The sequence below is a fragment of the Acanthaster planci genome, linkage group LG13 (genome assembly GCF_054643075.1).
Source record: "Acanthaster planci isolate LZ-2023a linkage group LG13, COTS_SCS, whole genome shotgun sequence".
Classification (NCBI taxonomy): Eukaryota; Metazoa; Echinodermata; class Asteroidea; order Valvatida; family Acanthasteridae; genus Acanthaster; species Acanthaster planci.
The window spans coordinates 3,584,365-3,637,574 of record NC_141789.1 but is presented as its reverse complement, the minus strand read 5'-3'; the positions used below and the strand labels follow the sequence as shown (position 1 = coordinate 3,637,574).

General features: G+C 39.7%; 1 protein-coding gene and 1 long non-coding RNA gene across 3 annotated transcripts; one reads left to right on the top strand and one right to left on the bottom strand.

The window, feature by feature from the left end:
* Positions 1-14,944: 14,944 nt before the first annotated feature.
* On the bottom strand, positions 14,945-16,384 carry LOC110981241 (uncharacterized). Its single transcript, XR_002598420.2, has 3 exons — positions 16,310-16,384; positions 15,358-15,404; positions 14,945-15,044 (listed from the first exon to the last, which is right to left on the bottom strand). It is a non-coding gene; the product is annotated as an uncharacterized LOC110981241 (long non-coding RNA).
* Positions 16,385-23,438: 7,054 nt separating this feature from the next.
* Positions 23,439-30,398, top strand: LOC147796922 (uncharacterized). Of its 2 annotated transcripts, XM_087144578.1 has the most exons (5): positions 23,439-23,545; positions 25,285-25,471; positions 25,588-25,790; positions 25,924-26,112; positions 26,884-30,398. In XM_087144578.1, the coding sequence occupies exons 1-5, from the start codon at positions 23,487-23,489 to the stop codon at positions 30,062-30,064; spliced, it is 3,819 nt and encodes a 1,272-aa protein (XP_087000704.1). In that variant the 5' UTR covers positions 23,439-23,486; the 3' UTR covers positions 30,065-30,398. The 2 variants fall into 2 exon arrangements, with proteins under 2 accessions (XP_087000704.1, XP_087000705.1); XM_087144579.1 differs by lacking the exons at positions 23,439-23,545; positions 25,285-25,471 and having other exon boundaries at positions 25,701-25,790; positions 25,948-26,112.
* Positions 30,399-53,210: the final 22,812 nt, after the last annotated feature.

The following is a 53,210-nucleotide window of genomic DNA, read 5'->3' as shown; positions in this document are numbered from 1 at the left end:
TAGACTTTGTATTCCCGCATGTATGTAGCGGAGCAGAACCGGTATAGCGCAGGCAAGGCCAGAATCACGCAAACATTTCAAGCAGTCAGAAGAAAACTCGCACTTTCTTTTGCAGATATTTTCCTAACTACTGCAAATATGAATATGCAACTCACATCAATAGATAGAGGAACATGTGCCCTTTCAGATGAAACCAAGATTGCAATATTTAAATAATTTGTAGACCTTTTATGCACAAATATATGAAGCATTCTCTGTGCGGAGCATGACCCTTATAGCGCAGGCAAAGCCAGAATCACGCAAACATTTCAAGCAGTCAGAAGAAAACTCGCACATTCTTTTGCAGATATTTTCCTAACTACTGCAAATATGGATATGAAAATTGTATGAATAGATAGAGGAACATGTGCCCTTGCCGATGAAATAAAGATTGCAAGAATTAGGTAATTTGTAGACCTTTTATGCTCGCATATATGGAGCGGAACAGAACCGGTATAGCGCAGGCAAGGCCAGAATCACGCAAACATTTCAAGCAGTCAGAAGAAAACTCGCACTTTCTTTTGCAGATATTTTACTAACAACTGCAAATATGAATATGAAACTTACATGAATAGATAGAGGAACATGTGCCCGTTCAGATGACACCAACATTGCTAGAATTAGGTAATTTGTAGACCTTTTATGCTCGCATGTATGTAGCGGAACTGAACCGGTATAGCGCAGGCAAAGCCAGAATCACGCAAACATTTCAAGCAGTCAGAAGAAAACTCGCACTTTCTTTTGCAGATATTTTCCTAACTACTGCAAATATGAATATGAAAATTGTATGAATAGATAGAGGAACATGTGCCCTTCCCGATGAAATAAAGATTGCAAGAATTAGGTAATTTGTAGACCTTTTATGCTCGCATATATGGAGCGGAACAGAACCAGTATAGCGCAGGCAAGGCCAGAATCACGCAAACATTTCAAGCAGTCAGAAGAAAACTCGCACTTTCTTTTGCAGATATTTTCCTAACTACTGCAAATATGAATATGCAACTCACATCAATAGATATAGGAACATGTGCCTTTTCAGATGAAACCAAGATTACAAGATTTAAATAATTTGTAGACCTTTTATGCACAAATATATGAAGCATTCTCCGTGCGGAGCATGACCCTTATAGTGCAGGCAAAGCCAGAATCACACAAACATTTCAAGCAGTCAGAAGAAAACTCGCACTTTCTTTTCAGATATTTTCCTCACTAGTGCAAATATGGATATGAAAATTGTATGAATAGATAAAGGAACATGTGCCCTTGCCGATGAAACCAAGATTGCAAGAATTAGATAATTTGTAGACCTTTTATGGTCGCATATATGCAGAGGAACAGAACCGGTATAGGGCAGGCAAAGCCAGAATCACGCAAAAATTTCAAGCAGTCAGAAAAAACTCGCCCTACCTTTTGCAGATATTTTACTAACAACTGCAAATATGAATATGAAACTTACATGAATAGATGGAGGAACATGTGCCCGTTCAGATGACACCAACATTGCTAGAATTAGGTAATTTGTAGGCCTTTTATGCTCTAGTATATGAAGCATTCTCTGTGCGCAACAGGACCTTTTTAGCGAAGGATAGAATCACGCAAACATTTCAAGCAGTCAGAAGAAAACTCGCAATTTCTTGGAAGATATTTTCCTAACTATTGCTTATATGGATATGAAACTTATATGAATAGATAGAGAAACATGTGCCCGTGCCGATGACACCAAGATTGAAAGTTTAAGATAATTTGTAGGCCTTTTATGCTCGCCTATATGCAGTGGAACAGAATTGGTATAGCGCAGGCGAATCTAGAATCACACAAAGATTTCAAGCAGTCAGAAGAAAACTTGCAATTGCTTTTGCAGATATTTTCCTAACTACTGCACATACGGATATGAAATTTATATAAATAGATATAGGAACATGTGCCCTTTTACATGACACCAAGATTGAACGTTTTAGGTAATTTGTACACCTTTTATGCTCGCACATATGAATCGGAACAGGACCTTTATAGGGCAGGCAAAGCTAGAATTACGCAAAAATTTCAAGCAGTGAGAAGAGAACTCGCACTTTCTTTTGAAGATATTTTACTAACTACTGCAAATATGGATCTGAAACTTATATGAATAGATAGAGGAACATGTGCCCTTGCCGATGACACTAAGAGGGAACGTTTTACATAATTGGTAAGCCTTTTATGCTTTAATATATGAAGCATTCTCTGTGCGCAACAGGACCTTTTTAGCGAAGGCTAGAATCACGCAAACATTTCAAGCAGTCAAAAGAACACTTGCAATTTCTTTTGAAGATATTTTCCTAAAAATTGCTCATATGGATATGAAACTTATATGAATAGATAGAGAAACAAGTGCCCGTTCAGATGCCACCACAATTTCAAGAATTAGGTAATTTGTAGACCTTTTATGGTCGCATATATGCAGAGGAACAGAACCGCTATAGCGCAGGCAAGGCCAGAATCACGCAAACATTTCAAGCAGTCAGAAGAAAACTCGCACTTTCTTTTGCAGATATTTTCCTAACTACTGCAAATATGAATATGCAACTCACATCAATAGATATAGGAACATGTGCCTTTTCAGATGAAACCAAGATTACAAGATTTAATAATTTGTAGACCTTTTATGCACAAATATATGAAGCATTCTCCGTGCGGAGCATGACCCTTATAGCGCAGGCAAAGGCAGAATCACGCAAACATTTCAAGCAGTCAGAAGAAAACTCGCACTTTCTTTTCAGATATTTTCCTCACTAGTGCAAATATGGATATGAAAATTGTATGAATAGATAGAGGAACATGTGCCCTTGCCGATGAAACCAAGATTGCAAGAATTAGATAATTTGTAGACCTTTTATGGTCGCATATATGCAGAGGAACAGAACCGGTATAGGGCAGGCAAAGCCAGAATCACGCAAAAATTTCAAGCAGTCAGAAAAAACTCGCCCTACCTTTTGCAGATATTTTACTAACAACTGCAAATATGAATATGAAACTTACATGAATAGATAGAGGAACATGTGCCCGTTCAGATGACACCAACATTGCTAGAATTAGGTAATTTGTAGGCCTTTTATGCTCTAGTATATGAAGCATTCTCTGTGCGCAACAGGACCTTTTTAGCGAAGGATAGAATCACGCAAACATTTCAAGCAGTCAGAAGAAAACTCGCAATTTCTTGGAAGATATTTTCCTAACTATTGCTTATATGGATATGAAACTTATATGAATAGATAGAGAAACATGTGCCCGTGCCGATGACACCAAGATTGAAAGTTTAAGATAATTTGTAGGCCTTTTATGCTCGCCTATATGCAGTGGAACAGAATTGGTATAGCGCAGGCGAATCTAGAATCACACAAAGATATCAAGCAGTCAGAAGAAAACTTGCAATTTCTTTTGCAGATATTTTCCTAACTACTGCACATACGGATATGAAATTTATATAAATAGATATAGGAACATGTGCCCTTTTACATGAGACCAAGATTGAACGTTTTAGGTAATTTGTACACCTTTTATGCTCGCACATATGAATCGGAACAGGACCTTTATAGGGCAGGCAAAGCTAGAATTACGCAAAAATTTCAAGCAGTGAGAAGAGAACTCGCACTTTCTTTTGAAGATATTTTACTAACTACTGCAAATATGGATCTGAAACTTATATGAATAGATAGAGGAACATGTGCCCTTGCCGATGACACTAAGAGGGAACGTTTTACATAATTGGTAAGCCTTTTATGCTTTAATATATGAAGCATTCTCTGTGCGCAAGAGGACCTTTTTAGCGAAGGCTAGAATCACGCAAACATTTCAAGCAGTCAAAAGAACACTTGCAATTTCTTTTGAAGATATTTTCCTAAAATTTGCTCATATGGATATGAAACGTATATGAATAGATAGAGAAACAAGTGCCCGTTCAGATGCCACCACAATTTCAAGAATTAGGTAATTTGTAGACCTTTTATGGTCGCATATATGCAGAGGAACAGAACCGCTATAGTGCCGGCAAAGCCAGAATCACGCAAAATTTTCAAGCAATCAGAAGAAAATTTGCACTTTCTTTTGCAGATATTTTACTAACTACTGCAAATATGAATATGCAACTCAAATCAATAGATAGAGGAACATGTGCCCTTTCAGATGAAACCAAGAGTGCAAGATTTAAATAATTTGTAGACCTTTTGTGCACAAATATATGAAGCAATCTTCGTGCGGAGCATGACCCTTATAGCGCAGGCAAAGCCAGAATAACGCAAACATTTCAAGCAGTCAGAAGAAAACTCGCACATTCTTTTGCAGATATTTTCCTAACTACTGCAAATATCGATATGAAAAATGTATGAATAGATAGAGGAACATGTGCCCTTGCCGATGGAATAAAGATTGCAAGAATTAGGTAATTTGTAGACTTTGTATTCCCGCATGTATGTAGCGGAGCTGAACCGGTATAGCGCAGGCAAGGCCAGAATCACGCAAACATTTCAAGCAGTCAGAAGAAAACTCGCACTTTCTTTTGCAGATATTTTCCTAACTACTGCAAATATAGATATGCAACTCACATCAATAGATATAGGAACATGTGCCTTTTCAGATGAAACCAAGATTACAAGATTTAATAATTTGTAGACCTTTTATGCACAAATATATGAAGCATTCTCTGTGCGGAGCATGACCCTTATAGCGCAGGCAAAGCCAGAATCACGCAAACATTTCAAGCAGTCAGAAGAAAACTCGCACATTCTTTTGCAGATATTTTCCTAACTACTGCAAATATGGATATGAAAATTGTATGAATAGATAGAGGAACATGTGCCCTTGCCGATGAAATAAAGATTGCAAGAATTAGGTAATTTGTAGACCTTTTATGCTCGCATATATGGAGCGGAACAGAACCGGTATAGCGCAGGCAAAGCCAGAATCACGCAAACATTTCAAGCAGTCAGAAGAAAACTCGCACTTTCTTTTGCAGATATTTTACTAACAACTGCAAATATGAATATGAAACCTACATGAATAGATAGAGGAACATGTGCCCGTTCAGATGACACCAACAATGCTAGAATTAGGTAATATGTACACCTTTTATGCTCGCATGTATGTAGTGGAACTGAACCGGTATAGCGCAGGCAAAGCCAGAATCACGCAAACATTTCAAGCAGTCAGAAGAAAACTCGCACTTTCTTTTGCAGATATTTTCCTAACTACTGCAAATATGGATATGAAAATTGTATGAATAGATAGAGGAACATGTGCCCTTCCCGATGAAATAAAGATTGCAAGAATTAGGTAATTTGTAGACCTTTTATGCTCGCATATATGGAGCGGAACAGAACCGGTATAGCGCAGGCAATGCCAGAATCACGCAAACATTTCAAGCAGTCAGAAGAAAACTCGCACTTTCTTTTGCAGATATTTTCCTAACTACTGCAAATATGAATATGCAACTCACATCAATAGATAGAGGAACATGTGCCCTTTCAGATGAAACCAAGATTGCAAGATTTAAATAATTTGTAGACCTTTTATGCACAAATATATGAAGCATTCTCCGTGCGGAGCATGACCCTTATAGCGCAGGCAAAGCCAGAATCACGCAAACATTTCAAGCAGTCAGAAGAAAACTCGCACTTTCTTTTCAGATATTTTCCTCACTAGTGCAAATATGGATATGAAAATTGTATGAATAGATAAAGGAACATGTGCCCTTGCCGATGAAACCAAGATTGCAAGAATTAGATAATTTGTAGACCTTTTATGGTCGCATATATGCAGAGGAACAGAACCGGTATAGGGCAGGCAAAGCCAGAATCACGCAAAAATTTCAAGCAGTCAGAAAAAACTCGCCCTACCTTTTGCAGATATTTTACTAACAACTGCAAATATGAATATGAAACTTACATGAATAGATAGAGGAACATGTGCCCGTTCAGATGACACCAACATTGCTAGAATTAGGTAATTTGTAGGCCTTTTATGCTCTAGTATATGAAGCATTCTCTGTGCGCAACAGGACCTTTTTAGCGAAGGATAGAATCACGCAAACATTTCAAGCAGTCAGAAGAAAACTCGCAATTTCTTGGAAGATATTTTCCTAACTATTGCTTATATGGATATGAAACTTATATGAATAGATAGAGAAACATGTGCCCGTGCCGATGACACCAAGATTGAAAGTTTAAGATAATTTGTAGGCCTTTTATGCTCGCCTATATGCAGTGGAACAGAATTGGTATAGCGCAGGCGAATCTAGAATCACACAAAGATATCAAGCAGTCAGAAGAAAACTTGCAATTTCTTTTGCAGATATTTTCCTAACTACTGCACATACGGATATGAAATTTATATAAATAGATATAGGAACATGTGCCCTTTTACATGAGACCAAGATTGAACGTTTTAGGTAATTTGTACACCTTTTATGCTCGCACATATGAATCGGAACAGGACCTTTATAGGGCAGGCAAAGCTAGAATTACGCAAAAATTTCAAGCAGTGAGAAGAGAACTCGCACTTTCTTTTGAAGATATTTTACTAACTACTGCAAATATGGATCTGAAACTTATATGAATAGATAGAGGAACATGTGCCCTTGCCGATGACACTAAGAGGGAACGTTTTACATAATTGGTAAGCCTTTTATGCTTTAATATATGAAGCATTCTCTGTGCGCAAGAGGACCTTTTTAGCGAAGGCTAGAATCACGCAAACATTTCAAGCAGTCAAAAGAACACTTGCAATTTCTTTTGAAGATATTTTCCTAAAATTTGCTCATATGGATATGAAACGTATATGAATAGATAGAGAAACAAGTGCCCGTTCAGATGCCACCACAATTTCAAGAATTAGGTAATTTGTAGACCTTTTATGGTCGCATATATGCAGAGGAACAGAACCGCTATAGTGCCGGCAAAGCCAGAATCACGCAAAATTTTCAAGCAATCAGAAGAAAATTTGCACTTTCTTTTGCAGATATTTTACTAACTACTGCAAATATGAATATGCAACTCAAATCAATAGATAGAGGAACATGTGCCCTTTCAGATGAAACCAAGATTGCAAGATTTAAATAATTTGTAGACCTTTTGTGCACAAATATATGAAGCAATCTTCGTGCGGAGCATGACCCTTATAGCGCAGGCAAAGCCAGAATAACGCAAACATTTCAAGCAGTCAGAAGAAAACTCGCACTTTCTTTTGCAGATATTTTCCTCACTACTGCTAATATGGATATGAAAATTGTATGAATAGATAGACGAACATGTGCCCTTTTAGATGACACAAAGATTGAAAGTTTTAGATAATTTGTAGACCTTTTATGGTCGCATATATGCAGAGGAACAGAACTGCTATAGCGCAGGCAAAGCCAGAATCACGCAAACATTTCAAGCAGTCAGAAGAAAACTCGCACTTTCTTTTGCAGATATTTTACTATCTACTGCAAATATGAATATGCAACTCACATCAATAGATAGAGGAACATGTGCCCTTCCCGATGAAATAAAGATGCAAGAATTAGGTAATTTGTAGACTTTGTATTCTCGCATATATGGACCGGAACAGAACCAGTATAGCGCAGGCAAGGCCAGAATCACGCAAACATTTCAAGCATTCAGAAGAAAACTCGCACTTTCTTTTGCAGATATTTTCCTAACTACTGCAAATATGAATATGCAACTCACATCAATAGATAGAGGAACATGTGCCCTTTCAGATGAAACCAAGATTGCAATATTTAAATAATTTGTAGACCTTTTATGCACAAATATATGAAGCATTCTCTGTGCGGAGCATGACCCTTATAGCGCAGGCAAAGCCAGAATCACGCAAACATTTCAAGCAGTCAGAAGAAAACTCGCACATTCTTTTGCAGATATTTTCCTAACTACTGCAAATATGGATATGAAAATTGTATGAATAGATAGAGGAACATGTGCCCTTGCCGATGAAATAAAGATTGCAAGAATTAGGTAATTTGTAGACCTTTTATGCTCGCATATATGGAGCAGAACAGAACTGGTATAGCGCAGGCAAGGCCAGAATCACGCAAACATTTCAAGCAGTCAGAAGAAAACTCGCACTTTCTTTTGCAGATATTTTCCTAACTACTGCAAATATGAATATGCAACTCACATCAATAGATAGAGGAACATGTGCCCGTTCAGATGACACCAACATTGCTAGAATTAGGTAATTTGTAGACCTTTTATGCTCGCATGTATGTAGCGGAACTGAACCGGTATAGCGCAGGTAAAGCCAGAATCACCCAAAAATTTCAAGCAGTCAGAAAAAAACTCGCACTTTCTTTTGCAGATATTTTCCTAACTACTGCAAATATGGATATGAAAATTGTACGAATAGATAGAGGAACATATGCCCTTTTAAATTACACAAAGATTGAAAGTTTTAGATAATTTGTAGACCTTTTATGGTCGCATATATGCAGAGGAACAGAACTGCTATAGCGCAGGCAAAGCCAGAGTCACCCAAAAATTTCAAGCAGTCAGAAGAAAACTCGCACTTTCTTTTGCAGATATTTTACTAACTACTGCAAATATGAATATGCAACTCACATCAATAGATAGAGGAACATGTGCCCTTTCAGATGAAACCAAGATTGCAAGATTTAAATAATTTGTAGACCTTTTATGGTCGCTTATATGCAGAGGAATAGAACCGCTATAGCGCAGGCAAAGCCAGAATCACGCAAAAATTTCAAGCAGTCAGAAGAAAACTCGCACTTTCTTTTGCAGATATTGTACTAACTACTGCAAATATGAATATGCAACTCACATCAATAGATAGAGGAACATGTGCCCTTTCAGATGAAACCAAGATTGCTAGGTTTAAATAATTTGTAGACCTTTTATGCAAAAATATATCAATTATTCTCCGTGCGGAGCATGACCCTTATAGCGCAGTCAAAGCCAAAATCACGCAAACATCTCAAGCAGTCAGAAGAAAACTCGCACTTTTTTTTGCAGATATTTTCCTCACTACTGCAAATATGGATTCGAAAATTGTATGAATAGATAGAGGAACATGTGCCCTTGCCGATGAAACCAAGATTGCAAGAATTAGGTAATTTGTAGACCTTTTATGCTCGCATATATGGAGCGGAACAGAACCGCTATAGCGCAGGCAAAGCCAGAATCACGCAAAAATTTCAAGCAGTCAGAAGAAAACTCGCACTTTCTTTCGCAGATATTTTACTAACAACTGCAAATATGAATATGAAACTTACATGAATAGATATATGAACATGTGCCCGTTCAGATGACACCAACATTGCTAGAATTAGGTAATTTGTAGACCTTTTATGCTCGCATATATGGAGCGGAACAGAACCTGTATAGCGCAGGCAAGGCCATGATCACGCAAACATTTCAAGCATTCAGAAGAAAACTCGCACTTTCTTTTGCAGATATTGTCCTAACTACTGCAAATATGAATATGCAACTCACATCAATAGATAGAGGAACATGTGCCCTTTCAGATGAAACCAAGATGGCAAGATTTAAATAATTTGTAGACCTTTTATGCACAAATATATGAAGCATTCTCCGTGCGGAGCATGACCCTTATAGCGCAGGCAAAACCAGAATCACGCAAACATTTCAAGCAGTCAGAGGAAAACTCGCACTTTCTTTTGCAGATATTTTACTAACAGCTGCAAATATGAATATGAAACTTACATTAATAGATGAACATGTGCCCTTTCAGATGAAACCAAGATTGCAAGATTTAAATAATTTGTAGACCTTTTATGCACAAATATATGAATTATTCTCCGTGCGGAGCCTGACCCTTATAGCGCAGGCAAAGCCAAAATCACGCAAACATTTCAAGCAGTCAGAAGAAAACTCGCACTTTCTTTTGCAGATATTTTCTTCACTACTGCAAATATGGATATGAAAATTGTATGAATAGATAGAGGAAAATATGCTCTTTTAGATGATACCAAGATTGAAAGTTTTAGATAATTTGTAGACCTTTTATGGTCGCATATATGCAGAGGAACAGAACCGCTATAGAGCAGGCAAAGCCAGAATCGAGCAAAAATTTCAAGCAGTCAGAAGAAAACTCGCACTTTCTTTTGCAGATATTTTACTAACTACTGCAAATATGAATATGCAACTCACATCAATAGATAGAGGAACATGTGCCCTTTCAGATGAAACCAAGATTGCAAGATTTAAATAATTTGTAGACCTTTTATGCTCGCATGTATGTAGCGGAACTGAACCGGTATAGCGCAGGCAAAGCCAGAATCACGCACTTTTCAAGCAGTCAGAAGAAAACTCGCACTTTCTTTTGAAGATATTTTTCTAACTACTGCAAATATGGATATTAAACTTATATGAATAGATGGAAGAACACGTTCCCTTTCACATTACACCAACATTGAAAGATTTAGAGAATTTTTAGACCTTTTATGCTCGAATATATGAAGCATTCTCCGTGCGGAACAGGACTGATATAGCGCAGAAAATGCCAGAATTACGCAAAAATAGGAGGCAGTTGGAGAAGAACTCGAACTTCCTTTTGAAGTTATTTTCCTAATTTCCTAGTGGACCTTTTATGCTGGAATATATGAAGCATTCTCTATGCCGGAACAGGACTGGTGTCAACGAGAGAGGTTTGTTTTCCTGAGCTGAAGATTTCTTTTTCAATTCTTCATTGTTTCCTCGGCCTTATTTTGTTTTAGCTGATAACATTTATCCTTAGTGTGACCATCTCGTTTGCAGAAAGTGCACTTGGGAATGTTACTTCTTGTTTTAGAAATGCTTGTTTTAGATACTTGCCCTACAGAAAGTAAATGTTGAACTGTTCTTGTCAACTCATCAATCTGTTTTTGTTGTTTCTGCAATAGGTATAAAATGGCAGCATTGTCTACCTTAGCTTGAGCAGCCTAAGAGTGAACAACAACCTTACTTTGGTTTTCTAAGGGTAACAGCAACTCTTCTGCCCATTCAATGGCTTTTGTACGAAGTGTAGAAAATCTATATCGGGGTCTTCCCTAATACACTTCTTCAAGTGCGTACACAGGGTGGTATTCGTGACACCTTCAGCAAATTGATCATTGAGATTTTCTTTGTTATCCATGAGGAGAGGAGCTTTGCGTTTAGCCCTTTCAAACGATTCTAGCAGACTTTGAGAAAAAATCCCTCAGCTTTTCTCCATCCTTGTGCTTCCTTTCAAAAAAAAGCTCCCTGCAATTGTACAGATGATCCTTGCACACCAAAAGTATTTCTAAGTATGGAAAACATCATATCGAGCGATTCTCGCCCTCGATACCTAACTTAATCTCACGCCGGCCCACTAAGGTGTTGATATACAAAGTCAACCTTTTCTAATTCACAGACAGGTCTAGTCCCTACAGCAAATTTCATATCACTTATCCAGTCTTCTAATTTAGCTTCAGCCAACCCTGAAAAAGTAGGAGTTTCTTTTGGCTATCACGAAGCAAGAAAGTGGGTTTAGCCGCAGACTGAAAATAGGGTTTAGGCACGTCGGTCTCGGTTACCAACTTTCCACTGCTCGTAGCCATTCTAAATTAAATTAATTTACCTGCTGGTTATGGGGAGAAAAGTATTAATACACGTCGCTTCTAACAACCAATCAACAACGAAGTTTGGATGCAACGATACCTTAACTGAAATTTCTGCCGCTATTCTTCCACCAAGATGCAAAGTGATGTATTACAAAGGGGAGGATTGATTGACAGATGTCGTGGTCAGCTGCAAGGTAGTACTTCAAGGTCTGCAGTCAAAAGAAAAATAAGACTACAACTCTGTCAGCAAGATTTACTCCAGTCAGGATACAATTCAGTGTCAACACTTTCCCAAATCGTAGCTACAAATTGCCAAGTGCATATGCTCAATATGGTGTACTTTGAGAGTTAAATGTACAATGTACCTTACAAGGTTGGATTTAATGTGTAGCTATTCAACATGCTCTTGTCTGAAGGTGGAAACCTCACACTGCACCATTTAAAACTCAAGGTTTGGATATATAAACCAGCACTATTAAGTTGCTTATTTAAAACACAGTACAGCATTAGAATATTTTCCTTTATAAAAATACCACAACAAAATACGTCAACGACTTGATGTTCGACAAAAACACGGTTTCCAGTCCGGTCCACTCAAAATTAGCTTGCAGGGATGACTCTTCCACAGGGGTAGAAGGTACAACACGACAAAGTGGGGCCTCAATCCACTTGTCAAGGTAGAAAAAAGTTCAAGGTAGACCAGTGAAAGTGGAATCTCTCAGCACTACTCCATCACTGGTATCGTCTATGGTGACGTCATAGATGTTTGAGCACCAACGACAGCAACTCCCAGAGCTCATCACCCTCAGCAGCAGAATTAGAATATTGACTGTCGTTTGTATTTCTAAAATAATAAGCGTGTTTTTCCTCAACCAAGGATTCCTTATTAGTGCCACACCACAAGCATCCTGCCGACTACGCCATGTTTGTAAACGAAGGGGAAATTAACACAACAAAAGGAACAGGAATGTGGTGGCACAAGAATCCTGGCACACATACATGTATTTGCTTTTATTTCTGTCCCAGTTAGTATTGACCTGGAGTTCTATATGTGCAGTAATGCTTATGCGAAAGATTGAATTATTCTTACAGGTGAATCATTTAGATCAGACATTAAAAAACGACAGTCAATAAGTGATATGCAAGATATCTGCAAAACAAATACAACAATTTCATAAATACATGTACATGTATATTAGTCACTGTACCATAAGTTTGTTCACTTAGAACAGAAGTCGGAAGAATCGATGGAGGCATTCTATAAATTTATGAAATAATTCCTCCAAACTATATGACATCATGTTTAGCAGGATGAAACCAGTTCATTCAAAAGTATCAGGAACACATTCCAACATTTAATTTACAGTTTCCAATAATGGAAAGCGCATAGTTTCATCAGTTACATGAATGGTACATTAGCGGTTTGAGAGACAACCCATAGGTTCTGACTAATGAACACGACTTATATAGTACACGCACTCCCAGTATTAAAAGCATATTTAGCTCCATATGGGTCAATCCACGAAGTCCGAGCACAGTTTGTGACATCAGTGAAAATAAACATCTTTTTTCCCTGCATGTGGATTCTAAATTGACATTGTTCTAAATCTTGCTAAAGTGTGCCCGAACTTCATGGAATGACACCTATGAAAACCTTCCAACTACGGAGCGGAGGTTGGCAAATTCCAACAGCTACAAACTGCCAATACATGTTTGTGAACTGCAGATGTCAAGGTGACTGCAACTGATCACGACTTTGCCAATCAACCAATGGAATTCAATATTCAATGCCGTAATGGTTGTGCAACTTAGTACACCATACAATGCAAAAGTGCAGCAGAGTGACTCAGCTTTGAATCTCTCAAGCAGCATAAATTGATTGCAGGATTTAAATAATTTTTAGACCTTTTAGGCCTATGCTCAAATATCTGGAGCATTCTCTGTGCGGGAATAGGGCCATTATAGCAAAGACAAAGCCAGAATTACACAAAAATAGAGGGCAGTTTTACAAGAACTCGAACTTCCTTTAAATATTATTTAGATATTTTCCTAACTACTGTAAATATGTGTATGAAACTTATATGAATAGATGGAGGAACATGTGCTTTTTTAGATGACACCAAGATTGATAGATTCAGATAATTTTGAGACCTTTTATTCTCGAATATATGGAGCATTCTCTGTGCGAAACAGGACTCGGCATAGCTCAAAGTCAGAAATTACGCAAAATCATAAAGCAGTTAGACAAGAAGTGTCACTTCCTTTTGCTGATAATTTAATAACTACTGCAAGTATGGATATGAAACACATATGCATAGATAAACTAACGTGTGCCCTTTCAGATGACACTAAAATTGAAGATTTAGATAATTTTCAGACCTTTTATGTTCGAATATATGGAGCATTCTCTGTGCAAAACAGAACCCGGCATAGCTCAAAGTCAGAATTAAGCAAAAAATCAAGCAGTTCGACAACAACTAGCACTTCCCTTTGCAGATATTTCAAAAACTACTGCAAACATATGTATGAAACATATAGGAATAGATAGAGGAACATGTGCCCTTCCGGATGACACCAGGATTGCAAGATTTAGATTATTTTACACGTTTTATTTACGAATATATGGGTCATTTTCTGTGAACTTCGAAAACAGGACCCGGCATAGCGCAAAGTCTGATTCATTTGCAGATATTTATAAAACTACTGCAAATATGGATATAAAACTCATATGAATAGATAGAGGAAAATGTTCCCTTTGAGTTAAAACCAAGATTGCAAGATTTAGATAAAGAACTACTGCAAATATGGATATGAAACTTATATAAATAGATAGAGGAACATCAAAATTGCAAGGTTTAGATAATTTTCAGACCTTTAAGGCTTAAGTATATGAAGCATTCTCCATGTGGGAAAAAGACCGGTATGGCGCAGACAAGGCCAGTATTACGCAAAAATAGGAGGACACTTGGACAATCACTCACACTTTCTTTTCCACATATTTCCCCAACTACTGCAAAAATGAATATAAAACTTATTCAAATAATTGGAGGAACATGTGCCCTTTCAGATGACACCAAGATTGCAAGATTTAGATACGTTTTAGACCTTTTATGCTCGAATATATAAAGCATTCTCTGTGCGGGAACAGGACCAGCGCAAAGTCAGAATTACGCTAAAACATAAAGCAGCTGGACTAGACTCGCACATTTTTTTCCAGATGTTTCCCTAACTACTGCAAATATGGATACTACTGCATAAATAGGAGGCACTTTGTTAAGAACTCGAACATTCATCCACCAAATATGGAAAAGACACTTACATGAATAAATAGAGGAACATGTGCCCTTTCAGATGTCACCACAATTGCAAGGACTGGACCATACGCCGATTTTTTTATGCTTAAAAGTAGGGAGCCATCATTGCACGGGATCTGATCCTGTAAAATGTGGACAAAAGGAAAATCGCACAAAATTAGGAAGAATAAGGGCAACAACTGTATCTTCTGTAATTTGTTTTCCGAACTCAATCAAATATGGATATGAAACCTACATCTGTAGGGAGGGAACGATTTGCCCTTTTCGATGCCACCAAAATAGGGTGCCATCTTTGCCAGTCCAGTTATGGGACAAGGGGAGAATTGCCCAGAAATATAAAGCAGATATTTCCCTAACTACAGCAAATAAAGAGGTGAAACTTACATCAATGGACAGAGGAAGATGTGCTGCTTCGGAGGCATTTGGAATACTTACATGTATAGACTTCTTCAGGTCGCATAAAGTAAGCCGTCATACCGCGACTGTAAGGTGAGAGGAAAACGAAAATAGCACAAAAATACAAACTAGAAGAGCACTTACTCTCGTTTAGCAGAAATCGTATGTCAAAGGAAACCTTTCAGCACATATACAGTATTTATACATAATGTGATAAGTTAGATGAATAAATAGCCCCAAAGTTCTTAAATCTGCATAAGGTAATTTGCAAAAGGTATTGTATTTGCCCACGTATGTTTTCTTCCTCAACTTGCCTGAAAAAAAGTGTTTTGTAAGTAAATGCTTCAGAATTTTCTTTCCTAAATTCACAATTTAAGAAATGGTATCACTTTCTTATGATCGATGGCGGTGGCGGCGACGGCGGCGAGGGCGGCGAGGGCGGTGGTGGTGTATATGATGGAACTCTTTCCAAAATGACTTCAAATCACTTAAAAAACATACTTTTGCACTTTGGGCTTTATCATGTATATCATTGCTAACGTCCTTTGCAAATAAACTTGTGGGATATATTCAGGAAAACCCTTACAAGAAATATTTCAACAGTTCATGTTGCACACTACGCGGGCAACACGCGGCGTCTCCTTGTGAAGCTACGGCGCTCATAAGTATCGAACACTGGCTACTGCTCTTCACCGCTGACTCTTAAATCAGACTTCGAAGCCGTAATCGCAGGAGACGGGACTAGAACATGGCTCCCCTATCATGCACCACCCCCAAAACAATATCCCAATCACATGTGTTAACTAAATTGATAAACCGGCAACGCTGTGCGAACATAAGTGTGTCTGACGGGTCGGTGTATGGACACATATTTCCCGGTCTCTTTAGTGGCAGCAGACATTATACACCTAAATGCTAAATGTGCAATAAAGCATTCTACCTCGGACACATTAAAAATCACATACGTAGGACATATCTAAACATTTCTTACCTCGACAGTTCCCGCATGACCAAAATGCCGTCGGTTTTCGGCCACCAGCCAGGGCTCACCGCTGCAAAAAAATATATATACTATGGTTTGCTTAGGAAAGGCAAGAAGGGAAAGAGAGCACGGCACCACGCCCTAACGTTCGACTTAAGCACCGAAATTATGCTTGTTCTTTGAGGATTTGTCAAGAAAGGAATTCCTATGACCACATACAGGGAACGCTTTTACTCCAGGGACTTGTGTGTGGCAGTGGTTTAATCAAATGAATTCGGAATATGCGGAATTCGATTGGTTACACAAAGAAGCAGAGACGCTGTAGCTTGCAATACCATGAGGCCTTCTTAAAGTACTGTGAAGAATATCCCTACAAGGACGATGGAGACTAGGGGAGTAAATCCCAGGGGTGGCGAGTAGGGAGACTGCCTATTGACCGTCGTGATGAGAAAACAAATGAGACTGACTTTGAGGTAGTTTTTTTATTTTCAAAAAAATGTATCCAGTATTATTAAAAAAGGGAGAAAAAGTACAAAAGCTAAAAGTGTTGGAAGGTTAAGGGGTGTAAGTATGAATATAAGATGTACATCTGTCCAGACTTGTGCATAGACAGAGTTGCGCCATAACTGTCACCACTCTTTGAAACAAACTGCGAGGTGGTGTCTAGGGCACACGGACAGTTGGGATACCAGATCCAATGATTCCGACTAATCTCTTAGAATCAAAGGTCCGGTGTCACCAAATGTCTACTTGACCTAAACTGGATGAATTCCTCCGTTTTTTTAAAAAAGCCGAAATATTTCTCACTCGTCCCGTCCACATTCGAATAACATCGTTGATGTACGAGTATTTCCAGCCGTGTCTGTACACACAATGAGATACATGTTTGTGTGTGGGGGTGTGGGTGTGTGTGTGCTTGTTGTTCACATGCAACACTCAGTTGCTCCCTGCCTACGCATTTTTTTAAGTCACTAGCATGTTTTCAAAATGACCCTTATACAGAACGCCGTGGCGTTCTATCGTTACGGCACTGCAACTGCGCAAGCGCGCCAACAGAATCATTGCAGTAGATTAAAAAGACCAGCCACGGTTTGCCAATCACGGTTCGCAAGAGTACGCATGTCCTGGGTGACGTCTATACACTCAAGCTTTTAAAACAATTCATGTTCGCTTGTCGCGGGGGGGGGCTGATGGCCTTGCACAAATTTTAGTAAAGGAAATACGTGACACGTGGTCATGGCAAATAATGTGCAGAGCATTGTGGGTAAATTTCTGCCAGGCGCGCGGCCTTGCTGAGTATGGCGGTTAGTGATAAGATATTTGTTGTATTTTTTTTCTCATAATGCAGAACCGGCCAATCAGTTGTAGTTTGTATGAACTGTGTTTAGTCAACTGGAACGTTGAAACTTACTACTTAGGCCCACTCCTGTCTGTCATAGGACAAAATGGACATGAGCCACACGCCGTCAGCGGGATTCCAGCTTTCCAACGATTTCGAGGCAAATGTCCACCTTCTCTTTGCCATCCTCGACAAGCACCTCGGCCTTTTCTACGGCAAACGTTCCGGGCCATGAAACTGATCGAGGACAACTGGCTGACCATGCTGGATGGCATCACCCCAGATTTCGCGATGTCAGACGAGATTTGGAGCGATTTGAATGCCGCCCTTACGCCAAATCCAATCCGAGCTGATGAACTCCGCGAAGAATTTTCCATGGGTTTCGTCGGGATTGTTTCGAGAATATAGCCTTATATGAAGTACATACTACTCCATTGACATGGCCGGTTTCCGGGAGAAATTGGAACAGACTTACACAAAAGGTAAACACTGTGTCCGTACTCATAAAAACCCCTTCCATATACTTCATTCTTATTGGGGTTGCTTTTAATTAAGGACGAATAAAGAAATTACTCCATTGATGTGAACCTGAAACCTCCACAATGCAGTTCCTGTGCATGTCAAGCAGTTGGAGCTCTATTTTAGCAGTACCTCCTGATTTACAGTAGCTTTGTTTCCTAGTCTGAAGATACAAACCCGTTTACCATGATACACGTATAGCCAGTGATCGTATCCAAATAGATGCAGTATTGCCCACCTTATAAGATTTAAGTCACAGTAATGAACTTATTACGTGTAGGCTACTTACAATTAATTAGTATTTGTGTAGGCCACAAGAGAAACGAAACTTGTGTATGGAAAAGAAAACTTAAATTGTTCATTCCATTAATTTACTTTTAAATAATTATCACAGGAACACCAATTTTGTCGGGTTTATATGGATTTACCAAGACGTTGGCAGCAACGAATCTGTGGCCCCGAGAGACTAAATACTGCTTGTTACCCAACAAAGTGTCTTCGAGTGTGTTCCTGAGGACAACTGGTGAGAAATTGTATTGGCTCTGGAGAAGGCCTCAGAATGTACGCTGTCACAAGATGTGACTTTCAACTGCTGTTGATAAGAGAGGTTGTACAGGACAAGTCCGCTTTGGCAGTCATTCAATTACTTTATGTATAAGGTATATTATGTGCCACACTAATAAGCAAGGTCTTCAGAGGTCGATAATGCCTTTTAAAGTGAGTGTATTTTCCTGTCACTCATCATATCTGCTGCAAATTCCTGCAGGGACTAATATAACTGTACCCTTTCAAAACTGCTATTTTCTGACAAGAAAAATTCAATAAAACTATAAATAAATACAAATTAAACTAAAAACTATGGTAACCCCAGTAGTCCAGAATTCAAACAACTTCTTTCTCCTTAATGCACACAAGCCAATTCGACCGAACTCCTTTACCCCTATTTTGTGCCACCGATGTAAGGGGGCTTCTCATGACGAGCTTCTAATAGTAGCTCTTTGCTTGAAAAGTAAACATTTCATTCATTAATGATAGTGGGCAAGTCAGATTCGGTGGATATTCATACAGTTGTTGTCTTCTGAAAGATGAATCTTTAGATTCGAAGACAAACAGAAATGAATTTTTTCTCAGTGGTAGCATAATCTTACCTGCCCTCTGACTATTGTATCGAGTCCTTTTCGATGGTTCCATTCGTTGTGTGATTATGTCATAACTGTACCGTAACAGCTAGGAGGTAAATCCCAAAGCTTTGCTGATCGACGAAGTGTGGTGGGCCGGACCTACAAAATCGTGTTCACGACTCCAGGAGGCTTTTACCGCTACCGAAATGGTAATGTAGTGGAGATTCTGGACACGCATGAGAAATGCCCTTTTATTCAGTTTAAATACAGGTGAGGGAAGATGCAAAATCTTGTTCTAGTTACTTGGCTTCGGCAGAAAATGCCCATTTAACCGCAAGCTGTACATTGTGTCCCCCCCCAAAAAAACCAAAAGTAACATTTAATTTTTGTCCAAAGTAATTGTCAGAAATTATTGTTTTTGATATCGAAGAAAAGCCTGATATTTTTTATCATTCCAGATAAGTGCTTTATTTGTTCCGTCCAATAGGATTTAACACAGCATCAAAATGCTATTTGTACGCACTTTAATATCTTTAAATAGATATCATTACCCATTAACCCAATTGCAATTCACTACTTTATTAATCCTTAAAGCCAATCTAATACATTTGCGATTCAACAAAATTCAAACGTTAAGTTCAAAAAAATGTAATTAGTTATAAGAAAGAACACTCGAGATCTTCAGAAAGGCTCAAAGAGTTAGGATACTGAAATGAAAAAGCGGCAGTTGTATTATGTTAACATTGCAAGAGCTGGATTATTTTGTCCGTTTAACAATTTCGCCCCCTTCCCTCGCTCGATTTGTTTGATATGTGACGTGCATGTAAATATACTCCATCCAATTGTGAAGTTTGAACTCAATCAGAATTATGGTTTTGTTGTTTCAGTCATTCCAATTTCAAGGCAAGGTGTGCCAGCCCGCGTACATTGAGCATCGAGGTGAAATATACATATTTGGCTGACCAGTAGATGTTTGCAACATTTGTGTCAAAATGATCGCAAACAGTTACTCTAGAAACTCCTGAAGGCTTCACTGTGGAAAAAATGCCCTACAGCGATATCCGGAAGAAGGTTGAGGGCCGGATTCCGACCACCCCCGGATTTCTTATACGGTTAAAACCTTTTTAAAAAAATTTTTTTCAACAAACAGAGTCCTTAAATTTTTCAAAGTGGTTACGAACTGAGATTAGCGCCTTGTTACATTGTCTCGTTGGTATACTGTACAAGTTCTCCCGAAGTTGTTTCCTAAAATATTATTACACTCTGAAACTGCATAACTGATTAAGTAATGATTGCCTTCCAAAATAAGCATTAATTTGAAACCCAAAAGGAATGAAGAACTTAGAAAGCGTTGTGATAATTTAGGATTCAAATTCAGAAATTCCATACACTTGCAAGATATTTAACTGTGTAAACTTCCAATGGACATATCAAAAAATAGTTGTGTTACGTTATTTAAAATAGACCCGCAGCGCAACATGAACATCACATGCACTTTTCATTGAAAGTGAAACACAATCAGCTTTCATTTTATGCCAAAAGCAACCATTTCTGCCGATTTGTTTGCAAGAAATCAATAAAATATTGTTCAAATGAAATAAAGGTTACTTTGGGGATATCTTGTAGAGGCTTTAGGCATTTTTCAAATACACTAGGGCTATTTCCACTCCAACCAAGCAATAATAGACCTGTAGCATCAAGACGTCACGCTTTGTCTACATGTGCATTTTCCTATGGCAAGAAGGTGGGGCGCGATCAATGAGTCCACATAACGCACATTTAAATTATGAGTAACGTCATTATGTTTTATAGGTCAATTAATGCGGTGGCTCCGCACCCACGCGCACATTTTTCAGCTTGACATGCGCGTGCATTTGGCAAATCACGACACCCTATATTGATCAAAGAGGCCCGTAATGTGCGCGTACCATCTGTCCACGAGCGTTGCACAACCGCAGTTAATGGCTTCTAATTCTAGTTGTCGAATTACACTAAGGCCTGGAGGTTTTTTCACGTGAAGTAACACGACGAGCAACGACAATTTAGGAAGCGCACGTTGACTGATCCCCGTCCCTATTATATAGGAACCAGTAGCTAGGGTTTAACGTGTGCGGTTTAGCCCTGTCAGTTTGGATGCTGAATATCTAAGTTTTTGCAGGCGTACAGCAATGCTTTAGCATCAGTGCTTTAGCATGAAACACGTTTCAGCAGAGACCCGAAAGAACAAAAATACCTATCTTTGCTAAGCCTCTGTTGATCACACTGTGTTAATTTATTTTTCAATGATTATCATCAATAAATCCTCGAGGTAATTTATTTCTAATTAGTGGTACTTGTGTTACATTCCAGACAACTGAGCAATTTATGCTGAAGTTGTTTTCAGTGATAAAGAAAAAAGGAAAGTATGCTATCAGCTCCTGCTTGGTTTGTGCATGAGCGGGCATTGTTTCCTCAGTTACGTACGCCTGGAAGGATTTTGCCGGATTCATTACCCGCTACCGGCACCTACGTTCGGAGGACGTCAGTAAGACGTCTTGAAAATACGTACGGATATGGGAACCAGTCTAGAAGCGCACCACGTCCGTGGAGGCGAGCGTGCCTTCGAAGTTGCTCAACATTCTGACGTACATAAGAAACTGCGTATAAAAAGTGTCGTGATTGAAGGCCTAAGCAGTTCGAAGGAGGTCGTGGAGTGTCATTGTAAGTTTTTGGCACGGTGCGACCATTTCTAACAGGACTGGCCTGTTAAATGCAGTAGGTCTGTGGGATTAGCAAAAATAAGGGAAAACTACAAACCATAATTATTGAAATTTCCTATACACAGAGTATATTTTAAGTTATTGCGTTAGCAAGATGTCCATTTTGTGACCTTGACCTTTCAGACCAAAACACAATAGGCTTCCTAAGACCAGTCCAAAATGTTCACTATACGCAAAGTGTTTCTCAAGTTATTGCAATTCGTTTTAACGAGATATATTAAACTTTTGAAGTTTTTTATATGATATTTTTGTCAAAATTACATTTCAAGAGCTACAGTCATTTGCAAAAGTTTAAGACCACCTGCAATATAATCGTATTTCTGTCACTGAGCCTGCATTACATTATCTCACTGAATAATTACTTAACATGTTTCTACAGCGGTGTATAACATCAGTGTAGTGCTCTGCCCATTTGAATGGATTTTTTTTTTGCAATGGCAGGTCTCGTATGACATTTTGTCTGTAAAGGAAAGTAAACAAGCCAGGCTAAGTAATCAGAAATAAAGGAGAACATACTAAATGTTAGGCCTAGACTGTTAGCATTTCAAATCATGGAAATGTAGTCAAATAGCTGTTTAACCAAGGCAGTAAGGCTACACGTTGAAAATAAGCATAAGTTGACATAATCAGTTGGTTTAAGTTTGGTTTTCTTCAGGTTAATACATTTTTGTATGGGTTGTCCTAAACTTTGACTGTGTGTATTTTCGAGTCTAATGTTATATCTCGTAAAAAGTCACCAAAAAGGAACTTCAAACTGTTAAAATCATTGTCGACAGCAGAGCCAATGCTCGCACGCAGAGCTGTATAATACAGCTCTGCTCGCAACACAGACATGCGTTTATCCGGTACGTAAGTGTTACGTCACTTCAGTTTAAACCATGTCCACTGCACATGCAATGCACATAGAGTTACATGCATTTATCACCCTTTACATGGAACCATGGAACCGGAAGTCAACGCGCATCTTCAGCGATCATCCAATGGGAGCCTATAGATCGTGGCGCGTCCGCCTTTGTGACGAAATGACTTACAAACCACATAATATGTACATGTGGCTCACGCGCAAAATAGCGCCCTCTGTTCGTCGGTTAGAACCTTCTGTCCCCACAATTCCCTGTCAAAAGTTTACTTGTTACATAATGCCCAAAGAATCGTACGACGAACTCTACGAATTCAATCGCATTTAACAGAACTCAGTAACTTCAAACAAAAATACGATATTTGTTTCCTAGTTACAGTATTCAACAGGGATCAGTCATCAGCAGAAAGTGTCCCATTAGAGAGTGAGAGAGTCCGTTTTTGTCAAAGAAAACCATTGTCACGTCACCGCTCGTTGCTGTCCGGCTTTTGGTATAAAAATGAGCGTGGACCATAGAAAAGTCAATTGTGTTTATCCTACTGTACTTTCAGCGTGGACACCTTTCTTCTTCGAGAGATTTACGAAATCAATGCGGCTTTGCCTGACAATTGCCGTACTTCTTTGGGCTCCGGTCTTCAAGACTGTGAGGTAAGAAAACTATAACAAACAGTGGCGTAATTTTGTGCCGGGAAAAGGGAGGGGGGATTGCCGAGAAGGGATAACTTGCTCGGCCATGGAAATTTGGAAAGCGGGGGCACTGACACCAAATGACAGTAGGACTAAGGAGCGAGTTATTTTTATTTCGATCGGGAACTGGGAACTGGAAAGAGTTCCATCTGGGGGCAACTATTATGTTACATAATTACAACCGTACGTCTGTTTCCAAAGATAGTCTTATCTCACGCTGCGTGTCCTTTTGGAACAACCTTAATACAGATCTGACAAGTCTCTCAACGCTTAATACATTTAATAGGAAACTCAAAACCTACGTACCTTATTAGCTTGTATAATAAAAATCAGATCATGTAATCATGCCAGCCTACTTCCATTCTTTGAAGGTCTTATCTCAACAGCTAGCACGTCTACCTTTAAATGTTGTCTATCCTGCCAGTGTATCATATTGTGTTGTCTCATGTCTCCTGTCTTACATGTATGTTTCCAGTCTGAACCACTGTTAAAAGGGAAAGCCAAAAAGCATAGTGCTTCTTTTTTTTCCCTACGTGTTGGTAATAATTTAGACTATGTCCAATTATGTGGACGCCGCTCTACACCTTGTGCACAAACCCTATGAGACTGGTCTGAACATTCAGTGTTTTCTTAGTACTTTAGGCCTAAACAACTTGGTATTTTCCCTCCTAAATTGAACTTTTCTGGACATGTTTTTGCTTTCTGGGGGCTATACATAATCACATGGCGTCTGTTCGTGGAACTCTTTCCGGGAACAGTGATTCAGTACTCCTCACACCCCCCTCCCCAATTTACGCCCATGGTAACCAGAATTGTAATTTATAAAGTTGCAGCTGATGCACATAAGAGCAAGAAATGAAGCCTTGGGGACGGAATTGTGTCAAGAGTACATTCCAGTATATTAGTACATGTAGAATTCTGCGCATGAGCTCATTAACATTTTGTGATTCACAGATTTAATATAGGAGAGGTGCCATAATCGGGACTTATGCCTATCACAGAGATAGGGCCTATTTCTAAAACTATGAATACGGAACTTGTGGCATCCAACTCTGTATTTCATTCTCAAATGCCTCCATATACATTGTGCCATGTCGGCCTAGTTTGCATAGAGGTGGGCGGCTACATAGTTTGTCTACTATCCGGGGTGATTTGGGAAGGGCGAAAAAAATTCGCTTGATTAACCCTCATGAAATCAAAAGAAAGCTGAACTTGTGGCAATATTTCTTGAATTTCCAGTAAAACATGCAAGGCCAACCTGTTTCTGAGAGGCACCAGGCAGTGCCTATTTGCACTATTTTCTATGGGCGCACTTTTAGTAGTGCAACCATACAACTTGGACTTTGTGCAGTTAGCATCATGCCTTGTACAAGGCCTTACATATGTGTAACTTATATCTCATTTTCTCATTTTTAGTGGCCCATTGTCCTCCACGTTTTTGTTGTCGTTGTTGTTTTTTTTATTCTATGACAGAATAAAAATCAAACATCAATCTAAACTTTGCTGATGTTTGCCAAGTCTATCAAGTCTTAATTAACTAACACTAGTCTTAATAGGGCCTATAAGGTAATTCCATACCTAAACTTTGGTCCAAAAGATATGGTATTTAAGAATCTGTGTATCCCAACGATCATAACTAAGCAGAAATCAAGTAGTAGACTTGAATTTGAATTTCGCAGCTTTGTTCGTTTGTCCTACAGCTCCCAGACCCTTGGTACCATCTCGGGTCCCTCCCAGGGTAGTCTCTCCATCTCTACCCTGCCTGAAGACTGTCCGTCAACAGTTGACGTGTTTGATATCGTCTTTATCAGCGCAGTCCCAATTGCCATTGGTTTCGGACTGCTCCTGCTCTTCGCCTTTCTGCAAGATGTAAGACAAGCACGCAAGGTACAAACTGTGTAACCGAAACCAACAATTGACTTAGGTTCCTTTGTTTGGATCTGTGCTCTACCTCCATGACTCAAATTTCTTTCATCAACTGTTTGTCTTTTTCTTCATTGCAGAGCAAGCGTTCCCGCCCACTAACTCCTCATAACATCCAAGGGGATAGGGCCAGAAAGGAACGCTCCTACGTCATACATGTAGATTATGCTTACCGTTCACATTGGAGTTCATTCCTACGTTGGTGTGCATTCCACAAGTCACCTTTTGCAAACAAAAGCCCACGTCTGATGAGACTCCAAGGAACATTTGGCTTCAGCAAGTGGTAAATAAATTGAAATGAATCTGCATGTCTCCACTCAGTTGTATTGCAATATTTCTTAAGTGATAAAAATGTCCATGTGCCAAAAAAAGTAATTGACTTTGATTCTTGTTTTTCTTTGAAACTTTTCCGACAGGCTGTCTTTTGATCTGGTTTTCAGAAAAACTTCAGAGGAGAAGACTGTGACAACCCCTCGCTCCATCGGTAAGCTCGTAGCCGTGGAGATGAAGTACCCATCAGCGAGCAGTGAATTCAACTACGGGATGCTACCATCTTCCAACATCGGAGCTTGCCGGCGAGGAACCACTTGCAGGGCATGTAAAATGTAAGTTGGCTTCATTTTGAGTTCCTGTAGAGTGATGAAGCGCAAATGACACTAAAGTGAAATCAAAAGAATTAGTTTATGCAAAGAGTGAAAATAGTAGTGTGACAGTCAGGCCATTAGTCATACACTAATTGTACAATTTAAGAGGTCCATTGATCTCAAATATTGCAAGGTTGTTGGAAATTTAAGTATGGTTTATTTAAAACAAATTCTAAATTAAGGCATCAATCAAAGTATATTTTATTAAAGTCAATGACTGTGGCAAGCAGATGATAATTTCTGCTATTAATGTTTGTTGCGGCTAAGTGTAAAAAAGTGACATGCCAGAGCCTCTGAATTTTGTGATTCAAGGCGAGTCGTTTTAGGGAAGTAAGTTTGGTCGAGCCAAATCAGTAGATCAAGACAATGTAGTAATGTTGGGTCACAGTGCCTATCTGAGTCGATTCAAATCAGTGTGAATCATAGGTATTTGGAAATCATCCGATAGGCCTAGAGGAGTTGGGATTTCAAAGGAAAGCAAAAAGGCATAGTTTGGGGTAGATTTATGTGCTGATATTACAAGTGAAGTATTATTTTCTTGCTGGCCTTCCTATCACAAAGACTTCAAAATCAAATTGTAACATTTTAACCGTTTCTGACTATATAGTGAAATGTCTTGGTTTTTATCAAAAGCATTCAGACTGAAGTTGAGTCATTGACTCAAGTCATTACAACTCTGATGACATTCAAATTTCGATAATGTTTTTCTGCACTTTGCCGTGTTTATTCCAGTGAAATCAAGAAAATCCATGCCCTGGATACCAAGACCCAGGATCTTTACACTTCTGGCCTTGTTGCTAGCAGCAGTGGTATGTCATCATCAGACTCAAGAGTCACTACCATCATTCCCTTGGTGCTGTCTACTGCACCACCGGTATGCACATTCAACGACATCACCTACCACTTCAAGAATGGCTCTCTGTGGATCTCTGCCTTCATACCTTGGCATAAGGGCAATTTCACCGAATCGCGTCACATCACCTGCTTGTTTGCCTGTGTTAGTTATTCCATGGTCGCTGTGCAGGTCATGTCACAGTTGTCCTTTTATCAGTCCACAGAGGACTCCATCATAGTAAACTTGACAGATGTTACCATCACTACCGCCATGTTAAATAGAGCTATCGTAGCTGGTGTAGTGGTGTTCGCACTGCTTGGAATTGTGGAGAAAATCTTCCGAGGCGCACCTACCATCTGGTCAATGCATTTGCCTTCCCTGTTTCCTAGATCCCGGAACACAGGCCAACATATAGATAGTTTGGAACGTACTCCTGTCCACTCTGCACCTGGGGACTTCCACATTTGTAGTTTTGAGAGTGTGGAGAAAGGCCTTCCTCGTCTTTCCATCGGTGCTCCAGCTCTTCAGCAGAAGGAATGCGGGCCAAGTGAAAATACTGACCAACAAGTCCAGGCTTGTTCATCATGCTTTAATACGAGCGGCAAGCAATGCGACGCTGCCAGCGACACTTACCAAACAACAAACATAGCTGACAACATCAAGTACAACCAATATAATGCACGTTATGTAGGTTTGACCAGATATTTTCAGTGGACTATGATCAATGGCCACGGCATCTACAAGCAAAAAATTGAAAATATGTCAACGATCAAGACGTGTACCAAATTAAATGCTGACACAAGCAATGACTACTCTGTCAATGGTATTGTGCAAGTTGAGAAACACTCATCTGATGAAAATTGGAGTGCGAAGATTGACACCAAGGCTCTTCCATCCTCCAGCAGTCATTTAGCAAGCACCACTTCTGATGACATCTGTGGAGACAACCAGTCCATCTGTTCTACTGACCTGCTGGAATGCAATAACGAGTTGACTTCTCACAAGTATCCTTTATGCCATCAGACCACCGGGGGCATATACTACAACCCAGGATTTGGCTGTTTAGGGGAAAAGACATCAGTCGGGTACAACCTCTGTAATCGAGGGATGCTCTCTCTACCAGAATATGCCTATTCCAGTTCAGGTCTGGATTCAGCAGGTAGCTGTAGTCATTCTCTGAGTAGTTCCTCACCACGGGCAGACCTCTCCAGATCTTCATCCTGTGATTCTTGTGAATCAGCATCGATCAGTGCTTCATCCATCGTCTCAAGCCAGCTACCGGATGGGAGGGCTCCTCACAACACGCAAGGAGTAATCAGGCTCGAAGAACCTGGCAATGACAATATTGACAAAATGGATAGATATCAGACTGCCCCTTCATTGCCACCCTCCAGGGAGACGTCACAGCACCAACCTGACTTCATCTCAAGCGCATCATCTACTTCTGGTCTACTGTACAAAGAGAACAAAACAACTTGCGAGCAGGAGACTGATGGTCAATGTCAAGGCAGCAAACATCTGGATGACAAGAGGAAGCAAGAAGACACCAACGCTCAAGCAACATTTCTAAAGTACTCTGATGCCCTTCTTGAGCCTGAAATCAAAACAGCTCAAGTGCTTCGCACTAAGAACTACATCAGTAGGTTCAGCGCAATGGGGAAAGGCAGGGTTGTCATCTTGCCTCTTCGAGAGACAAAGAGCTGGGATGAACTCCTGCCAAAAGATAAGTTTACAGCCACTCAACCAACTGAAGACAACTTGCCTACTGATGAGACAAAATCAGAAGCTGAGGTGGGCCCAATCATACAGACTCCACAGAGTGTAACTTTTGGTTTTGACTACATCATCAACTTGCCCGTGCAGTTTGAAATGCCAACTGTTACCATACAAAAAAGTAACAGCTACAAGCCGTTTTTCTTTAACTTCAGAAAGTGGCTGAAAGGTTTGCGCTCCAGCCCCAAGGCTGGTGTTGGTGATGATTACAAGCTTGAGGTGACAGAGGATGATGTTGCTTTAAAGACCTCAGATGTGAACAGCTGTTTTTCTTATGGTAGTGATATCAAGGGGGCAAGTGATTCAATCCAGATGGAGGAGAATGCCAAGGGTGACACCAATGCAAAGGGCTGTTCCCTCAAAAATATTGTCACGGCCTTGCCAAATGCCTCCAAAGGTGAGAGCATCGATTCAGAGATGACTGATGACCAACTCAAAGGACCCATCTTCCAGTCATCGGGCCGCTTGATAAAGTACCAACGTGATGCCGTCAGTGTTGCATCCTTGGGAAGTTGGAGCAGCACCACATCTCACAATGCCGCAAACAGGCACCCCGCTCCTTGCCTGGATGTAAATACTGTAAACGAGAACAACAACAGCAATGAGACAGCAGTCGTCATTATGGACCCTTCGTCATCAACCATGCCCCAGAGTACGACCTCTGCTGATTATGTGTCCCCTTCAAGCTACTTGTACAAGACATCATCTAGTTCCTCCTCAATCATTCCAAAATCATCCAGCTCTGAGGAGTTCTCCCACAGCAGCGAAGAGACCTGCAGCACAATAGGCATCAGTGGCAAAAGAGATATTTCCGCTGGCAAACAAACCCGCTACAAGAGAAAAAAAATCACTAGCAGAAGATCATTTACCAGGGACCGAGACACTTACAGCTGGTGTAGCACCTGTGGTGAAAACACTACCACCAGCTGCAGTGGGAATGAAAACACAGCGGCTCGTAAGGAAAATGTTCGCTGGAAGCGTTACAAAGTCAACAAAGCCACTTGCGGTGTCGAACCAGCCTTTACTCCAGCTCCAGCAAGAGTTCACTGCCGTGTCTCTCGACCAGTCGTGTTCCTTGCTCTTCACATCCTACTGATTGCATCCTGTGTACTTGCCCTACTGTGGTCCTTGTCATCCTGCCACGGTCTCTGTTGGAATGCTTTCTGGGAGTGGGTCGCAACTTCCATCATTGCCATTCTCATCCACGGTGTCATCTTGGACACATTTAAAGCTGCTACCATGACTATTATCAAGTTGTTCTTCTTTCATAACGTCGATCAAAGGCCTTATTCAGTCACTCAATGAGCTGATTCGTCGTGTTCCTTGCTCTTTACATCCTTCTGCTTGCATCCTGTGTGCTTGCCCTACTGTGGTCCTTGTCATCCTGCCACGGTCTGTTGGAATGCTTTCTGGGAATGGGGTGCAACTTCCATCATTGCCATTCTCATCCAGGTTGTCATCTTGGACACACCTAAACCTGCTACCGTGACTTTTGTCACGTGGTTCTTCTTTCATGAAGTCAAACCAAGGCCTTATCCAGTCATTCAGTGGACTTACTACACATTACGATGAGATCATGATCAGATTATTTGATAAATGCATAATCTCAGATTTCAAAAAGTCTCTATATAACTTTAGTTTTGACCATACACTTCACCAAATCAGATTACCTGCTTTGCTCGCACATCCAGCAAAACAATCAAATGGATATATGTGCAATGTGTAACTTCTGTACTTTGTCTTTGTCTGTTCTGTTGGTGTTTAGTAGTAATGATATGCTACTGTATGATTAACGTCGTGGGGACTTTTCTTAATCTATGAAACAAATGCACTGTTGATAAAATTCCTCATCTGTTCGTGGGGTTGCGGTTTTATGTTCCACATCATGACAATGCAATTCCTTTCATTTGTCAATGCAAAAACATTCATAAATTTGGTTTTGAAATGTGGAAAATCGTGACATTGTTATTACTACTTCAAGCCGTTGTCATCATTCAACCTTACACCGAATTCCTCACAAGAAATTTGGTGAACGATGAGAAAATTCCCATTTTCAGCAGTTTCCATTTGGAATTTCAATTGAGGCTTTTATATCATGAAAATGTAATGGCATGTTTTCAGAGGCAGACTTTCATGATGAATTGTAGAATTGCGTGTAGCTTGTGAACACATTATAATTATGTTTGGCTTCCGACAATACCACTTTCGTTAAACATTTCATTCAGTTTTCGTGATGTCATACACGATGTCATGGTAATTAGACGGAAGTAATCAGGAATTTAAGTTTAGCAAGGAACTCATGTTTAAAACTGGTCTGAGCGACAAATGATCAATTAAGGAATAATGCAGTCATTGGTTAATACCTTTAACTGCTATCCATAATCACTTTGTTTCATTTATTTCAGTATGTGTAGCATCATGCCAATATTATGTCAGCAAGTGTTAAGCTCATTTTTTTATTTTTCCATTACTGATTCAGCATTGGGTTTTGACTTTTAAGCTTTAAATCATTGCATTTAAATCATAAGAGTGGTTATTTACATGTATTTGACATATGTCGAGAAGGAAATCGTGAAAACAGTTTAAAAAATCTATTTGGATCACTTTACGGGGCACTGTTTGAAACTTTCATGAGCTAGTATGGGAAGCATAATTAGTAAAGAGTAGAATATAGGGTAAACTTGGCTACTTAGAAATTAATTTGTAGACAATCCATTTGATACCATAGACGTGCCTTCATATTTCATTACATTTTGAGAAAAAAATCTTTTGGGCTTACAAAGTTACTGCAGTTCTGTTTCCTTGAAAATGTGCTGGGAAAAAGGGGGAATAAACGTTTATCAAGCTGAAAATGTCTGAGTGTGATTGATTTTAATGTACATTAAGCTTTTGAGACATTTCTGCGTAAATTTGGCATGATATTCTACACATGTTATAACGCTGAAAATCTTACCCAAGACGCAGCACAGGTTCTCTCTGTTTTAAGCGTATTTCAAAGAAATTATTAAGAGCCTATAATGCGACGATTTTTTTCTTACAAAAATAGTCTGTGCAACTTGTTGTTCCCTCTTAAATGTTTAAAAACCATTTTGCAGATTTTTACAGTTAATTGTTCCTGATTTTTCTGACAAACAAGGGCTCCGAAGCATTATGATTCCTGAAAGACGTGGTTTTCAAATCATTATTATGAATTAGCAATTCATAATAACAAATTGGTTATTACAAATTCGTAAGAATGAATTAGTATTTCGTTATTACGAATTAATTGACCACCGGTTTCAGTGGCTCGATTGGGCTTTCGTAGTTTACTGATCAATGTTTGTGTATCGAAACTAACGAAAACACCAAAGAAAAGAGATGGGGAAAACAGTAAAAATGTCCGTAATTATCGGAATAGTTTTCCGCCGGGTTTGGGGGAAATGGGGGAAGAGGCCGTATTTCACTTATGTATTTGTGCACCATAACAAATTTTTTCCAAGCTGAAGATGGCAGGATTTCCTGCACTGCCGATGTTTAATGTCTAAATTAACAGAGTTTCCACCCGTTGGACAGGTTTTAAACTTTCATTTTAAAGCCACATGTTAGAAACAAAAGTCCAAATTTGTTGAAAATTCAGCAAAAGGTGAACAGTTAAAAGAAAAGAAAAAGAGATCAAACAAATAGGTAGGCCAGCTGAGGAAAGGAAGCAGGCGGGGATTAGATTCTTAGTTCATTCCCTTGTATTCGGCCTTTACCCATCTAGTCGTAAACTATGTGAGAAAAAATACCAGCACCCCGATGTACGAATTTTACCATCGCAAAAGAGTTTAGGGAAATTCCAGCGGCACATTTTCGATTTCTTTTTTTTTTCAGTGAACTGCGTGATTGAATTTTTGCAAGAAATGCGCAAAAAAAGGTTTATTTTGGTTTTGTTTTTGTTAATTTGTGGATGTTTCCCCTCCTGTATGTACACTGTATTTGCAATGTCTTCTAAATCAGGCCCTTTAAAGCAACGCTCACAGCGACCACTGAAAAAGGGGGCAGAATGCGTGGACCATTCCAAGAGTGATAAAACTGGTTTTTCCTCTGCATCAAAATGCCATTCGAATTCCTTTGTATTCAGTCTGCATATAGCGTGGCACCATAGTGGCACTAATTATATTTGTTCAGCGTCGTGCGCCCTCATTAATGAGAGCGATTGTGGTTGTCTTTTATTGACCTACACGCCCTGTCAAATGACAGACTAGTGACTCAACTGTCATTAATAGATAGTTGGTCCCTGATTTACAGGAATCTAGGGTCTCTGTTTTTGTATTATTCGTCGATGCCAACTACTCGGGTAGTTCACAACGATGAATGATTAAAAATAGCAGTTAGTGCAGCCCTTTCAAGAGTGAACGTAGACAGCCTTTTGGTGTAATAGGGCTAAATTTCTGGGGGCATCCGGGGTTGCTCACGGGGCATGGGTATGCCCTCCCGTGCCCCACCCCCTACTTACGCCACTGCTGATGCACGAAATTAGAAACAAATTTAGGCTAATGATTTTTCTTTGTAATTGTTGGATTGAAGCCGCTCCGGCAAGGTCCTGACACTTGAAAGGGATGCAAGTGCAGCTTCGGTTTTATTTTGAAATAGTAATGTTAGGAAAGGAGCCATTGGCCGAATTTCATGTACTCTCTTAGCCATACTACTACTAAAGTATGCAGCTGTTGGCAGTGGGTCGTATATAAATCTAGGGACGGAAGGGCACAATTCTGTAATGTCCATCGTGCACACAATGGCCTAGTCTCACTTACAAGACGGTGGCGCATTGTGATGATATTCAACTATGTATGTTGGTAGTCATTTATTTAACGCTCGTAGCTGTCTGGTCAAAGTAAGATACATACATGCATATCCCCCCCCCCCAAGTTTGCAACCATGAATACATACGGTGAACCTTCATTTGGACCTCATTTCCTTGAAGAGGCTGAATTATGTTTTACCATCAGTATAGGCCTACGTTCATTTTGTCTTTTCTGCAAGTTTGTCTCATTTTGGCATATTGGTGTGGAGCTGGGTTGATCAGTACCGAACCTGGGGCCTATTTAGTTTTCAAATCCGCAACAATGACGCAACCACAAATCTCCGACGTGCGTAAATCCGTACTTCATTCCCAAATCAATACTTCCAACAAAGGAATAGCCACCAGCCTAGACTGGTCAAAAACTTCAATCCATACAGATTAAAACAGTGCCTATACCACAATTGTTTGGCCGACAATGAGGCAGGGGATTCTCAACAATGGGGCGGTCTTAATCTTGCCCACGAAGAAGACAAGAGGTTACAATGGGAGTGTTCTTTTCTTACAGTTAACTGTTAGGCCCGTTATTGATCGTCAATCACCAAAAATCTGAGCTGGCCCGGTAACGAGTTTGAAAATCGTACATCACACCGGTTAACTGAAGTCCTCGCGGAAGTCTCTACTTGTCAGACTTTCTAACTTTGCCAGTTTCTGGCAGATTCAATTTCGCCGGAAAGATTAGTACTGCTCGGTGAACTTGGCCTACAAAGGGCTGACACCGTAACTTTTTAATTCAAAGAATCCATTTTTAAAACGCGATTCAAATGTGACAGGCATTGTATTAGTAGACTTTCCCATATATTGATGAGATGAAAATAACCTTTGTAATTAAAATTCACTAATGTCTGACGCTTCTACGCCGTTTTATTGGTATCCTGAATTGTTTGCGAAAATAACAGATAAGCTGCAAAGGTCAATGGGAAATTCCCGGCTAATTGACTGCGGCTTTAGAACCATGTCCCTATAGAGGGATCCCAATACGACGCTTTTAGCGTCGATCTGCGCACTTAGGCGTTTGAAAACGAAGCTGTATGTGTCAGTTTCAATTCTTTTACAAGGTATCTTGTTCTCGTCTGTATCAAATAACAGCTTTTTTATTAAAAAAAAGGCAGCAGAAACGAATACAAAGATGATTAGAAATACTGCATTCAAAAGCAAATGAAGTTTTGTTCGCATTGTAGTCCAATCCATTGCTCAAAAGATGTGCATAAAAAGTTGTCAATTTGCGCTTCCTTTAATGAGCCCAGCACCAACCCCATTTAACAATGGTTGAAGCCCACTCCGTGCGCCTGTTCACCAGGATGTTTTCAAAACTCGGCTTCGTTCCGGTAGATGCGTTTCTTACATTAAAACCACTCTTAGACCTATACAGCTCGAACAAAATTATGAAAATCTAAATTTCAGTAAATTGTGCATAGTTTCATATTTTCTAGCAAATTTTGAACTTTGTCTTCATGTAAAACTGCAAAACTGTTATTAAGTAAGAGAACCACTGTGGAATCATAGTCGAGATTTGGAAAAACAGTCGCAAGCCAGACTAGTGTATGTACACATGTACATGTACGTTAGCGCAGTTATGGCGCGCCGGCGCGGCGTGATACTTTCATCTGGCCACGATGCGCGAGTGGTTTTGTTGAGATTATAGCAGCAGTTCTAGTCCTGAGACTAATCTGGGTGACGAATTTTCTCTCGTTTAGTCTGTAGATCAGCCGGCTTAAAACTGATAATGGACAGTGCACTTTCGTCTGGCTAAAGTAACAGGCCCAGTAAAAAGTACTGCTCTGCATGCTAGCTGTGCACACATTGACGCAGTTTGTTGCATGGAATGTACCGCATTTTGGACGGCGAGACTGTTTCTTTGATTGTCTCAGACGACTTCGTGGCATAATGTCAATGTCATGCATGTAGGCGCCCCCGTGTATGAAGAGGTGATCAACATCAGGTAAAGACCAAGATTCACTGATTCATGTCCATTAGTCAGTCCATAAAATTTATTTCACTGTTGTCAAGTTCTGATTGTGATGACTCAATGGTGGAAGTTCGAAGAGTTCCGTTCTAAGCAACACATTGTCATTGGACTTGGGCGTACGCACCAAGTCTGACGTCCGGCCAACGTTCGTGGGAGCGGACGTTCATGGGAGCGGGGCGGACGTCGGACCCCATAAAGTTCTGGGGCTACAAAGTAACGATCTATGGGCCACAACAGAAAAAAATAGAGGCCCCTAGGCCTGTTTTCAAAGAAAACTCCCCAACTTAGTGTTTCTTCATCGGGTTTGCACTTTTTTTGTAATTTTTTAGTCATTAATTCAGATCATGGAGATAGAACCGCCATGCATGGTTTAAATGGTGGCTAGATCTGTAGATAACTCTTTTCCAAGTCCCTACAACATTTAAGGCTTCATTTTGACCATGTTCGTGCCCATCAGTTGTAAAGAATTCCCTAATGTAAGCATGGAGGAAGGAATGATGTACAGTGTCTGGACACCACTTGACACCCTCAGTGCACAAACCCTATAAGACTGGTCAGAAAAATTCAAAATGTTTGTAAGTGAATACCTCCACACATGTATTTCAGAGCTAAAATTGACTTTTTAACAAACTCCTTGCTAAATAGCTGATAGGTCATTGCAGGGAAAAAGCAACGGCATCTTTCATATCAGTTTATGGAATTCTTTTTGTTTTCCCCAACCCCTTTTTCCACACTGCCCTACATGCAGTAGAGGTGCACTTCACTACTCAGGGACTGTCCCTGCATTCGGACAAGTCCCTTTATTTGGGGACAAAACCAGTCCCCTGAAAGAGAGGATGTGTCTCCTTGAAAGGGGACATTTTTTCCCAAGTGGGCTAGGCTCCCTCATTTTCCATTCATATTTAGTTGTTTTTATGAACTTTGTGCCACGTCACTTGATTACCTATATCCGGAATAAATAATTTTCAGAAAAATTGTTTCAATGCAGTCTTTTCCCCACCTTTTAATAGCAAATGGTAAATTTGCTTTTCCTTACTTGTGAAGGACTTGTTTACTATTTTCTTCTACATGTATTTTAAGAAATTGACATCAGATTCAGAACACCTTTGCTATGACCATGCCAATCAACAATGCGGATTTAGGAGCCTTGTTAGAAAGCCCCAAACTCCATTCCCTGTCCTTTTAAAATTCGCCTCTAAACCTAGTGCCCACAATAACAGTGTGAGACACCCCTCTGATATGTAATAATGATCATAAATGGGGCCAACAGTACAGAAATTGAATGCATTCCATGCATGCACATACAGGAGGTGACTGGAATAAAACCTTAGGGAACAAGCTCGCTATTGTACCCAGACCTCAAGACCCCTGTTTGGTGCTGCATGTTTGCAGACTTGGCACATGTGTACCTGACATATGAGGAAGTTTGTTGCCCCCTCCCTCTCCCCCCCCCAAAAAAAAAAGAAATTGAGACTGTAAAATACTTTGTGCTGAAATTTTCAAGACTGAAAGGAGTGAAAATTTTGCACTTGGCAGTTGAAATGACTGTGTGAAGAAGTTTTGTATACAATTCAGTAGGCTAAGAATTAATAGACCATAACCTTGTCTCTGTTTCCTGGGTAAACACAAGCTTTAATGGGGGGGCCTGTTTTATGTAATGGAGATGGGTGTATAAAGTGTGTTTCAAGCCTGATTTTCAGGTATTGTACATGTACCTGTATGTACCGTACAGTAGCCCTGGGGAACAAGTTTAAAATGTCCGGTAAAATGTGTTGGTGGTGTGAGACTCAGAAATTGTGATGAGTCAAAATGAAATTCTTTGGTTTCTGCATTTGAAGTTTCGGCATGGGATTCAAAACAGCGGAATCTACATTCTAGCATAAACAAAATTAATGAAATGTGCCGCGTAGACAGTGTTCTTATGCCTACAGTTATTTTTACATTACTGCCTTCATTTTGTACAGTAGGGTCGATATATTGCAGTACTGTTGGTCCTCCATGAACATGTTCATGTACATGTGTGATAATTACATGTATTTGAAGGTGTAATTAATACAAATGTGTGCTGCAGGTAAGATGTACCAGTAAGGAAAGAGGCTGCATACTTGACATGTTCATGTAAACCATGTACCGGTATTCGCACAGTATATGCCCAAGCTCTATACATGTATGTAAGAAGTGGGGTGGCTTTGATAACTGACCCATCATTGGTAAAATAAAAAACACTAGAAATTCATTGCTGAAACCATTGCTGAATCCAATAAGATTAGCCCCAGTGGCTTATTACACATGTACATGTGCACCAATAATTTTTAAATTCAGACAAAGGCAACTATGCAAGATTACTTTAGCTCAGATGCTCTGTGCACAGTTCTGTATATTGTGCATCTATAGTATACCGTATCTATCCTACTCTACATGTTGGTGCCTACTGGTACATTGTACATTTCTGATGTCACCATCTTGAAATTTACTTTCACACTGTACATTGTGGATTCAATAATGGTAAAGCCTTCTTGAAGGCTGTACACAATCCAGATCTGACCACTTGATCCTGAGTGCCGTCGATCAACCTCATTTATTATGTTGCCCACTGCAGAAATCACGAAGGTACTGCGTAACAATGTCCATTCACACTGTAAAGCCAGGACCCCCATACTCCAGCATAAGAGTCTTTGTAAATTGTATTGTCATCGGACAAGCGCACAGTTACCCTCACAATTTTTCAGTCCCCTTCCATAGATGTGCCACGTCCTGAGTGAAAGAAGGTGAAAGAAGTGTTGATTAAAAATCATGTGTACAATCAAGCAGTTTAGAAGTTCTACAGTACATGTACTTGTAGTTTGCCTGAGAATTTTTGGGCAAGTTCCAGATTGATGTGCCAGTGGTACTCATTTGTATGTATGTGTGATACAACATATGCGTTGGAAAGTTTTCTTATATTTGAGTAGATGCACAGGTTGCTGAAAAAGTGACTTTGAAGTGAAACTTAAAACATGTATAACTTATGTACTGCATGGTACATGTACATGTACATTGCGTTCTTGTGTACTACTGACAAGTACATGTAGGGACCAAGAGTTGTCTTCAAGTTTTCTTCGGGCAAACAGCCCAGAATGTGTACATGTACATGTATAAATTTATGCATCACAGTTGATATGAGTACTGGTACACTACGCATGCAACAAAGAGGAAAGATATTGTCACCTGTACACTTGTGGTTTGTATGGCTTTTTCCTGTCTTTTTGGTCACTAACGAGTGATTAAACCCTGTAGGGCCTGTTCCCCAGTTTTGACCTTTTCCCCCAACTTCTAATCAGCTCAGTCTTTCGTTGTCAGGACAACACTGCTAGATCCATAACCTACATGTACAGTGTAACCTTTAAGATGCTGACGATATCCACTGCCTTCTTGTGCGTTTATGCACTGCACCATACATCCCTCTTCCCTGAAGCCAAATTCCATATTCATTAGAAGCCCATTTGTTCATACACGAATTCTTATCTTCTTGCACTGCCAGTTTGTGAATCAATAGTACATGTATGCATCTTATTGCCCTTGACATTTTGGGTGTACAGTTGAATGAAATTCAGGGCAAAATTTAAAGCCAGCCTGATGAGGTGCCTTCACTGTTGGTGCTATCTCTGCCTTGGTTTTGTGTCAAGGAGACATGATGAGCAAAACCAGCTGCTACAGTACATTGTGTGTTATACATGACATGTACATGTACCTATATATGGTACATGTAGTGTTGTACATGTACATGCACACTACCGCTAGATTGAAATTTACATCCATGTTGCGTACACACCCGCTACATGTGGAAGTGAAACCAGCATTTGTCGCTGGACTTGCTTTCAAAGACATGTACAAGTACAGTGTACATGTATGTCCCATTTCCAAAACAAAGGGCTACTCCTTTTTCACAAATTATTTTGATTTTCAAAAAGTATGATGTATGTAAGATGCAAATGTGTTCTCCATTTAAAAATGAAACAGTGATATTGGCAGAAATTTAGCTGTAAAAAGTTCTATGGATTTTTATTCCCCAAAATGTTTATTCTCGGCTGAATTTTTACAAAGGGTTTAATACCTGTATATAACATGTGCATAAATGTACATGTACCGATATGTACATGTATGTATGTGTACAAACCTCATGTGCATACTGGTAGTTTACATGTACATTTGATGCAAACTTGGGCATACAGTTCACTAATTATCAAATGTGGGCAGAGAGCATCAGGACGTGTTTCGACAAGGGATAAATAAAGCAGCTGGTACTCGTTCCAAGCTCTCATATCAACACACTCACTGCACTCCTGCCCTGCAAAAAAATACAAGTAACTCAGGCAGAAAGATTGCTCACGTGTTAATAACACATCTGGTTTAGAGTGTAATAATTTGCTGCCGGGTCGAAATTATTGAGGTGCTCGGTCTTGGCTTCGTTCATCAAAATCAATACTTTGATGAGAAATTCAGGTGTTCTGTTTATACGTTTTGTTTCAAGATATGAAGGAGATGATGGCAGGATGTGGTTTATTACACTCACGAACAGCCCCACACAAATAGGGGGCCCACATGTACTTTAAACGTTTCTTCTTTTTGCCTTACACTTTGTTTTCATTGTGGATTACAGGATGACAAAATCCATATGGGACTTATTTGTCCCTGTCCATACATGCATGTATAAAGTACATGTACCAGTAATAGGATTTAAAATGCAAAATAAGAACATGCCTCTCTCTCTCTACAAACTTATTCAGTATCATGTAATACACCACACAGTGGAGGATGTTAAGAGAGGTAGGGGTTCAGGAATGTTGTCAGTATATCTGCTGAGTTACTAAAATTGTAGGATGCAGGTTTCTGCAGTGTGTGCAAGATAAATTAGTATTCCTGCATATACCGGGTATGTGGCACGTGCATTGGGCATACATGTACCTGGGAATCCATCCCTCCTGAAGAAAAATTAAGAGGTTCAGGTAGATTAAATTGGAGTGCTTTTGGGTGTGTGTCAGTGCAGGCATCCGATGTTAATCGATATTTGACAGAGATTTCATCTGAGATGCCAACTTTCATGTACATCTATAATCTGCCACCTGTGTTGACCCTTGTGTCAAGTTGGTGTTGCAGTTTACATGTGGACCATTGATAGAGAAGATTATGTTTCATGTTTGCTCTGGTTTGTTTGTCAGAAAGAGGATAAAACAGAAAAGATATAAGATAAAAGCTTGTCCTGTCTGTCTGATTTCAAACTATTTTAGAATTTGATAAGTTTTCAAAATTTGTTCAATATTACTCATACATGTACACAGTACATTTGTTGGCCCCCAACGTGTATGTGTACCGCTATTTTCATGTATGGTACCAGTAGGCCTGTATTTGTTCTGACTGGTACTTGTGTACAGTACATTTACATGTACATGTAGGCCTATGTACATGTACATGTACAGTACATGTACCTCTATACTGCACATTATTATTTGAGAAATAAGGGTTTCAAGCATCTTTCATGTACCGGTAGTTTGGCTGATTTTAATCCTGAAAAAGTTAAAATCAATTTGATTCGAAATCAAATTTCAGATTCCTAACCTGTTCAGAACATTTAGACATTTCATAAGACCCCCAGTGAACTACATGTACATGTACATGTATTTAATCTTTTGTGTGCAGTTATAAAGTACCAACCATTGATTATGTCAAGTGGGATTTGCTTGCCAGGATGCTAGCTTTTTCTTGAACCTACTCAAGTTTAGAGGAAATAATTCTCGTCTATGCCCAAAGGATATATATGAATGCCCTTTCAGTTTCACCTCCTTCTTGACCCCAGACAATCACCAAGAATTAATTTACCCCAGGAAGGGAAAAGAAAGGAAATTCTAAAGAACTCCTGTTTATTGACTATTGTTTTGTTAAGTTAAAGTCCAATCTCCCCACATTTTGAAAAGTTCAGTCTCGGTATTGTGTGAGCAAGGTTATATTTGCAAAGAATGAAACCGCAGTCCACTACTTGATATATGTAATTTAATGGTTGCTTGTTTGATTTTTAATTTGTTTCCCATTTTTGTCCAGAGATAAAGGCCAAGTGCTGTTTTTCCTTGCTGTGAGGGGATTCTTTCATGATGATGTCACAAGGACTGCGCAATGATCCCTTGATTTCACACCTCATGGTTTGAATCCTTGTCCTCACTCATTGGGTTGAATGTCTGGTTTAGAATTTGTGCTCCCTGCAAGTTTTTTCCTGCCGAAGAAAAACAAAGGCAGATTGAAACAATTTGAAATAATTACTGTGTATACATGTAGGCCTACACTGTACATGTAGCTATTTGAACCTCATGATTAACCTTAACAGTACCGGGCATTGTTTGGCTTAGAGTACTCACTACTACAAAATACTACATAACACTCTGAGCCTGAAGGACGCTACAAATTACTATTTCTGGCTAGGTTTATTCCATTGTTACTCGTACAGAGAGCATTCGGGACTGTTAGGGTTAAAACAGGTCTGTACTGTCCTGCCTTAACTACCGGTACTTGTACAAGAAACCTAGCCTAATCAATCCCCCCCCCAAAAAAAAAGAAAATTACAAATATAAATACATGTTTATCCCTTTGCTCCCCCCCAAAAAAACACAAAGCACAAAAACGTGACAAAACAAACTAATTAAACAATTAAAAACTTCACAAAACAAGACAAAAACAAAGAATTGGTATATTACAGTTCTTTTACTTTTACAACAGTCACACTTTTGAAATATATTTGTATACAGGTGTATAGTTTTCCCTAGTACTAGTCAAGACAAATATTGAGTAGGCCTACATTACTTGTAATTGCAGAATCCGTTCATTTGACAGTTTTAGTAGAATGGCCAAGTTGGCATTTTAATGCAGAAGTGTAGGATATCAACTACATACTAGTACATGCACAAGGGGAACATCTTTATGTTTCTGTTGTTGCTTCCAATGACATGTATTTTGTATTCGTAAGTTGTCAAATCATTGAAATGCTATACTACCTGTGCTGTCATTTTATGACATGAATTTTTTTCAAAATGGAAAGCTGTTAACCCAGACCTCATTGGCTTTTAAGGGAAAAGCACTCATATGTTGGGATGTCTGTGTTTCAATTCTTCGTTACCAGTAGGTTTTACCATCAACCATACATGTTTTTCTGTTGTCTTCTACTGGTAGCATGTTCCCTGACCCTCTTGTCTACTCACTGCCAGATTGATTTGGAGTCTTTCTGTACTGGTACATACATAATATGCCTACCAGTTTCTTCAGAACCTAATTTTTTAGAACCCATAGAAAAAAAATGAAAAGACCGAACAACAGTTGCCAGGAGCTCGAAATGTCAGAGTCCTGACTGAAGGTGTCAGGATTTTGAGATGCATTGTTCAGGAACCTTTATGCCTGAAGGTTTTTAGAGCCGTGTATTGTACATGTACATGATTACGCATACATGGGTACACGTGATGTACACAATAACAGTCTGGAAGGGCCAAACAACCAGTAGGCCTATGACTCCTGAAGTTTGTAGTAAAACTATACAAAATCTGTAAACTTTCAAAGCCACTATAAAACTTTATAAATTAGCTAGTGGCATTTGACGCTTGTGTATATACACCTGCATGTGGTAATAAAGGTGAGTATCTGGGCAACTCAACACCATTGAACTTTGAAGGTCAAGTTATGGTACATGTAGCATTTCAATTTGACCTTGGGTCCTACATACATGTACTGTACATGTACCATATTAACATCAGGAATGATCACTGTGTGGGAGACTTGATAGTTTTCTAGGTAAACTGTCTCCTGGGCAAGATGTACATGTACTGTACATGTACTGTACATGTACTGGGGTATGTACCAGTACCCCTGTACATGTTATTCCACAATGTGAATGGGATAGGCAGTCAGGTGGTATAATGTACATGCACACGTAGGACACAAATCTGTACATGAGTGTACATGTACATGTGTTTGTACGTGATCTCTATGACCGGGGTTTAAAGCCTACCTAGACAACTTCATTAATTGTTTTCTGTTTGTATGCATTGTACATGTTCTAGTACCACAACCACAATGCCGTTCTAGTAACAGTTTCCTGTGTTGTCAGTTTTTTCACCATACTTATAACATTGAAGCTTCTTCTTTTTGCCATCTTTTGCAATGCCATAGGTTTGTTGTAAACTTACATGTACATGTACATACATTGTCAAACAAGTTGTTTGCCTTTGTTTTTTATGTACGTATCCCAAAAACTGTTCAACTTTATGCTTCAAATTATAGCACTTTTTGTCCACCATCTTTGAGATTCAGGTCATGGTGATTTAGGGCTTATTGGAAGCATGTACCGGTACTGCTCATTCAAAAGCATTACAATACTATCACAGTACTATAGTTTTCGTCGGGCAGTACACATACGTGATGTACCCATATAGGGCAGTGAGTGGTGTCCCGCATGCAGACAAACCCTTGTGTATCAAACAAACCTCCCATGAATGATAAACTTCTGTGTACCTTTTTACTTCCACAAATGATTATTCTTGTTTGTACAGCTTGAACATCTTGATGTCTTCGCATTATCATTTTGTCAATGTTTGCCATCCACAAATTGTTTGTACTCTTCTGTCCCCATGAATGAGAAGACATTTTGTAGGCAGAAGATAAGTCGCTGAACATTTGAAACAAAACTTTACAAAAGTTTAGGACCACATGAGTCAGCCACTCCAAACTACTGCCAAAACACAGAAGTCAAAGATATATTTGTTAAGTCAAAGTTATTGTTGAATCTGGCTTTGGCCGATCTACACGTAATGTTTTGCCAGTGTTGCCAAACATCGGCCTGATCTGATGTCCGATCCGGCCATTGAGTGAACCCTGTAGTTTCAAGTAGGAGCACTGTAGGTGTCAGTGGACTTTTCTCTGGCTGAGTCCATAATGTGTCCACCTGAATGGCCAGGGCAAGCAAAACAGCAACTTGGCCCCACACCCTGGGCTTTGCTTTCTGTGAGCATGGAGAATCACCTCTCACAATCGGTTTTGTACAGTTTTACAAGTTGTAAAGAAATTGTACCGTATTTGTTCACTGAATTTTGTGCTCACAGTATTTGCCCAGGATTTCTCTGCTTGTGCCAGTGATCATAGGGGCAAAATTCTGTGGTTAGTACCACTAGAGCCAAAAATAAGGGCTCAGTTTGTTTTTCTTTGCACCCCAAGTCACTGATGAGGTAATGCCCACCAACCATGAGTCATCCCCGTCATGTTATTCACCCTTGGCCCCTTTGTAGCCTGTCCTACTCCATTGTGTGGCCATCCAAGTAATCCTGCGCCTGCATAAGTTTGTGAATTATATTGACTCTGAACAGATTTAGTAGCATCATGACTGAGTACCTGTGTATTTTTAAAGGAACTTTTTTCCCACATTTGATTCAGTTTAATCCTAAAGTTAAACCATGCTGGATTCAAGTCATGAAGAAGTTATGACAGCACTGGTATGTACATGTACATGTATGTACTTTATCCCGTGCACGTATGTGGACCTGTACTTGCTGTATGTTGTTGATATCAGGAAAAAAGCGATACCTGCTGTGGGGTTCTACAGGCTTCCCCTTTTTTCTGATGCACTAGATGTACATGTACATGTACAGAAGGAGTATGTCCTTGGTTAGTATTTCAGCTTTGTGCTCACTCAGAGGTGGGTTTATTTAAAAGCTTACATGTACCTTGTCAAAACAGCAAATCATTCAAAGCTTTGTATTCTCAATTTTTGAAAGTACACATACGCATGTCAACTGTATGTTATACACCAGTGTTCATTTCAAGCATGGTTATAGGGTAGAGCTTCTTTCCTATAGCGGTAGTTTATGATGAATTCAATTGCTGTGTCTGCCCCTTTAGTGTGCCTTGCCTCAACTACTGGTTCTTTCAGAGGGCCTTAACATGATTCTTGGTTGTTTGATGGGGAGGCATTGTTGTGGGTGGTCATTTTATTGGCATACCACTCCTGACTGGCCACTTCCTTGGGATTTCTATGAGGCACCACTGGCCATCAGTGACTGATCACTGAGCTATGCAAATCAAACCTCCTCCTCCCCCCCCATTAGATGAGAGAAGATTGGGGTGAGTGGACAAGTGGGTGATGTGGTGGTTTGATAAGTACTGGTACATGTGCCCTCATTGTCAAATAGTCAACAATGGCAAACAGTTTGAGTCATGAATGAGAGCAGTTGTTGATCATTTCTGAGTGTGGAGTGGGCAGGGATGTTCTACAGTGATGATGGAAAGGTACAGGTAGTTGCTGCTTTTGCAGTGGAGATACATACCGGTATGTACATGTATCGGTACGTAAGAACTTACAGTTTTTAGATTGCTTATGAAGTTCACCTGCTTGAAACCGGGATAAACTCTGGTGCAACAATGTGGGTTAGAAAAAAAAAGTCATTCTGTGGAGGTGGCAATGAACTGTGGTAATTGGTGCGTAAGTGATGAGACCAGAGAGGCTATCTCCTCATGGGATGAGGTACATCATGTTCATAGTATGTGTGTACAGTTGTTAAACATGTAAATGTTGATTGGATCATATTATGGGGCTCCTCGCTCTGTGTCTTTACACGGCACGATCTTTGTGTGGACCGGATTATTGTGATCTAGGAAGTTATTGTACAGGTACCGGTATATATTATGTGTACATTGTATGTATATATGGCATTGCCACTGAATGTTCACAAACTGTTGCAATAAGCCACATGCCAGTTAAATTTGAATAAAATCTGGTTCACTGTGTTATCTGATTGCATAGAAACGTAACAATTTGAATTCCCCAGACCATGGAGGTAGAATCTTGATTCGGGGCAAGCTTTTGCATAACGACCACCATCTCTGGAATGGACTGGTTCCTTTGTGCTGTTCTTATCCCTTGAGAACAGTGTATTATTGCAAGGCGTCTCTTATGTAACTAAGCAAAAGTTTGCCCCGAATCACGAGGTATGGCAACAGTGGTTTTAGTATGGAGAATTCAAGTTATGTTCACGGTAATTTAATTAAAGAACTCGGTGTACCAGATTTTATTCAAATTTAACTCGCAAATGGCTTATTGTTTGCTTTAGTGTTGGGCACAGGGTAGTGGTGTTCAAATGTTAGCCCAGTCTTTTTCTTTTGTAAATGCTCAGGGGGCTTTTTTGTACTTACTGTTGTAACTTGTACAGTAGTCTTTACATGTCCATGGGCACATTTAATTTTCAGAACCACATACTCAAGTGAACATCAGAGATTTTATTGTGAGTTTTCGGTCATCACCCCCCCCCAAAAAAAAATCAGCATGATCAGGCTTTTGTTCCCTGGGTATTTCACTATCCAGTGTAGCCATCTGTTTCTGCTTACAGACCCCTCACTGAGAACATAATAGAAAAGCCCATATAGTGAGATGTAACAACTGTTATCAGCACACACAAAACATGGGAGAAACACTGGGTTTTCCATTCCATCAGGAAAGTTCAACTTTTCTAAGAAATGAAATGCACATGTGCATCCAATTAAAATAATTTCTAACACAAGCAATATTATGAAGATTGAAATATAAATTAATCATGCCGTTACACTGGTCATTCCTGAAACTTGCTCGTTTCAAGTTCCATCTTCACGGGATACAGTTCTACATGTACCGAATTAAGTTCAAAACTTGTTTTAAAGATGCACATGAATACGATGTGTATACCTAGAACTACAGGGTTTGTTGTCACACCACACTCCCATGACTGGCGTGTTCCCATGTTGATGGGAGTGCGGAGTGGTGAGGAATCCGTAGTTCCACCTCGCTAGATCTAGGGTAATACAACAAGCAGTTACACAGACTAAACAGAGGAAAATGTATCCTTTTGTACTGTTTGTTGTACAGAGTATTAGAATAATCAAACATGTTAGTTTGGCAAGTTTGTATTACCAAAGTGGGATTGTCTACTGACAGACAGGGCATGTGGACTTAATTTTTTTCCCCCCAGTGCAGCTTATAAGTTTAACCAGTCATTTGACAAGAGGTCATTATAACATTCCACTGTACATGTACATGTACATGTAGACCTTGTTTATTTTTCAACAATAGTTTGTTTGTTTGGATTTCATGTGTAACTTTTGTAGGCCTTACATGTACAGTACATGCACATGTACATACATGTACCATACATGAACTGAAGTGAAAATAGGTATATTATAATGCAAATGGACTGATGCTTGTGTTTAATTTCATTCTGATTGAAGAAGGAATTTTTTTTAATCATGGCCTACAAGTCCTGCAAGTGTGGAGTTTATGTCAAACTGGACGTAATTACGAGGAAAAAACTACGAGATAATGAACTTTGAGACAATGCAAGCTTATTGTTACTGGCAGAATGTAGTTCTGTGCTTGTTTCTGTGATTTCACTTCACAAAAAATTGCAAAATAATTCATGCTTTACTTGAAGCCTCCAATATTGTGTTCGCACAAAAGTTGTTAATTTTTAAACTAGACATTGGAATCATAAGACCATGTACTGGTACCAGTGTATAATCACTGAAATTTCTTCAATTTCTCAACGTGCAATTTACATACATAAGAACTAATACCAAGTTGTACATGTACATTTGCATGTATGATGAACCCCAGTACTGTTTGGAGGTCTAATCTGGACTGTCACCTGACGCCCATAACAGGAGTGCCTGATTTGATGTTTATGGTCTGAATTCAGCAAAGCTGAACAATTTTCTGGTTACCAGGTTGAAATCCACGGGTGTCAGAGGTCAAGAGAATGGACAGGCATGGTCGCCAGACTTGCCTAGCAACCCCATTCTTCTGGGCTTTCAATCCAGCATGTAGCCACCAGAAGAAGTTGTCAGTTCATAAAAGTCAGTGTCAACAAAGTCGTAGTTACTGTCAGCTTCTATCAGTGAAAAGCATGCCGAAACTGCTGGAAGTGTATCAAAATGAAATGGCCCGATGAACACATGGAGAATCTTACTCATGTGCAACTTGTACTGTACCGGTAATGTAAACCCATGGGCCAGCTTTTAGGGTCTCATATGATGTTTACCATTGTTATCTGAAGAATTTCGTTACCTCACCTAAGTTTTCATTGCTTATATGTATGTGCATGTACGTGTACCTACATGTACATGTACACATGACTTGTATAACAGTGCATGTTTACTTTCAGCTGGTAACCCTCCTCCCACAAGTGCCTTCCCCCTAAATTTTATTGAGGTGAAAAGTGTGCAAGAATAGGTAGGCAGGGGTAGGATTACGCACACAGACAATGTAAATTGATGGGAATGTCTGCACCATTTCATGCATACATTGTACGTATTCATGTACGTTTCTGTCTGTTGCTGTGTTTAGCACTCCAAGTCTAAACCGTGAACCATTCTGTTAGAAGGAAACAGGTCTGACATGTACATGTACAGTTGTACATGTACCTGGCAGATGAGGAAAATCTTCAAGTATTTTGAAGTCTGTCAGTGTGCCCACTTGCATATCGTGCGGACCAGTTACATGTAACTTCTACTCCACCTACTGAACATCACAGCTCATCTGTATTTGAACTCATCAGTCCCAGCGTTGAGCAGATTTCCTCACAAGGAACTTATACCCCCCCCTTGCTTCACTGCCAGCTGTGCAAAGCCTGTTCATTGTCCCAAAGCATGCCACCTCTCACTTCCATCCCCAGTTGTTTGAAACTGGTCTTTCTTTAATCCAGTGATGTGATTTTTTCCCTAATCAAGAGGTCACCCTTTGTACCCCTTCTTCCAGTCTTACCAGTAATACCCTTTAAGTCCTCCTGGTAATTTCTGCTTCAGGCTTAGCGCCATTAAATGAAGTGCCTGTGGCACCGTAGCACAAAACAGATTCTGCACTTTGAATTTTTTCTCTCCTTTGCCAATACATGCCGTTACAGTTGAAGCTAATTCAGCTCTGCAACTAATGCTTAGATTATTCAACTCAAAAACCTATTTCAGAATGCCACAAAGATTCTTTTCTTTGTGGTTGGAGGTTTTTCTGAATGAATGACTTCACCTGTATGTTAATCATTTATAAGCTGACCTTGCCTTTATTTGTGCCACAGCAGCCCAGCAATTATGATACCCTGACTTGTACCAGTAATATGTGGTGATTACATCACCATTCATTCCAATTGGTAGGGTACAACCTGGAGTTCAGGTTTTGAATTGTCCATATCCCCCCCCAAAAAAAAATAAAGTAATTTTTTTTTCTTTCCTTCATTTTTCATGAAACTACATGTAATACATGTAGTTTACATGTCATAAAGTACAGTGTACTTTCATTATTTAAAACTTACATTAAAATGACTTTATTTGGTGACTCACAAGGTCATGACTTGAACCCTTGACTTTCTCTGAAATGCAGCTGAAACATGTTTGTACTGGTACCATACATTATTGAACTTGTACTGTAGATTTATATGTACTGTACTTTTAGTCTTAAAATTTTATGAGGCCCATACTCTCTCCATGTATTTACGTGTACATGTACATTGCCCTTGTTAAATGAGAAATATAGCATTGGCCTTTTGCCAAGGTGGCAATTGAAAAATGTATAGCACAATCATGGACATCGACATTGAAATTTTATTTAGTAAAATGGTCTACAGTCTTCCAGTGAGCAGCCCTGCCTGGTCTGATGAAGGGGAAACCAAATTGACTGATGAATATTGTGAAGTGATTAATTTGGAGGTCAGTCTTGCCAGATGCTCTTAAATTGTCCCTTGTAATAATGGCATTAAGTGAACAGGTGGGAGCATTGCACTTTTTTGAGCTTATGTATATTGTTCAAAGGACCCTTTCTAATTGTAGAACACAGTTCCATTCAACAGGACTAGAAGCCTGTTTGTTTCGCATGTGGATCAGGATCTTGATCTGTGATCTCAATGCTGTTCGAATGATTGGGCAGGGTTTGGTATCAGTGAACCAGTGATGGTCACTGATCCAGATTCAGGTCATTGTGATACAGACCCCTATAGAGATGAGCTAGGTGTACATGAGCTGGGGATTCTCTGCCATACATGTAGACATGATAGAGTATGGGTCTGTATTGACGAAGAGGTTTTCAGATGAGGAGGGGCGGGGACCACACATGTCTGATGAAATTGCATTCAGTTGGCAAAATAATGAAGAATTTGAGATTTAATTTTCAGACCCCTTTTAATATTTATATGCCATAAACCATAGATGTATGCAGTTATGCCATTCATACCATACATGTACATGTGCTTGCACATGAACATGACTCAGTACGTGTACATGTGTATGATGTACTAGGGATAAGCAATATACCCAAAGATTCTGAAATCATACATGCATGTACATGCACATGTATTGGATGCTGTGCACGGTGCTGATGCCACCTTTCCCGAAGAGCCATAACCTGATTGGCCCTTACAGTACGTACCGGTACTTTGCATACTGTACAGTACAGATGGAACGCGCTTGTCGGTATATGTACTGGTAGCCTACATGTACATGTACATTGTGCATGCAAATGAAGTTGAAAATCATGAGGAGGTCATGAGGAGGCCAGTTGGAGTTTTCTTAGTAAAAACAAACATTGCTGCACAGTAAAAAAAAATTCACTAAAACTAAATGCACATTTGGTAGCAGCAATTACCTACCGGTACATGTACACCAATGCATCTACAGTATACATGTATACAGGTATAAGTACATGTACATATATGTGTACAGTTTACTCCAATCCCACTACGTTTTTTCTACAGGCCCCCTCCTGAAATTAGGGTACATATGTAATTTCAACAAGAATAAAATACTGAATGGTGTTTGCTGAATCCAGTACGTTGCAGTGAATGGCGAGAAGAAATTTTTGTTGATCCCAGATCAACAAAACCCTACAGAAATCCTCAGCATTTGGATTTTCATAGAATATGGTTTGAAGGGAATAGATACATGTACCTTGTAAAATCTGAGATGCCCAAACTGAAACTGAGCACATGAGTCCCTGGTACATGTACATTGTACATGTAGGTCCAGGAATGCGAATACCGGTAGCAGGTTCCTAAAATATGGGTCATTAAATAATGTTCAACCATGGGGGTTCATTTTTCCCGAGGAGAATAGCAAGGAATTAATTTCCAGTGTCTGATGTAATGAGGGAAGTCCTGGCCGATATCTGGAACAATGATGACTATGTCCATATTTTAACTTAATTGGAGTTAATGAATTAAAGTCTCGAACGTCAGCATTTTTGACGGGCGTGAACAACCTGTTGAAATCCTAGCCAATAAAATTTACCGAGGAGTGATAATCCCCTCAGTTATTTTACACATATTTATATGTGGTGAAAGGTGATAATATTTACACATATTAAAACCATAATCATGAAATTAAAAATACCTCTCACAATTAATTGGGCCAGAAGTCGGCAGTCGCAAACGTCATTTGATTCTTTTTTCAAGATGTATTTTTGCGTTGGGGAGATGTTAATTATATATAACAGGTTTGCCCTTACCCAACGTATATTACTAAGCACTGTATGCTCAGTGCTTGTCCGAGAGCTTGCGAAAAAAAAAACCTCACAAGCTTACTCGGGTGGGACTCGAACCCACGACCTCCTGCTTACTAGTGCAGATGTCTTAACCACTCGACCACCGAGCTTGCCGGGATCGGCTGGCCGGTCCGAGTCAAATGGAGCAGCGGGTACCGCGAACAATTTTCAAGATGTATTTTTGCGTTGGGGAGATGTTAATTATATATAACAGGTTTGCCCTTACCCAACGTATATTAATAAGCACTGTATGCTCAGTGCTTGTCCGAGAGCTTGCGAAAAAAAACCTCACAAGCTTACTCGGGTGGGACTCGAACCCACGACCTCCTGCTTACTAGTGCAGATGTCTTAACCACTCGACCACCGAGCTTGCCGGGATCGGCTGGGCCGGTCCGAGTCAAATGGAGCAGCGGGTACCGCGAACAATTTTCAAGATGTATTTTTGCGTTGGGGAGATGTTAATTATATATAACAGGTTTGCCCTTACCCAACGTATATTAATAAGCACTGTATGCTCAGTGCTTGTCCGAGAGCTTGCGAAAAAAACCTCACAAGCTTACTCGGGTGGGACTCGAACCCACGACCTCCTGCTTACTAGTGCAGATGTCTTAACCACTCGACCACCGAGCTTGCCGGGATCGGCTGGCCGGTCCGAGTCAAATGGAGCAGCGGGTACCGCGAACAATTTTCAAGATGTATGGTTAAGACATCTGCACTAGTAAGCAGGAGGTCGTGGGTTCGAGTCCCTCCCGAGTAAGCTTGTGAGGTTTTTTTCGCAAGCTCTCGGACAAGCACTGAGCATACAGTGCTTATTAATATACGTTGGGTAAGGGCAAACCTGTTATATATAGTCATTTGATTCTGTTATTAGTGTCAAAAAATCTACTGCAAAAAAGCAGCGAGTAAAATCAAAACCAACACAAGCTTTAATAAAGAGTGAAAAAGCACCCTCAAACCATCATCATTTTACAACTTGACTGATCATATTTTTTTCAAGTACATTTCCAAAAACCGCAGTCCAAAATACCGATCATGGCAATTTTGTAGCTTCCGTCATTATCTTGCTGTGGCCTGTTTGACCTTTGACATCAACCAGATAGTGCACCCT

Coding starts and splice junctions, on each gene's coding strand:
- LOC147796922 (XM_087144578.1), top strand. CDS start 23,487: ATGCGGCTTTGCCTGACAATTGCCGTACTTCTTTGGGCTCCGGTCTTC. Junction 23,546..25,284: donor CCGGTCTTCAAGACTGTGAG/GTAAGAAAACTA, acceptor TTTGTCCTACAG/CTCCCAGACCCTTGGTACCA. Junction 25,472..25,587: donor ATGTAAGACAAGCACGCAAG/GTACAAACTGTG, acceptor TCTTCATTGCAG/AGCAAGCGTTCCCGCCCACT.